The sequence below is a fragment of the Triturus cristatus genome, chromosome 5_2 (assembly GCF_964204655.1).
Source record: "Triturus cristatus chromosome 5_2, aTriCri1.1, whole genome shotgun sequence".
In the NCBI taxonomy this organism is placed as follows: Eukaryota; Metazoa; Chordata; class Amphibia; order Caudata; family Salamandridae; genus Triturus; species Triturus cristatus.
The window spans coordinates 884,163,200-884,235,288 of NC_140588.1; the positions used below are offsets into that span (position 1 = coordinate 884,163,200).

Consider the following 72,089-nt stretch of genomic DNA (forward strand, 5'->3'; position numbering starts at 1 on the left):
AACCCACCCTTGATACTAGTCCCTACTGACTGAGCCCAGCCTGGAGCCCTGTGTGGGATAAAGTCAAGAAGAACCAACTCAAGGACCTGAACAGCCGGAACAGGCCTTGGAAGTAAAGAACAGCAAGTTCCTGACCTGTCTATTGGTATCTTCCTGGAGTCCGACGCCGAGAAGCCTAGAGACCTGGGGCCGGAGGTGAAGAAGCGGCGCTGACTGGAAAGCAGACGTCGTACCCGGAGCCGCCAGAGGTCGAGAGAGGGCGCCGACGGAGGTCGTGGAGACACCAGAGGTCGAGGAGGAAGTCACCTGAGGTCGAGTGTGCGGCGTCGACGGGGGAGTGAAGTCCGCCCTCCGGAGTCGCCGGAGACCGAGGTGAATCGTGCCGGAGGTCGGGAGTGGAGATCGCACTCCGGAGTCGCCGGAACCTGAGGAAAGGAGCACCGGAGGTCGGGAGGGGAGATCGCACTCCGGAGTCGCCGGAACCTGAGGAAAGGAGCACCGGAGGTCGGGAGTGGAGATCGCACTCCGGAGTCGCCGGAACCTGAAGGGAAGAGCACCGGAGGTCGGGAGTGGAGGTCGCACTCCGGAGACACCCGGAAGTAGGGAGATCGTGTCCCTGTGACGCCGGGGAACTGACATCGAGCCGAGGCCGTCCGCCGACATCGATCCGGAACCGCCTCACGGCGTCGACAGGAACTGACATCGAGCCGAGGCCGTCCGCCAACATCGATCCGGAACCGCCTCACGGCGTCGACAAGAACTGACATCGAGCCGAGGCCGGCTAGCGACATCGAACCGGAACCGCCTCACGGCGTCGACACGACTCCGGCGGAGTCGGAAGTTCATAAAGAGGGCAGTAAGTGGAATAGAGGGCGCCTAAGGCCCTGTGGAGCCCTAAGAGACCATCCTAGGTGCTAGAGAGGTGTTAGGACCAGCCTGGGAGTGCCAGGGGTGGACTGAGACTGATACAGTGACCTGTGTGAGGGGTTGTGTAGTTTGGGAGAGCCAGATTCCTAGATTACCCTTGATCTACCTCAGTTTTTAGCCTCAGCCTTATCCAAGCTAGGTGAGACACCCTCAGGCCATCCACATAACCACCAGCTGTGATTGGGCCAAATCAACCCTTAGTACCTCACAAATGTGACCTGATTTGAAAGTGTACTGATGGCTTATATTTATTGAGAGTATTGTATTCTTTGTATTTATCCTATTTATTGTCTCACAGTATTTATTCCCTCGCAGTATTTATTTGCCTATGTATTTTATGCACATCTATTTATTCATTGATTATTTATGATCTGAGCTTATTTATTTGACCTACCCTTTTTTACAGAAGAAGCTTTGTGTACTGTAAGTGTGTTATTATTTATTTAACCTGCAACTAAGAGAAAACAAGATAAACACAGATATATTTTCATACATTTTTACGGTGTAGTGTCGTTTTTGGAACGGATGCACGCATGGTTATTGTGAGGGTGTGACGTACGCTTAACACGGTGCCTGACCCCCGACCGCTCGAGCCAAGCTACCCCTTGTGCTGGGAAAAACCGGGTGACTGCTAACCCGGTTGCCCGGGGTTTTCTAACAAGTGTGATGTGAGATACATCATGTGGAAATAGAAGATGGACCAAAGGATCAAACCGCGATTGCAGGCAGTGGCCACTGCTCCACGAGAGTGCGAGAGCTATTACATGCTGCTGAGATGGGCTCGGATAGCAACAGCCTAGGAGTCGAAAAGAGAGGAGCAGGTAATATCACATGCAGGGAGCTATACTGCCAGGGCTTTAAGTGGGGGGGGGGGCTCGAAAGGGGGCTCTATTTTCGGACCTCAAAGGTCAAAGGTAGGGTGACCAGACGTCCCGGTTTTTGTTTGGTGTTTCGGGTGAGCATGCGCGCGCACTGCTTAAGGCGTGAGGTCATTGTAGCAGGAAGAGAAATCCTTTGAAGAGAGACACTTTCTCTAGGGATTTCCCTTGTCTTTGAACACACTGCGCCACCTACGTCATCGTGCCAGCCATCGGCACAACAACAGCTGGTTAGAACTGGTATGACCCTGCTTGAACAGCCTGCAGCAAGATTTCTCCAGCAACCAGTGTGACCCTGCTCTGCCTTAAAGCAAGCGAGGGACGAGGGTCTCCACCAGAATCCAGCAGCAGTGAAAAGGAAACTTACCTTTGTGACGCCTCCCCAGCCCTACCAGCACTGTCGGGACCCTGCCTCCGCATCAGAGCTGCCTCAGCCAGGTTCCTTCTGAAGCCACACAAGATTTACCCTCCCAGCCTGCAAGCCTGCAACATGAGTAGTTTAATGGCCCTAGACAACTGGCATAAGCGGTTATGAGGAGAGCGGTTGCTATTAAATACCGACTACGAGCGACGCCCGGGCACGGTAGGGAAATGAAAGGACCCTGTAGATGTTGGCAGTGGTGTCGCGTTCAGTGAAAATATCAATTGTGAAAAAGAAGCGCCCTCTACAGGGTTAGGGTGTGAGGTGCGCGGCACTAATGTATATACAGCAGAATGTATGTACGCACTCAAAGGACGCTGCACCATTATAATTTGCTGCTGTAATTTATTGTGGTATATGTAAGTATTTTACGTCCTTCTTGCAGCATTACCCGCACCTGTGTTCTATAATATCAGTGCATTTGTAATTGGCTACAATATTAGTAATGGCATATTAGTACATTTTATAGTGATGGTTATATTGTACGCAGCTTATATTTAACAACGAGCCAAGTATACTTTGATTGAATCTTCCTGTAAAGCTCTAGCGTTACTATTTATTTGAAAATAGCTCTGGGCCCAAGGGCGCAACTACCAAACGTGACGTGACTGCAGGAACACCAGGCCCAGGGGTATTGATTAATGGGCCTCACTTCACCCCAATTATGACGTTTTTCAATACCAAACCAGATATATGGGGATCATATTTCCTTCCCTGCATTAGAGCCCACAACACTTGCTATCTCACTGCCTGGGCCGCCGGAAGGCGGTCTTCCCATCCCCATATTAGGCGAAGGGCCCCCTCTTCACATTCTGCGGGGGGCATTATTTTATATTACGCCACTGCTCAGTACAAACAGCCCAAGGCTGCCACTTCCAGCAGATGCTCGGGTTTAATTAGGATCCGCTGTTGGGTGTGTGCAGGGTGGGGCACAGTACAGGGTATAGAAAGAAGTACAACAAAATTGTTACCTGTATATGAATGTTTCTGTGCTGTAGTAATTGTCCACATGATTGTAAACAGCTGAAGAGCATCCACTGTGTACAGACCACATGTTACAGAGTACAGAAAAAATGCTACCTTATACAGCACTAACTGCCCAAACATGCACACTACCAGTGCAGCCCTGCCCCTGTCGGCCCGTCATCTCTATGCCTCAAAAACCTGTCTCATTTCTCTAGATACATACCTGCCCATCTTTTTTCTCAATCTTATGTCTATTTCTAACCAACCGACCGTCCACCCATCAGTCAGTTTATCCATCCATGGGTCGTTTCATTTACATTATATTCCCTTCTGTGTGTTAGTCCATCCAGGTGTCTGCTTCTGTTCATTGATCACCTAATAAATAACGTTTACAGTAACACATATGTGATAATGTGGAACCACATATGTCAAATCACACATAGGATGAACAATAACACATGAAATACATACCGACGTTGGCATACACTCTAGTGCCGGTGCTTGCACACACAACCTGTGAGCCTGTGAGCCTTCAGAAGGACTTGTGCCAGCGCCGGAAAATACCAATAAACCACCCAGCCACTGAATATAATAACTCTAGATGCATTAGGATATGTGATAACGTGGAACCACATATGTCAAATCACACATAGGATGAACAATAACACATGAAATACATACCAACGCTGGCATACACTCGAGTGCCGGTGCTTGCACACACAACCTGTGAGCCTGTGAGCCTTCAGAAGGACTTGTGCCAGCGCCGGAAAATACCAATAAACCACCCAGCCACTGAATATAATAACTCTAGATGCATAAGCAAGGGAGATGATATATATGGACCCACTAGTCTTAATCTCACTGTGCCCACAGTCACCTAAAAAATGTATATGATCTTGTGTAATGTAACTAGTGCTCATGTAGCTCACATAAAGCGCTCCAATACGTTCGAGTCGAGATAGAGCTATATTAAACTGTAATATATATATATATTACAGTTTAATATAGCTCTGTTCACATAAAGCGCTCCAATACGTTCGAGTCGAGACAGAGCTATATTAAACTGTAATATATATATATATTACAGTTTAATATAGCTCTGTCTCAACTCGAACGTATTGGAGCGCTTTATGTGAGCTACATGAGCACTAGTTACATTACACAAGATCATATACATTTTTGGGGTGACTGGGGGGCACAGTGAGATTAAGACCAGGGGGTCCATTAGGATGTGGGGAGGTGGGACCACCACCGCGCAGGCGGTGCGGAAAAATGCCTTTTTCCGCCCGCTAGCAGCGGGCATCACTTCCGCCATATTAGTATGGTCAAACATAGGCCAATTCCCATCTGCCGCAGTGCGACGCGCACCGCCATCAAAGTGCGCCCGCCACCGCGGCGGTGGGAGCCAATGGAGACCCTCCACCGTGCAGAATGACGTCCGCCCCGGTCCACAAATTAGGATGACTCAAGCAAGCAGACGCACTGCCGCGGAGACACTGCCCAACCAGAGATGGCGGAAACTCAACAGAAACCAGAGTCCCGGTCCACACCACCCAGACACGACCGCAATGGACCCAGCTCTACACGTCTTTCCGGTGCTGTACCTGCTACATCACCAGGAACTCATGGACCGCCGCAGGTACGCAATAACACAACACACAACACACAACCCACAGCCTGACACAGGCTCCAAATCCACATCAGACACCCTAGGGGGGATAGGGACACATCCCCAAGGGCACCCACGCATCACCCACCTGCCACAAATTCACCCCACTGCATCTTGGACACACAGCTACCGCCACCATGCAGCAATGTCCCGGTCACGTCACCGCAGCGGCGAACACAAGCAAATACATGCGCAATGCAGAAGGCAGGGCCAGTGCCAGGCATGGGCAGGGCACAAAGACCACAGGGCCACACCCACAAACTAGCACACCCCATGAAGGCACATGCCATGTGCCCCCCCTGTGCACCCCATGCACAACAATAAGCCAGGGCAATACATACCCTGCACCACACAACAAGCAATCATGGAGACACACAATGCAGGAGTGGCTGCACAGGAACATACACCACACAGCACAGTAGCACAGGGCCAGGGAAACACACACTACACCACACTCAGGGAAAAAGCAATGAAGACAAGCAACAAATGAACACACACAAGGAATCAACTTCCAAATGGACACACAGCCTGCACAGTCACACATACATATCACAGACTGACACACACACCCCACATGCCAACAGCAATGGAGCACAACAAATAGGGAAACCAAAGTGGGCTGCACACAAATGGAAGGCCATGGAGACACACAACAAGCATGTGTACATCACATCAACACAAGGAACAGAGCACAACACCCTCACACCATCAAAGTACACATGGCTGGCACAGTCAGTGAAATCAAACCACAGACAGCTTAGTGCAACCACACAGGGAGGCAGCAAGACAAACCATGTATAGGCACAAGGATGAAAGGAAGGCCCTGAAGTCAAACTGGGAACAGCCACACATACATACAACTACTTCACAGGAGTACACAAGCAGCACTACACACAGGGACCATCTACACACCTCACGACTGACAAACACCAGTAAGAATCTACACACATACCCCCTCACACCAGCAGCACACAACACCAGTGCCAAACACACTGAAGGCTGCCAATACTTGACAGGCAATACACACACAAGCAACCACACACCCTGGGCTCAGCCACAAACATCACACACACACACACACACACAGGGATGCCACCACAAATGTGGAAAAAAATACAACAGACAAACACATAACCCAACTGAAACACACACAGAGCCACAACAACAACAGACATGCCCTGTACAGCTAAACTGGGGAAAGGCAATGGGAGCACAGACACAACAGGAGTGCACAACCTCATCACTCAGGAACAATGCACAGACAACCTTCCACAACACACACAAGAAGTGCACCATCACAGAACAACACAGCCACAGCAAACAAACAACAGATGCACAGGCAGAACAATCACATACCAAACATAGCACAACATCAGGGGAAGCACAACAGGCAATCACAAGGCAACATACACACAGCACAGCAAGCACCACAAGCTGTGTGTGCACACCAAGCATACCAGACACACACAGACATCAGTGACAGACCAGCAACCCACACAACACCATATAGCACAGCATAAAGACAACAGCACACTCAGGAAGTGAAGCAATAACACAAACAACACACATACATCCAACACAACACCCAATAGATGCACAAGTCTGGGACACAAAGGTGGAAACAACTTGATCACAGGACTGGGCAGCACACACAGTTAAACTGCATAGCAGCAACCATGACTGACAAACAGCACCAGAACATCACACATGACCCATTGGGGAAATGCACTGAGTGACACATTGACCCTGGACAAAAAACTGCACCATAAAGCACAGTGGCACAAATTAAGTCATGGGGAGGCACACACACATACAAACCAAGGGGACAGTTCACACCAAAGTGAAGTGTACTGCATGTCAGTAGGGGACATGGCAGGAGTGTACCATACACAAAGAGAGGGAGTTCAGACCCACAACGGGTAGGCAGCTGAAGCACAGATAAGGGATGGCATGACAACACACACAACATGCCACACTGGAGGCAAGAAGGCACCATGGGACAGCAAGGCATGAGAAAACACAACCACAATGGCAGTGTGCAGCAGCAGGTCTGCACAGACCCCACAAACATCCACCAGACACAGGGATGTGCAACAAAACACAAGACTGAATTGCCAGTAACACCCTCTGCATACTCACAAGTAACAAAAACAACAAGTAGGAGTCAGACAGAACTGCAAGGACACACCAACACACTGCACAGTGCACAGCATACAACTCACACATGGGCATACAACCACATCCACAGGGATGAACAATCAAAACAACAGGCACACAACTCCTGGGTGAGACGTGTGTAGTTGACATTGCAGAGGCATGCACACATCAACACTCTCCACAAACTCACCCCCTTCACACTTCACAATACCTGGCCATCCAAGAGCACACATGGAAAGTACGCCATGGGACTAGGATGACTGGCTATCACAAGTTGACGACACACATACTGCACTGGGCACACATATAGGAAGAACACACACATGATGACACTGGACAGCCTGCCTGCAATACTGTGTGCAGAAACCCACCCTGTTCTGGCAGTGCCCCCCAACCTGACATATGCACAATAGAGTCAACATGAACTAATCAAGTAAATGACTACTGCTAAACATTCGAAATTGACACCATTGCCACCACAAGTATATGGGCCAAGAAGAACTGAAGACCCTGTCACCCCTGAAAAAAAGTGAGCCCAAACGTTGAACATGTTGAAGTGCCACACAGACCATGTGGCACAGTAAACCATTTACACACAGCAAAAGAACGTTATTCAGTAATGACACTGACAAAATAGACAACTGGAGCAACTGTTTTTATTCACAAATTGCACAGATAGGTACCATGAGAAAAGAAGAGTAAGGCACAACATGCAGAGCATGTCCATGAGAAGCTGCACAGGCAAGGGCAAAATAGCAGTGAACAACAAGGCCAGTCGGCAGGGCAGAGTGCAGAGCATGTCCATGAGAAGCTGCACAGGCAAAGGTCCAACACAGCAGTGAACAATAAGGCCAGTGGCCAGGGCAGAGTGCAGAGCATGTCCATGAGATGCTGCACTTGCAAGGGTCCAACACAGCAGTGAACAACAAGGCCAGTGGCCAGGGCAGAGTGCAGAATATGTCCATGAGAAGCTGCACAGGCAAGGGCAAAACAGCAGTGAATAACGAGGCCAGTTGCCAGGGCAGAATGCAGAGTATGTCCATGAGAAGCTGCACAGGCAAGGGCAAAACAGCAGTGAACAACAAGGCCAGTGGGCAGGGCAGAGTGCAGAGTATGTCCATGAGAAGCTGCACAGGCAAGGGTAAAACAGCAGTGAACAACAAGGCCAGTGGGCAGGGCAGAGTGCAGAGCATGTCCATGAGAAGCTAAACAGGCAAGGGCAAAACAGCAGTGAACAACAAGGCCAGTGGGCAGAGCAGAGTGCAGATTATGTCCATGAGAAGCTGCACAGGCAAAGGCAAAACAGCAGTGAACAACAAGGCCAGTGGCCAGGGCAGAGTGCAGAGTATGTCCATGAGAAGCTGCACAGGCAAGGGCAAAACAGCAAGGCCAGTGGCCAGGGCAGAGTGCAGAGCATGTCCATGAGAAGCTGCACAGGCAAGGGTCCAACACAGCAGTGAACAACAAGGCCAGTGGGCAGGGCAGAGTGCAGAGTATGTCCATGAGAAGCTGCACAGGCAAGGGCAAAACAGCAGTGAATAATGAGGCCAGTTGCCAGGGCAGAGTGCAGAGTATGTCCATGAGAAGCTGCACAGGGAATGTGTGCGACTGTACCTTTCCATGGCCAGCAACACAGTCAAGGGGCAACGATGTGCAGTACAGGCCCTCCTGTATGAGACACAGGTGTGTGAGGGTGACTACCACTGAGACTTGGCTGTCAGGAAGACTGGGAGCTGGCTGTGCCTCGGGGTCTGTCGGGGCACTTAAAGGGGGAGAGAGCGGAACAGCTGAGGTAGAGCGATCAGTGTCTTGGCAGGCTGGAGGGCTGCTTGGACCAGGTGGTGTAGTGGCACGTGGAGTTGTAGTCATGCAGGCGGGAGTCACGGTGTGGCTGGAAGATTGTGGAGGGGTGCCCTTCCACTTCTTGGGGATCCTAAATGGCTTGACAGACTGTGGATCAATGGGAAGTGATGTGGGCACAACAGGCACACTCACCACCACTGCTGCAGCAGGTGCAGGTGCTGGCAGCCCCTCTGGTGATGTGCTGGATCCAGCGGAACGCTTTGCCTTGCTTCACCTCTGCCCCACTTCCCCTGTTTACTAGGTGTCACCCCTACAGTCACCTCCGGCCCCTGCTTTACTGGGCTTGAAATGGTAGTCGAGGTGGTTGGTGATACTGCCTTTGAGCCCTTCCCAGGTGTACCCTTGGCATGCACCACCTCCTTGGTGGGCACAGACACTGTATGATTATCTTTGCATGATGCCTTAGGGGCAGGAGAGTCCTTGGATGGGGATGCCACTGAGGCATGTGTGCCTGAGGTCTGCTGCTTTGCTAATTGTCCCCTGGTGTCGCCTGACGGGCTGTTCTCCCTGCGCTCTGGGGTGCTTTTGGTCTTCTGTGGGGATAGTTTCTGCGCACGGGACCGCTTGGGTTGTTGCTGCTGTGTGCTCCGTGTGCTGTATCGTGACTTGATGTATGTGGACCGTGGTCACTATCGTCAGACGTGGCCACTGTCTGGGTGGTTGACAAAGGGACAGGAGCTGGACTGTGAGAATGTGCCTGTTGCAGGGCAGACGTCACTGTTGATGACAAAGCCTGGACTGTCTGGTGCAGCCCACCCACGTCGGAATGTATGCCCTCCATGAAAGCAACCACCTGGGCCAATTTCTTGTCGTGGTCTATGAAGGCATTTAGGAGAGCTGTCTGGCCTACACACAGCTGGCGCAAAAGGTCCACAGACTCAGCATTGATGGCAGCATGGGGTACAGGGGCAGGGGCAGCAGTGCCAGGGGTGAAGGACACTCTTCCCCTCTTACTGAGGCAGACACGGGCAGCAGAAGAGGAAGTGGCTGGGAGGGTGGGCAATGGCTGCTGTGTGGTGGAAGTCGATGCAGAATCCCCGTTCCCTATGCCCTCCAACATGGATGCATCCCCGCTGGCATCGGATGATGTGGTGCTTTGCGTCTCAGGCTGGGACTCCTCCAGCAGACTCCTGTCCCCCTCTGATGCGCTGGTGACATCTGTGTCACTGGGCTCTTGGGCAGCTGTGGTGCTAGTTTCACCCCACTGGTGTCCGTCTGCTGTCTCTCCGTAACCACAGGTGATGCTGCATGGGAGAGAGAGATGTAGGGTCAGGTCAGTGGCAAAAACAGAACAAACATATGCAAGCAATGCATGACAAAAGTTGAGCAAATCTACATGTTGAACACCACCCTGTGCAATCACATCGTGCCAACTCACTACATAGACTCAAGCAGTGCATGGAAACTGGAAACTCAGGCAAGAGTGAGCCATGTGATGACCACACAGCACAACACCCTGCTTGTGGCTCTGTTCAAACAGACACACAACTAGTTCTGAGCACACCTAGGGACATGATGGGGGCACACAACATGTTGCCAATTACAGAACTGGATGTAACAGGAGGGGACAACACAGACCCAGACTACAACATGACAGTCCACACTGGACATTAGCCCATGCCACCCACCATGTCGTACCTTGGGGACAATAGAATGCTGCACATTGCTGTAAGATATCTAGCCCTCCCCAATATGGGTGCATGCAATGGACGCATTGATGTACGCACAGTCAGATTGGGCACACTGCTGTTCCCTCCCATGGGATTCCCAAGACTACACCAATGCAGAAGAAACCTGAAGAGCACAACTCAGAATGTAATGTGAAGGCACAGCTTCCAAATCAACTTTGTAAGTACAGGTAGGGCAAATGCATGCCACAGGCACCCAGGCCAGCAGCCACAGCATCACACTACCAACATCACAGAGGCCAGCGCTGGCACAGGCTCTGTACACATGCAGCCACTCCCATCCAAAGTCATACTCCCCAAATGCTCACCCCTGGCTTGCTGCTGATGCTCCTTCAAACGTGCATCCAGCTCAGGCTGTGTCACCGCCAAGATGCACCCCATTAGTGGTGTCATGCTGCACCGTGCCAGATGCCCAGTGCGAGGAAGCAGCCCCAGGGTCATCTCCGCCACATTCTTTGCCAGCCGGCTGATGTCATCTCATCTCTTGTGGCACTGGGTGCGCCGTCGGTTTGAGACCCCCAGGGCTCGCACCTTCGCTGCAATGGCCCTCCACACGGCCTTACGCTGGTGTACCTTGAGCTACAGGCATGGGAGACAAGAGGGAGAAATTAACAGGTATACAGTGCAATGTAACAACATCTATCAGTATAGCAGCAAGATACAACCAAATCACATATCCAACGATAGATTAATCAGAGACTATAGTACAGCTCACATGTGACCCCTGCATGGGAAAAGCTGAAGTTTAAAGCATGCAGGTGTGAGGGGGAACACAGTCCCTGCACATCTCACACACATGCAGGATGCCAGCACTGAAACCTGCCTGCCCACATCTCCAGTCAATTGTTGGGTTGAGCAACACATACATCACATATCAACCTGTGTTTGGGGGTGACCCACTGTGTCCAAGACTGCGCAGCCCTCGATGTCCCTGCCCTGTGAATAGATAACTGTGTCATGGATGTCACATTGAGGGACATGATCTCACAAATACAAAATGCCCTTCACAAGGGCGGTTGTGTGCAATCTACAGTGCTGAGATGGGCCACAGCTGGAGTGCAATGTGAAAAGACTGATGTCATACTCTGTAAGTGAAGTGATGTGTCCTTGTCTTTGTAGACGGGGACTGTGCTGTCTAGCTGGGCTCACACCAAGATGGACTACAGGGGCACACACAGCCATCCAGCCAAGCAATCACTGTCCTGACTACAGCATGAACAACCTTCTGTGTCACTGTATGGCTGACAACACAACACAGGTCACTCATACTTACATGTGCAGGGAGGGAAAGCTGTGGCATTGGGTACACACACCCTCCCACTGGAGACAGCATGTCAGGCAGTGCATTACACTACCCCACACTCCCAGGCACATACTGCATTAGTCCACTACAGGTGTTGCCCCCCCTGCCCTACCACAACACTGTTTAAGACTCAGCACGACATTTGGGGCACCATATAGCCTTGGGTACTGTGTGAGCACCTCGCCCACCAGGACCTCCAGCTCCTCGCTTGTGGAGGGACTGGCACGGATCTTCTCTGTCCTTGCCATCACTGTGGACGTGAGACAACAGCAGGGGATTTTGGTGGCGAGGGTCCCCAGGCAGCAGTCCCTGGAGGCAGCAGCAGGTGAGGGGTGTCAGGCAGCAGTCCCTGGAGGCAGCAGCAGGAGAGGGGTGTCAGGCAGCAGTCCCTGCAGGCAGCAGCAGGTGAGGGGTGTCAGGCAGCAGTCCCTGGAGGCAGCAGCAGGAGAGGGGTGTCAGGCAGCAGTCCCTGGAGGCAGCAGCAGGTGAGGGGTGTCAGGCAGCAGTCCCTGGAGGCAGCAGCAGGAGAGGGGTGTCAGGCAGCAGTCCCTGGAGGCAGCAGCAGGTGAGGAGACTCAGGCAGCAGTCCCTGGAGGCAGCAGCAGGAGAGGGGTGCCAGGCAGCAGTCCCTGGAGGCAGCAGCAGGTGATGGGTCTCAGGCAGCAGGCTCTGTGAGCAGTGGCAATGTGAGGCTCACTCCCACATATATAGTCCCCTGGGGTCGTTTCAAAGGTGCCAATCTGCAGCAATTGGTGGTCCATGTCTGCCTCTTTCAAATGCATCCAATGACCGCCTCCGCGGTGGCGGAGCCCGCCTACCGCGACCGTCAAAATTACATCATGCCTCCGCTATCGAGCTTCGCATTGGCTCTGGGACGAGCTCCATGGCGGAGTAACACTGCTGGGGCCCGGGGTGCGCTACCGCGATGGTGCATCTTTCAAATGCAGCCAATGACCGCCTCCACGGTGGCGGAGCACACCTACTGCGACCTTCAAAATTGCATCATGCCACTGCTATCGAGCTCCCCATTGGCTCTAGGGCGAGCTCCATGGCGGTGTAACACAGCTGGGGCCCAGGGTGCGGTACCGTGATTTTAGTGGCGGAGCATGCCAACCGCCATTTCCACATGTCTCCATGATTATGACTACAGCACTGGTGTGAATGGGGGTGCTGGTGACACACCGCAGTGCCAGGCGGTAGCTACCGTGATATGGGTGCCATGCATTGACACGAGGCACAGCTATTCTGGCGGCGGAGCATGCTAACCGCCATTTCCACATGTCTCCATGCCTATGACTACTGTACTGGTGTGAATGGGGGTGCTGGTGACACACCGCCGGTGCCAGGCGGTAGCTAACGCGATATGGGTGCCATGCATTGACACGAGGCACCGCCATTCTGGCGGCGGAGCATGCCAACCGCCATTTCCACATGTCTCCATGCCTATGACTACTGTACTGGTGTGAATGGGGGTGCTGGTGACACACCGCCAGCGCCAGGCGGTAGCTAACGCGATATGGGTGCCATGCATTGACACGAGGCACCGCCATTCTGGTGGCGGAGCATGCCAACCACCATTTCCACATGTCTCCATGCCTATGACTACTGCACTAGTGTGAATAGGGGTGCTGGTGACACACCGCCGGTGCCAGGCGGTAGCTACCGCGATATGGGTGCCATGCATTGACACGAGGCACTGCCATTCTGGCACCGGAGCATGCCAACCGCTATTTCCACATGTCTCCATGCCTATGACTACTGCACTGGTGTGGATGGGGGTGCTGGTGACACACCGCCGGTGCCAGGCGGTAGCTACCGCGATATGGGTGCCATGCAATGGCGATGTCCTTCTGTCACACATCAACAGTGCATAGTGCCAACATGTTCAATGGCACATCATTGTGCACACAATGCCAATGTTCAATTTACTCCTCTGATGGCTACACATGCCATGTTTGTGTGTGTGTAAGGTACATTTGTCTGTACCCACTCACGTCACTTGAGGATTTGATGTTGGTGTAGGCAGGACAGTGTAGTCCTGGACTGTACAATGTGTACACATGTCAATGTGTTGAGGTCCAGTGACAATCACAGCAATGCTCGTTTCGATGAATGTTGATCTAATTATTTATTTATTTATTTATTTATTTAGCGATTTGTAAAGCGCCTGGTGACCCAAGGGCATCCCCGCGCTATAAAATTTGCTGTCCAGATGGGAAGGGAGGAAAGAAGGAGGATGGCCTTATTAAGGGAATAAAAGTGTTTTTAATTTTTTCCTAAAGATAAGATAATTGGATTCCAGTCTAAGGGTGCGTGGAAGGGCGTTCCATCCAGTGGACGCTTTTACTGAGAAGCGTCGACCTCCAGTGCGTGTCTTTTTAAATCTGGGGATGTGGGCTAGGTGCTCATTCTCAGACCTCAGGGATCTGGAAGTTTTATATGGAGTAACCAGGTCGTTGAGGATCGGAGGGCCACTTCCATTGATCAGTTTAAATGCCGTGCACATGGCTTTGAATTCCACTCTTTGGCGCACAGGGAGCCAGTGCAGGGCCTTGATAGCAGGTTTCGCTGACACTCTGGAGGGAAGGTTCATGAGTAGGCGGGCAGCTGCATTCTGTGTTCGCTGCAATTTCGCCAGGGTGGCCTCAGGGGCTCCCAAGTAGATAATGTTGCTGTAGTCCAAACGTGATAGTATGAGCCCTTGGACCAGTAGTTTCCTGGCTGCGGGGGGGAGTAGGGGGAGAATCCTGCGGGTAGTACGCATAAGCCCAAAACAGGTTCCTGCAGTTTTGGCCGCTTGCGTTTTCATGGAGAGCTCGGGTTCTAACCATACACCTAGAGTCTTAATTTCATGTTTTGGGGTAGGAATTTCTCCGAACGCGTTTGGCCAGACCGCTGGGGGGATGGTCACCCATTGCTTTCCCATGAGCATCACTTCGGTCTTTGACCATCAATTAGCATTGCCTCTCATGTCTGCTCATGAACACATTCATCATTACAGCGCCGACTGTGGTCATTGTGTGGTGGATGTGTGCCAGGTTGTAATGACGCATCAAGGTGTGACCGGTACAGCAGCTAGGTAGGAGACAGTGGTTTTGATTAGTTACACATATGCTGGATGCTAGACTCCCAGGCGTGCACATGTGTACTGTGGCCACAGCCCTATGTGCATTCACATAGGCAAAGGTGGTGTTTGAGGTACTTGTCTTGTGTAAGTTGACACGTGTTAGCTTTGTGTAGCTGAAGGTGTCCCTCCATGTAAGCTGGTCTGTTAGTCACTCTAGATGTCAGTCATTGTTGTCGTTGTGTCATCCAGAACATGATATGCTGTGCACATCTCTTGGTGTATTGTATTGACATGTGTACACTATCAACTCCAATAGGAGGAGGCCAAATTTGATTTGTCACTTGACGGTGCTGGAGGACATGGAGGATGTTGCGATCATACGCAAATGCCGCCTGGACAGAGCCACCCTGAAGACCCTTTGTGATCTGTTGGAGCCCCACCTGCAGCCACGCAGGACATATCCAACAGGTTTCACCCCTACTTATAAGGTGATAGCAGCCCTGCATTTTTTGGCCACAGGATCGTTCCAGGAGATGGTGGCCAGCGCTGGTGGGATGTCACAACCGATGTTCAGCATGGTTCTGCGTGATGTACTGTCCGCCATGATGCTATACAAGGACAGATGCATCCATTTCCCCAGGGGTGCTGAATTGCCAGCTATGAAGGGATACCTCTATCCCCTTGGACACATCCCTACTGTTGTTGGGGCCATTGATTGCACCCATGTCGCTCTTGTGCCACCACAGGCAAGTGAGCACATTTACCGCAATCGCAAGCACTACCACTCCATCAATGTGCAGGTCGTGTGCCTGGCACATATGACCATCTCGCAGGTGTGTGCCAAATTCCCAGGCTCGGCCCACGACTCCTACAATCTGAGGAACAGCATAGTTCCCCAGCTGATGGCTAATCTTCTTCCAGAGTGTGCATGGATTGTGGGTGAGTATGCCTAGTCGTGTGGTGTGCTGTGTGTGTGACCTGCTCCCCTGAGACTCTGCGACATTGCAATGTCTATTTGTGTTTGTCATACCTAGGTGACTGCATATCCCAACCGTCCCTGGTTGCTGAGCCCACTGCAGAATCCCAGGTCCCCGGCTGAAGTCCCATGAGGCCCATGGGAGGATACGTCGTGTGGTGGAGCGCACTTTTTGCCTGCTCAAGTCACGTTTCCGGTGCCTGGACAAGACCAGAGGTGCACTGGCATACTCGCCTGGGAAGGTGTGTCAGATTGTTTTTGCATGCTGCATGCTCCACAACCTAGCCATTTGCAGGGAGATTCCCCTGCTCCTGGATGATGGTGAGGACCCAAGGCCCCAGCCTGCAAACCAAGCCGTGTCCAGTGATGAGGACAGTGGAGAGGAGGAAGGTGTTGACCTGCGTGAACAGCTCATCACCCGCTACTTCACTTGACGGTGGGTGGCAATATGCAACATACCCATTGTCTGATGAGATTGCTGTTGTCGTGAAGGGGCATGTGAGAATTGTAGCATCAGCCAGTTGTAGACTCAGTGGTGGTTGGAAATGTTTCTAGGACATGTCCTTCTGATGGATACATATGCCAGTGGATTCCTCACCTTGTGAATATCCCCTGCGCCAGCAACATTCGGAAACTTTTGTAGCAGTCCACGCCGATGAGGTCAAAGACGACGTCACAGAGACACGGCTCCGCTCGAGACTCCGCTGACGTCACCGGATCCATAAGAAGACCTCGTCGGCGTGCTGACGTCAGTTCCCTTTTTTCCGCGCCGTCGACTCCAACGGATTTCGGGACTCTCTCTGTAGCTATACTGGTTACTTTGTTTTCTGCTTGTTCTCTTTGTCTTCTTCTGCAGAAATGTTGACGAAGAAGTCAGGATTTAAGCCGTGCCGTGAATGTGGGGAACACATGTCCATAACGGATCCGCATGACGACTGCGTGTGGTGCCTGTCATCGGACCATGATGTCGAGGGATGTTCTTGCTGCCGCAAGATGAGTTCCAAGGCTCTCAAGGAGAGGGAAGCAAAGCTTTTCATCGCGAGGATGAAGAAAGAAAAAAGAGGCCTAAGAAAATCGAGGTCAAGGTCGAGATCGAGGTCGAGATCGAGGTCGGCGTCGAAGTCGACTTCGGGGCATGCTTCCAAATCCAGGAAGCACAAGAAGAAGAGGAGGCATTCGTCTCGGCGTCACTCGGATAAGGATGCTGCTCCGAGATCGACATCGCCCTCCCGACGCCGTGAGGACTTTGTGTCTCCCTCGCCCGTTCCGGATTCACCTGTTGGCCTGTCGTCACCTGTGGCTTCCCCGGAACATTCTCCGGGTCCGGCTCCATCTCCGACACCGGCTCCATCTCCAGCTCCGGCTTCGTCCCCGGTTCCGTGTGAGGAGCCTCCAGCCCCGGGTGATCCTTCGGCTCCACTGATTCCACCGTCGGCGCCTGTAGGCCCGAGTCCGGTGATGCCTGAGCAATATCCTGCGTTCCCTGGACCAGGTCAGCACCCCATGCATTATCTTAATGCGATGTATGGAGTATTCTCCAGAGCCATGTACCTCTCTGGTGCACCTTTGGGTCCTATGGGTCCTATGGCCTTCAGTTTGGGAGTTCTTCAAGCCTATCCTCAGGCTCCCTTCATGCCATTTTTTCCGGCGACGCCGTCTTGGCATCTACCGGCACCGACTCTACCCCGTTCGACGCCGGCTGCCCCTGTGGATCCACGTTCGACGCCGGCTCCGGTGCTGTCGGATTTGATCACAGCACCGCCGACGCCGGTTGTGAGAATTAGGTCTAGGAGGGAGGCTCAGAGGGTACTGGATGAGCAAAGATACCTTATGGAGGAGGTAGAAGAAGGGGAACTCATGGAGTTGGACGATGTTTTTGAGGAGTTGAAGGAGGCTAGTGGCCTGGACTTGTCACCCAAATGGGAGATTACTCCTCCTTCCGATGTCCCTTCGAAGGATGTGGCGCCATACCATGCCATTATAAGAAAGGCAGCTGAACTTTTGGATCTGCAGTTACCTTCTGCCGAGTTCAAACCGAACATCTTAACGGAAGTTCTGCACTCTCCTTCTGCTGTTTCTGAGCCTCTGCTCCCTTTTAATGACGCCATCATAGAGCCAGTGATGGAGGTGTGGCGTAAGCCCTTTTCTGCTCCGGCAGTTTCCAAAGTCATCGCCAGGAGGTATAGGGCAGCTCCGGGAGACCCAGAGTTTTTAACGTCTCACCCGCCTCCTGAGAGTCTGGTTGTTCAGGCTGCATGTTCAAGAAAATCATCAGGTTCGTTTCCCCAGGTCCCGAGTGACAGGGAAGCAAAGAAACTGGATCAGTCGGCCAAGAAGCTCTTTTCTTCGGCCAGCATGGCCCTAAAATCAACGAATGCCACCTGTCTCTTGGGACGTTATATACATGCTCTCATGGACTCAGCTAAATAGCTATCCCCAAAACTATCAGAGGAGGATAGGGTTGGATATAATGAGATCCTTTCGGATGCCCAGGCGGCGGCGCGTCAGGTGATCCAGAGTAGATTGGACACAGCTGACTCAGTGGCAAGAGTCATGGGATCTTCTGTTGCCACCAGGAGGAGTGTGTAGTTTAAGTCATCGGAATTTTCCCCTGATGTCCAGTCAACGCTCTTGGACTTGCCTTTTGATGGCTCCGGTCTTTTTGGCAAGAAAGCGGATGCTGCGCTGGAAAGATTTAAGGAGAGTAAGGCCATGGCTAAATCTTTGGGCCTTCAATCTCAGCCAAGAGGCTCATTCAAGAGGTACAGGGGCTTCGGAAGGTCTACCTTTCGTACATACAGACAGCCACAGCAGCAGCAGCAGCAAAGCACTCTGTATAAGGGTTACAGAGGCAGAATCAGGGTTCGCACTCATGGCCGACAGCTCTCCTCCTCCTCCTCCTCCTCTTCCTCCACCTCAGCCCCTCCCACCACTGCAAGCCCTAGATCCAACATTCTGGATCATGCTGGTCCTGTGGGGGGCCGGCTTACCCATTTTCTACAAGATTGACAATCGGTTACAATGGACCTTTGGGTTCTAGATCTTGTAGAAAATGGGTATGCCCTTCCCTTTCGGGAATTCCCTCCAAATTACCCTCCTTGTCAAGGAGCTTGCTCAGAGGACCACCGTCTTTCTCCTACAGGAGGAAGTCCTGATGTTACTAAAAAAAGGTGTGATAGAGGTGGTTCCAGAGCAGGAGAGGGGTCAGGGATGCTACTTCCGATATTTCCTGATTCCGAAAAAGGACGGCAGAATGCGTCCAATATTGGACCTCAGGATCTTGAATCTTTATCTGAAGCAAGAGAAGTTCAAGATGCTCACCCTTGCGCAGGTTCTTCAAGCGCTGCATCAGGAGGACTGGATGGTGTCGATCGACTTGCCGGATGCGTATTTCCACATCCCCATCCTGAAGTCGCACAGGAAGTATCTCCGGTTTCCGATAGGGTCGCAACATTATCAGTTTGCGGTCCTTCCGTTTGGTCTTACTACTGCACCTCGAGTCTTCACAAAGGTGATGGCAGTGGTGGCAGCCCATCTCAGAAGGTCGGGGATTTTGGTTTTCCCCTATCTGGACGACTGGCTGATCAAAGCAGAGTCGCCAGAGAAGGTGCTTCATCATCTGCAGGTTACGACTCAGCTGTTGTACAAATTGGGTTTTTTGATAAACGTGCCCAAATCTCACCTGGTGCCCTCTCAGCGCAACCTGTTCATAGGGGCAGTACTGGACACTACTGTGTGTCGAGCATTCCCACCTCTACAAAGGATTCTCGACATACAGGAAATGATTCCTTTGTTTTACGATGGAGCGGTCGTTCCAGTCCTGAAGGTCCTTCATCTGCTCGGTCTGTTTGCTTCCTGCATTCTGTTGGTCAACCATGCACGTTGGCACATGAGGGTGCTCCAGTGGTGTCTCCGCATGCAGTGGTATCAACACAAAGGAGATTTCAGGGAGTCTGTGAGGATCTCCAGAGAAGCTGCGGTGGATCTATCTTGGTGGAGTGTGGAGGGCAATCTGTTTCAAGGAAAGCCCTTCCATCTACCTCCATCTGTGGCCACAGTGATTACGGATGCATCCACCTTGGGGTGGGGTGCTCATCTTGGGGATCTGGAGATCAAGGGTCTTTGGTCTCCAGAGGAAAGGTTGCTTCACATCAACCTTCTGGAATTGCGGGCAATACGTTTGGCACTCAAGGCCTTTCTCCCTTCCCTTCGCAGTCAGTCAGTTCAAGTCCTGACGAACAACACTACCGCGATGTGGTATGTCAACAAGCAGGGAGGAGTGGGGTCTCATTGTCTCTGCAGAGAGGCTCTGCGTCTCTGGTCCTGGGCTCAGGATCAGCAGATTTGTCTGTTGGCAAATCATCTGGCCGGAGTTCTGAACGTGCGTGCAGACAGTCTCAGTCAGCAGTTCTCCGCCGACCCCGAGTGGAGGCTTCATCCAGAGGTGGTTCGTCACGTTTTCCGGATGTGGGGAACCCCTCGGGTGGACCTGTTTGTCACTCACAAGAACTCTCACTGCCCGTCTTTCTGCAGTCTCCAGTATCCAATGCAGGGAGCATTGGGGGATGCGTTGCAGTTGAGATGGGACTCAAATCTCCTTTACGCGTTTCCTCCCATACCCTTGATTCCTCGGGTTCTGAGGAAGATTCGCCAAGACCGGGCCCAAGTCATATTGATCGCCCCGGATTGGCCAAGAAGGGTGTGGTATACAGATCTTCTCCACCTCTCCTCGTGCCCTCCGCTCCGTCTCCCTCTGAGGGCAGACCTCCTCTCGCAGTCGGAGGGGAAGGTTTTACACCCCCACCTTCAGAGCTTACACCTTCATGCCTGGAGATTGAACGGGGCAACCTGAATTATTTTTCTCTCCCACCAGATGTAGATGTAATTTTGTCTGCCAGACGTCATTCCACTAAATCTATCTATTCCTATAGGTGGTCTAAATTTGTGCTCTGGTGTGGGGAGAAGTCAATTGATCCTTTGAGGGCTCGTTTATCTGACATTCTGCAGTTTGCCCTTTCTCTTGCTCAGCAAGTTTTTGCTGTAGCCACTGTAAAGGGTTACTTATCGGCTTTGTCGGCATTCCTTTGCTAGCCGGATCAGCCATCCTTGTTTAAATCGCCTATTGTTTTACGATTTCTAAAAGGCCTTACAAACAAGTTTCCTCCTACACCTTTTATTGTGCCTCAATGGGACTTAAATCTTGTCTTAACTTATCTGATGGGTTCTCCCTTCGAGCCCTTACACAAGTGTCTCTTGAGACTGTTGTCTTTCAAGACGGTTTTTCTCATTGCGATCACCTCGGCAAGGAGGATAAGTGAGCTTCAAGCTCTGAGTTCAAAACCCCCATTTTTGACCATTCATGCTGAAAGGATAGTACTCAGGCCCAGGGCTGCTTTTCTACCTAAGGTGGTAACTCCTTTCCATCTGGGGCAATCCATTACCCTCCATACCTTCTATCCTCCCCCTCACCCTTCCAAGGAGGAGGAGAGACTTCACCGCTTGGACCCTAAGAGGGCGGTGAGCTTCTACCTTGAGAGGACAAAAGACTTTTGAGTTGATGACCAGCTCTTCGTTGGCTTTGTTGGCTGCAGGAAAGGCAGAGTGGTGCACAAGCGCACCCTTTCCAGATGGATTGTCTTGTGCATCAAGATATGCTACTCTTTTGCCGGTAAGGAACCTCCAGAGGGTTTAAGGGCTCATTCTACTAGAGCTAAGTCTTCCACTTCTGCTTTGTCTAAAGGTGTTCCTGTGGAGGACATTTGTAGGGCGGTAACTTGGGCCTCCCTTCACACTTTCGCAAAGTATTACTGCTTGGATTCTGAGGTGAGGAGGGATGGACATTTTGCTCATTCCGTCTTTCAGGACTTTCTGGTATAGAAGGGTGGACACCCTCCTCCGGGAGTGGGACTGCTGTGGGAATCTTTTCACAAGGTGAGGAATCCACTGGCAGATGTATCCATCAGAAGAACAAGTTACTTACCTTCGGTAACGCTTTTTCTGGTGGATACATTATCTGCCTGTGGATTCCTCACTGACCCACCCGCCTCCCCGTTGTCCATCCTTGTATACCTACAATTCTGATGATAGTGTTTCAAAATGTATTTGTTACTGTCAAAGGTATTGTGTTATTTCTTTTGCCTTCCTATTTATTCTCCACACTGTGTGTGTTGATTTGTATATTATGTACTGTGTATACTGTGTATATATTGCTGTCAGTCCGTCCGTGTGCCTCGAAGGCACGGAAAAAAGGTCTTCTTATGGAGCCGGTGACGTCAGCGGAGTCGTGTCTCTGTGACGTCGTCTTTGACCTCATCGGCGTGGACTGCTACAAAAGTTTCCGAATGTTGCTGGCGCAGGGGATATTCACAAGGTGAGGAATCCACAGGCAGATACTGTATCCACTAGAAAAAGCGTTCCCGAAGGTAAGTAACTTGTTCTTTGGGAACATCAACGGGACGTGTATGTTGACACTTAGGGGCCATTGTGACATGTGCATGTTGGGTTATCCTGGTGTTAGGGCTTGTGTGATGTCTGTGATGCCACACCCAGACCAGTGACAGTTGTTCTGTTGTGTTTCCCTAGGTGCCTTCGTCTTCTCCTTGCCTACATACAGCCCATGGTCCTGGTACATTGTGATCATGTTGAAGACTGTACACCCTGCAATAAAGACAGAGCGGACACAACAACATGTGTGTGAGGATATTTTATTTACTATGGTGAGATGCAAGGGGGGTGTACATTTCCATTGGGGGGGAGTGAGTTGACAGTTGTGGTAGATGAGATGGTCAAGTAGTCACCACATTGGTGTGGTCACCCAGTCCAACAGGCAGATGCCATTCACAAGGCAGTGTGGGGTAGGACAGTCCAAAGAGTCACTGCAGTGGTGGAGAGGGTTGCCATCATGGCTGGCTCCGTGACTTGCGTCTGGCAGGTGCTTTGCCTCCAGATACTCCCAGGGTCTTCTTGGTACGGCCCCTTTGTCGTTTGGCAGGGGGGGCCCTGCTGCAAGGCCAGTGGGGCCTGAGGACTCACCCCTCTCTGTGGGCGCAGGGGAGGATGGTGAACTGTCAGCGTGCAGCCCACCAGAGGGAGGCGGAGATGCTGTCTGGGGCGCATGCCTGTCCCTCAGTACCGCCACTTGCTGGCCCAAGAGGTCCACGATTTGTCCCATGAGTCTGTCGATGGACCTCATCAGCAGGATGAGCTTGTGCAACAGATCGTCTGACCGGCCTGTTCGTCCCTGGACCTGTTCGTATGCTCCCAGGACTCTGGTGATGTGTTCCACGGAGTGGGTCCCAGCCTCCTGGTGTCCCTGGGTGACCCTGCCCCTCCCACCTACCCTGCTGCCACGGACCTGTTGCCTCACCACTGTGGGCACCCGCATCCTCTCCCTGCCCTCCTCCATGGGTGGTGTGTGCGGGGCATCCTCTGGGACAGGGAGGGTGTTGCCGGCAGCACTGGTGGTGGTGGTGGCTGTGGCCGCACAGGCCGGGACAGCAGGGGTCTGCTGTGGAGTTGTTGTTGCCACAGATGTGGTGGGGGGGACGCTGGGGTCCTGGGACCTGTTGCTCCCCTCCCTGGCACACGAGATGGGCCGGCCTCGAGCTCATCGTCCACGGAATCCTGGGAGTCAACATCTGAGAGTCCTTGTACCGGGGTGGAGACTGGCTCTGCAGGTTGCCGGTGTTGTCCTCTGCAGTGAGTTCTTGGTCACCTGTGGGTCAGATGGGAAATGGTCATTGCAGTGCACCCGGCAAGCTTTGGGTTAGCTGTGTGTCATTCACATTTTGTACACTGCACAATTGACATATCATCAAATTGTTGACTGTGTGCAGTACTGTGCTCCCTGACATGAAACAGTGGTACAAGCATTACTTGTCCATGGTGCGAGGTGTCAGAGCATACCATGCGAACCGTGTCCAATTGAGGTTTACGGGACTTGTTGCCATCTAGGGCCTGGCACAACATGTGTTTAATTGTGGACTCATGGTTTAGTTGTCTGACCTAGCAGACGTCACATCTGGCCATGGACTGGCCATTGTCATCTCCTGCATCCCTTTGTCCTGTCATGTGCATATCTTGATTTGTGCCACCACACATGCTTTCATATTTTGAGAATGGTCCTTGTTGCACTTGCCCCACGGTGATGCAGATGTAGCTAGTTGCTGTGCATGAATGTGCCCAGGCTTTCTTCTACTTGTGCATTGCTGTGTCACACTTTGGTGGTTGTGACAGTTTCCTTGGCTTACCTGTGTGCCCACTGTGCTTGGCAATGGGGTAGGTATGGCTCTTTGTGCAATGTGAGGGCTGGTGTTGTCATATGGCACCATTTAATTTGGGGAAAATGGGTGGGTGCACGTACTGGCTACCTACCTGTAAGTTTGTTTGGTTAACTGCAATGGCTTCCAACTGCTCCTGGGTGGGGTGGGGGAGGGATCCATCCTGCTCAGGTGTGGGACAGGGGGCATGGTGGGAGTAGTGGTGCAGGCCCCCCACCCTCATTGTGAAGATGGCTACCTACCTGTAAGTTTGTTTGGTGTACTGCAATGGCTTTCAACTGCTCCTGGGTGGGGGAGGGATCCATCCTGCTCAGGTGTGGGACAGGGGCATGGTGGGAGTAGTAGTGCAGCCCTCCCTGACACAAACACCCTCATTGTGAAGATGGCTACCTACCTGTAAGTTTGTTTGGTGTACTGCAATGGCTTTCAACTGCTCCTGGGTGGGGGAGGGATCCATCCTGCTCAGGTGTGGGACAGGGGCATGGTGGGAGTAGTAGTGCAGCCCTCCCTGACACAAACACCCTCATTGTGAAGATGGCTACCTACCGGTAAGTTTGTTTGTTGTACTGCAATGGCTTCCAACTGCTCCTGGGTGAGGTGGGGGAGGGCTCCATCTTGCTAGGCTGGGGGACAGGGGGCATGGTGGGAGTAGTGGTGCAGGCCCCCCACCCCCAGACACCCTCATTGTGAAGATGGCTACCTACCTGTAAGTTTGTTTGGTGTACTGCAACGGCTTCCAACTGCTCCTGGGGGGGGAAGGATCCATCCTGCTCAGGTGTGGGACAGGGGGCATGGTGGTTGTTGTAGTGCTGTCTGCCTGTACACATGCCCCATGGTTATGTTGTTAGCTATGTTTGTGGTGAATGGGAGTGGGTGAATGTTGGATCTTAGAGCCATGTTTTTGTGAGTGTGTGGTGCAGATGGATGGTGTGTCCTAGGCGGTGTAGCTTTGTATTTGTGCAAGGCAGTACATAGCAGAGTGGCGGTAGTCATTTGTTTGTACTTACCAGCCTCCACTCCCCCGGCTACTCCTGTGAGACTCTCTGGATGCAGTATGGCAAGCACCTTCTCCTCCCATTGTGTGAATGTTTTTTGTGGAATGGGAGGGCCACCGCCAGTCCTCCGAGCCAGCTCAAGGTTGTTGCTCCTCCTCTCCTTGACCACCTGCTTCAGGTCAAACCACCGCTTCATGATCTCCTTTTTTGATCTTGGGGTGGTCCCTACTGCATTGACCCTGTGGTTTCACTCTGACTATCTCTCAGTGAATTTGGGCATTGTCTGTGTGGCCATGGTGTGTGGTGTGCAAAGTGATTGTGGGTACAGGGGTGTGAGTGGTGGTTGTGGTTGTGCTGTGTATGGTGTGTGTTGTGCAGGGGGATTAGTTGTGCTGGTTTGGAGGTGGTGGTGGTGCTGTGTGTGGTGTGGCTGGTGATGTTGTGTCCTTTGCCTCTCCTGTCAGCTGGGGTATGTGTCCCTTCGCTCCTGGAGTTTTGCAAGGGATTGTGGTCAGTGAAGGGGCTGGTTTTATACACAGCTATGTGGGTGTGTCCAATTAGGGTGTTGCTGACAGGTGTGTAGTCCTGGGATTTGTATTTTTCGTTTTGCCATGTGGTTGTGTCATTGGGGTCTGTTTTGTGTATTTGGGAGGCATGTCTAGTTTTCTGTGTGCACTGTTTGGCCTTCTTGTGGGGTCTTGGCTTCGTCCGCCATATTTTTGACGGTTCGTCCGCTGGCTCTCCCATTTATCCCATTGTGCGACCGCGGCGGTCGGAGACGGCGGTACGTACCGCGGGACCGTCGGGGATATACTAATTTCCGGGGCGGTATCTCCGCTATACTTGCGGCGGGTTGTTGTTTTTCCGACACGATTCCGACTGCCGCGGATGGATTTTGGCCATCTCCGCCCGCTATGGGCGGTTATTCTGGGCCTCGTACCGCTATGGTCATTTTTTTTGGTGGTTAATGCTAATTTGGCCGCCGGATTCCCCACGGGGCCGGCGGGCGGTTGTTTTCTGCTTCCATGGTGGTCGGGATGTTTTTCTGCCCTACATCCTAATGGACCTCCAGATCTCACTGTGCCCCCCAGCCCCTCCAAAAATGTATATGATCTTGTGTAATGTAAATTGAGGCTATATTGAAAATGTTCAGGCACAATTCAGAAGTAAGTAGATATCTCAAGTCAATAGTAAAGCCGACCCACAAGGACCCCTCTGAGTTTCATTTTCATCTACTTTCACATTGTTCTGCTCTTCCTACGTTTACTAACACTGATGTTATTAAGTCCTGTGTGACACTCTACACAGATGGGTACCAGGTATAGGGCTGATGTGCAACTTCGCTTCGACTCGTGATTTGACAAATCCATTACACTTGGGTTTCTCAGTGAGGGAAAGTGATGGGTGGAATGCTTGAATTATACCATATTTTATGTTTTGAAAAATGACATCAAACATCTTAAAGGAAACCATTAGTCAGCATCAAGTGCCTTTGTTAACTATGCAGTCTCAGCGAAATTGCTTAGTTACCACTGGGATACCAAAAAACACTTACTTGAAATTAGACAGTTTCCCTTAAGTGTGTAATAAGAGAATAATTAAAGAAAAATGGGAAGGAATGGACCGCAAGTGCTCACTTAAAGCCAGCTCAACAAACTTTGGGCAAATTTGCACCGATTACTGTGGAATTTCTCTCTGGTGATGGTTAAGTTTGCTCCAGTCTTGAATTTACATTTTCTCCTAATAACTGTTGGTAAATATCCTCTCCTAAGTACACTGTTAGTTTTTTTTAACGGTGTTTTATATAGTGCGAACTTGACCCGAATCGGGTATCAGAGCGCTTTACATAATAGCACCAGTTGCGTTACATGAGGATACAATCATTTTTTTGTAGTTGGTAAAAATACACATTTTGGGACTTTGGATGCAGATGTTACCGAAAAAAGAGTCCGGTACTGTCGCAAACTAGGCCACAATGAGGGCAAATGAGAAGTGCTGGCACATTAAAATATAGTAGCCTGCAAAGTACTGTTGGCAGTGCCCCTTCTAAATATAACAACGCTGTTGAGAATGGCTGACAACTGTGTAGAAAACACTTAGAGGGCCTGGGTCCATTGGCTGTGTGTGCTTGGCTTGGGGGTTATTTTGCAAGCAGACCAGTTAGAGGATTGGGCACATTTTTGATATGTTTGTAATTTTTCATCACACTTGTGCTTTAAAATGCTATATTTGGATCCCGCTTTTGCAACAATTTGCAGTAAATGTGTGGTGTAAAAGCCACCATTTTAATCAATTTTTTGTCTGTATTTATCCATATTTATTTTTTGCTAATATTCTATGAAGTGAAACAGAAGGATGGAAGTGCCCTGGGATAGTCATTATTTTATGCAGTTGTGCGAAGCAGAAGGGTGGGAATGTAAAATAATATTTCTTTATTCAATGCAGTGATGCAGTAGGATGGCAGTGCCTCAGGATATTCTTTATTCCATGCAGTAGTCTATTCTTGTTCCACTACACAATGAGAGATCCTTTCAGGAGCAGCACAAAATGAAGAGTAACATCTGCCTGCAAATGGCACTCCAATTAAACATTGTTGATCACTGGAGTAAACTATTCAATTTTTGTTGCAGATAAGAGGCTTAATTTTCTCGTTGCGTGACGCAAGGCCTTATCACCTGGAAACCAAAATCAGCAGAGAAAATCAGCAGAGGAAGATTATCTTTTCTTTTTCAGATATACCAGTCCAGCCTTCAAGAAGGAAGTTCTAAATTTTACCATGGCTACTAGTGGATTATCTGCTTCTGCTCTGAAGCGCAAGTCTATGCAGTCTTCAATGATTGACTTCCTACCGTCACTGAAGCGCCAGCGTGTTACAGGGGAGTCTTGTCCAGTGCAACCAACTAGTGATCAGGCTAGTAAAACTCAGCAAGAGTCTGCCAAGGACAGTCCACCTTTACAAAGACTTCAACGTGTGCCAGACAAAGAAACCGTCAAACTCCCTGACTGCTGGAACACTAAACAGTGGTATTCCTTTCAAGAGAAAATAAATGGTTGTATCTTAAGTCAGACAATATTGGATGCGCTTCCTGCAAACAGGCTAAATCAACAGGTCTTTCAGTGCACAATAACACCCAGGGCATGCGCATAAGTAAAAGAGTGGGCAGATGGCGAGGTTGGTCCTTCCGGTGACGGAAAAGCTTTCAGGCAGAAACAGCCCAGGAAGAAGATTATGAAGCATAAGGTGAGCGCTGGTCACTTGGCAGCTGCAGATATTCTTACAGCTCAGCAGGAAAATACATTGGTGGGGACAGTACACAAATGTAATGCAAAACATATGGAGAGCACATGCAGGGTATTTGACACTGCCTACTACTTGGCAAAAAACGATCGCCCTTTCACTGACCACCCTGATCTAATTCTCCTTCAGGCAAAGAATGGCAGTGCAATGGGCCGTGTTTTGCACAGCAATGTGACTGCAACTGAAATAATAAAACACATTGCACTGGAAATGCAACAAAGATTGGTCTGTTATATCAGGCAACAGAAACCAAAGATCACAGTATTAATTGATGAAAGCACTTCCATTAGCAATGCTTCTCCCTTAATCATCTACCTCCGTGGCATTTTTGGAAATAAAAGTACCCCAGTGACCATCTATTTCGGCATTCTAGAGCAGGCAGAAACAAATGCCCTTGGCGTAAAGACAGCTCTCCTAAGCTACTTCGAAAAAGTTGGACTCACAAAAAGTCTGCTACATGATATCTTGATCGCAGTATGTTCAGATGGAGCAGCAGTAATGTTTGGTAAAAAAGGAGGAATAGTAGCATTGCTGAAATCAGAATTTCCAAATCTTGTACTGACATGGCACTGTTTGGCTCACAGACTAGAACTTGCTGTGGCAGATACAGTTGATGAGGTTGCCGGGGTCAATCACTTCAAGATTTTCATGGACTTATTGTATGCCACATACAGCATGTCATCAAAACACCAGAGAGAGCTAAATCTGGCCGCCAGCGAGCTATGTGTACAGCTTCAGAAGATAGGGAAAATGCTTGATACTAGATGGGTAGCATCCAGTTACAGATCTGTGAAAGCTGTTTGGAACTGCTTCTCTGCCTTGTGCAAACATTTTGAGAATGCTTCTAAAGACCCATTCAGACCCATAAGAGACCGGAGTAAGTATGAAGGTCTCTTGAAGAAGCTTACATCCTATTCTTTTATCTGAGATTTGGGGGTAATGTGTGATGCACTTCAAGAGCTCAAAGACTTATCACTCTGTCGGGAGGTGCGGCCTGTCCCTCGACCAAAGACCCCAGACTCACCCTTGTCACCTCCCTCTTCTGACCCACAGGCCCCAGTGGCCGGGACAGGACCCTCGCCATTTCCGATGGGAGCCGATTTTCAGCGCTGGCCCTTTCAGGACACTGCCTCCTTGTCGGGCGAAGGACACGCCCCCTATGACGACGTCGATGTGGATTGGCGGAGGCAGACGGGAAAAGGAGCAGACCCGGAAGCCGAGGGAGAGCCGTGGACGCGAGGAGGGATCACTGACTAAATATCGAAGGTCAAAATATCGACCTACAAAAATATCGGAACAAAAATATCAATGTCAAGAATATCAACATCCTATCTACATCATGGTAAGTACAAAAATATCGATAATTAAATATCGATGTCAAAAATATCGTTAGTAAAAATATCGTTTTTATTTTATTTTAAATATATATGTAAAATAAACATAATTAAATATATTTTATTATATTTAAAATTAATAATTAATATATATAATTTAATAAAACATTAATTAAACAGATACATATAATATATAATATATATACTTACTTAGTAATTAGTTTTAATAATTATTTTAGTAACGTATAAATTATTAAATGTTTTTTAAAATTACCAATACATCTATACACATAAAACAATTACATTAATAAATATTAAATAATTACATATAGCAAATAAAAATAAAGAAATTGAATTTGAATATTTTTTATTATTTATGATATATTACATTAGCTAAAATAATACAAAACATATTAAATATCAGAGAGAATAAAACTACTAGTCCAACTCCAACAAAAACAACAGTAAGGAAAATGTTGGATAGCGTAGGGCTAAAAATTACTATTTCCACTACAGGGAGTGTAACAGTAGGGAAAGTGTTGGATAGCGTAGGGGTAAAAATAACTATTCCAACTCCAGAGAGTGCAACAGTAGGGAAAGCGTTGGATAGCGTAGGGGTAAAAATTACTATTCCAACTCCAAAGAGTGCAACAGTAGGGAAAGTGTTGGATAGCGTTGGTGTCAAAATTACTATTCCAACTCCAAAGAGTGCAACAGTAGGGAAAGCGTTGGATAGCGTAGGGGTAAAAATTACTATTCCAACTCCAGAGAGTGCAACAGTAGGGAAAGGGTTGGATAGCGTAAGGGAAAAAATAACTATTCCAACTCCAGAGAGTGCAACAGTAGAGAAAGCGCTGGATAGCTTAGGAGTAAAAATTACTATTCCCACTCCAGTGAGTGCAACAGTAGGAAAAGCATTGCATAGCGTAGGGGTAAAAATTACTATTCCCACTCTAGAGAGTGCAACAGTAGGGAAAGCGCTGGATAGCGTAGGGGTACAAATTACTATTCCCACTCCAGTAAGTGAAACAGTAGGGAAAGCGCTGGATAGCGTAGGGGTAAAAATTACTATTCCAACTCCAGAGAGTGCAACAGTAGGGAAAGCGCTGGATAGCGTAGGGGTAAAAATTACTATTCCCACTCCAGATAGTAAAACAGTTGGGAAAGCACTGGATAGCATAGGGGTTCTATGAACATAATAACCAATTAAATAATTTGTTATTAAAAAATAGCATATTAATAATTAATTTACAAAATAATTATTATTAAATACCAATAATTTAAACTAAATATTTAAATAAATAACATTAAATTGCATCCCACACTATTCCCCCTTTAACACACAACACACTACACATACAAAAACACAATAAATGTAACTATAAATGTATCTATTATTTACAATTAATAATACATTCTTTATAATTAATATAGTTATTAATTTACTAGTTAATACATATTAACTACCAAATTACAATTAATCACCAATTAATTATTAATTAACAATACATTAATTAGTAATAACAACAAATAAAATGAAAAAATAAATTATTTATATTTACTATATTTAACTAACTATTAACAATTAACTACCAATTAATAATTAATTAACAATTAATTAATAATAAATACAAATAAAAAAACAATATCATTAATTATTTTAATTTAATTACATCCCACCCTATTCCCCTATAAACCCACAACCCAATACACATAAAAATTCACATAATTAATTTAATTATCAATTAATCACTTAATAAAAATTAATCACCAATTAATTATTAATTAACAATTAGTTAATTAACAATGACAATAAATACATATTAATAATAAAGTAATTATAACTAATATAATTAACCAATTAATAAAATTAATTTACAATTAATAATTATTTAACGATTAATTAATCATAAATACCAATTAAACAATACATATTAATTCATTAATTATAATTAAATTACTTCCCACCCTATTCCCCTATAAACCCACAACCCGCTCTGATACTAAAATGCTAAATTTACTTAAAAATAATTATTAATCTCTAAACATTTATTTTTAAATGTATTAAAATACATTACAATAATCTTTAACATACAAATAAAATACATATTAAAATACATTACACTACAAAAATATCGATATTATTGATATAGATATTTTTGCTTACGATATTACTTACATCAATATTAATTACTTTGATATTATTTACTTCGATATTACTTACCTTGGGGTCGATATTCTGTCCATCGATATTCTTGACTTCAATATTCTGTCCCTACGATATTAAAAACTCGATATTATTGTAGGTCGATATCAAAAACTCGATATTTTGGCTGACCACCCGCGAGGAGAAAGGACGGAGCAAGCGGGAGACGAGCGAAAGGAGGAGGACGAGACCGCGCTGACTGGCGAAAGCAGAGAAGGAGCAACAGACGAGCCACGAGGCCGGAAACACGCAGCGCCCTGCCAGGGACCCGGAGGTTCCTGGCTTCAACAGGTACGAGAACGAATCCTGGGATCAGGGCGGCGGGTGTTCATAAAAGAAGGGGACGCCTTCCGGTAACTAGTAGACGGTTCATCTACGGTTGCTACGCTGATAGCTAATTAACGGTGGTGGCTCTACTCTCACTCGTGCTACGGTGTCCTTCACAACCCGACCCCGCACTCCTTAAAGTGTCCTTGTGACTAAAGAGACTTCTTTTCTTTTTGTTTATATGATGTCGGCCCCCTGAGTCCCAACCGGTGAAGAAACCTGGTGTTCCCTCGGGACCAAAGAAGAACGACCCACGCTGGAACAACTGCATCACAAGTGCCAGCCCTTCCTAATTTCGGGACATTAAAACTACCTTCCCTTCTCTTGTGGTATAATAAATCTGGATCACTAACATTCCTTAGTCTCTGGTCTCTACTTCAAGTGCACTGGACGCCGCCCCGTGACATATGGTGGAGAATGCGGGCATAAAGCGCAGGAACCGGTTTCCTGATGGAAGCGCTTATCCAGCACTTGGTAGAGGGGCAGCGAAAGTTGTAATGGGATGTCGAGAGACAGCTCACCAGTGCCCAGGCCGACAGGGACACATTTAAAGACCAAATAAAGGCCCAACTTGATGCCCTGACCCGCGTAGTCGACGAGATTCCTTCCACTCCTGTCACTCATGGAACTGTCCGTTCCTCCAGTGCTTTCCCCACCATCTCCCTGCAAAAATATATCCCTGGCGAGGACCCCAACGCCTTCTTGATTCATTTTGAACAAGCGGCAAGAGCCGCAGGTTGGCCGGCAGAAAAATGGCCCTACTTCTTAGCCCCACTGTTGTCAGGAGAGGCACAAGCAGCATATCAGCTGGCGAATGCTGGGGGCGGAATCCCATACGATGACATCAAGGCGGTGATTCTGGAGCATCTAGGTATGGATGCCGAAGCCTATAGGCTGCGCTTCCGTCGAGAGAAAGGCGCTACCGGGGATACCCCCAAGACTCTCTTCATCAAACTTAAGATGGCCGCAGAGAAATGGTTACGTCCCAATGAAATGTCAAAAGCCGATATAATGAATGCCGTCATACTGGAGCAAATCCTAGAAGCATTGCCCTTTGCCACGCAACGCTGGCTAAAACAACATGCGGGTTTAACTATTGACAAGGCGGTAGAAATGGCCACCTCGTATGCCCGAGCGCAACCTCGCCCCTTGGTATGGGAACCAGAAAAAGGCCTACGTCCCTCCACCCTACCAAGGAGACATCTTCGTCCCATCAAAGAACCGGAAAAAGTCAAAAATGTACGGACAGAACCCCTTAGCCCTAGACAACCCCAGTGCTTTGACTGTGGGGAATGGGGTCACATTGCCCGGGTTTGCCCCCGAAGAAAAATAGATGAGCCCATGGATGTCAGCTACGGGCCCCGCAACATGCTCTATTCCACCGAGATGGGAGCCGCATATTACGTAAGTCTCAGGGTAAACACAGTCACAGTATCGGCATTACTGGATTCAGGCTGTAGACAGTCTATGATCAAAAGTTGTTTTGTGTCTACAAAGCAGAGGATTCCTGGGGGGCAAGTAGCTATCAGATGTATACACGGAGATGTACGCCTCTATCCCACCACTAGGGTTCCCCTTTCCTGTCCGGGGAAACCAGGTGCTATCTATGTTACGGTAGGTCTTTTGGACACTTTACCAGAAGATCTTATCCTGGGTACAGACAACCCTGATTTCCTGTCACTCTTCTGGGGGACCACCCAACCCCCTCCTAAAGCGGTTCCGGCCCTTCTGGTACAGGAACCTTGGACAATTGACAAAAACTTTCACTAGGCTCAGACCAATGATAGCACGCTCGTTCATGCATGGAAAGAGGCCAGAAATCAACCAAAAAAAGGGAACGCTACGTACCCCTCCTTTACCATCCAAAAGGGTCTGTTATATCGCATACCTAGTGTAAACGCCTCCTCCCGACTCCTCGTCCCTAAGGCTTTTAGGGAACATGTACTATTCTTTGCGCACAGCCATCTGTTAGCCGGACACATGGGGGCCCACAAAACCACCGAGAACATATTGAGGGGCTTCTATTAGCCCGGTCTCCATGCGGATATTAAGTCCTATTGTCAGACATGTCCGATCTGTCAACTCAAGAATCCTTATCAACCCTCGCGAGTGCCGCTCCAACCCCTACCCATCGTGGGTCAACCCTTTGAACGGGTGGGTATGGATATCATTGGACCCTTACCTCGCTCTTCCAAGGGATATCAGTATGTGCTAGTCTTAGTTGACTATTGTACCAGGTTCCCCGAGGCCTTCCCCCCTTCGGAGTATTACGACTGCCTGCATCGCAGATAGACTGTTGGAGTATTTCTCCAGGGTGGGATTCCCTTTACAAATACTCACGGATCAGGGAACTCCCTTCGTATCAAAACTTATGACCCAAGTGTGTAGCCTTATGAACATAAAACGCCTTAAAACTGCTGTATACCATCCCCAGAACGATGGGTTAGTGGAAAGGTATAACGGAAACCTGAAAATAACCTTACGAAAAATGCTGGAAAGCGAAGGAAAGTCTTGGGATCATCTTCTGCCTCTGGCTCTCTTTGTCATTCGAGGGCAGGTACAGAGCAGTCTGGGCTGTTCCTCGTTTGAACTTCTATACGGCAGGCGGCCTCGTACACTGCTAGAAATGACAAAGGAGACCTGGGAAGCCGAGGAGGATAACACCCAGACTCTCCTGGAGTATGCCCTACATTTACGATCCACCCTGGGTAAACTTCGTGATTTGGCCCAACGTAATCTGGAAAAGGCCCAAGTAAAACAAAAGAAACACTATGACAAGGGTACTAAACTACGTACTCTACGCGTAGATGACTGGGTCCTGGTAATGCTTCCACAAAGCGTTAATAAGATAAAAAGGGAGTGGAAGGGTCCATACAGGGTGATAGAGACGATAGGGAACACCACCTATCGGCTACAAATGACCCCCCGAACAACCCAAACCTATCACATAAATCTATTAAAGAAGTGGTTAGGACCTCCCCCAAAAAGCATACACTTATCCCAGCCGAAACAAACAAACCCATGCACCCTTGAGAACTTAACCGTAAACCCCGAGCTGGCTGTCACCCAAACCAAGGAACTGCTGGAGCTCTTCTGTTCCTTTCAGGATTTGTTCTCCGACGTCCCGGGTAAAACTACCCTGGTGGAGCATCACATAAACATTCGCCACCACGATCCGATAAAACAGAAACCTTATCGAATCCCTGAGGCCAGACTAGCGGCCGTGTCAACAGAAGTACATAAAATGCTACAAATGGTTGTGATTAGGCCCTCAACAAGTGACTGGTCGTCCCCTATAGTTCTAGTACCCAAACCTGATGGGTCCATCAGGTTTTGTATTGATTTCAGGAAAATTAACGCTATCTCCTCCCTTGAAGCATATCCCCTCCCGCGGGTTGATGAATTGATAGAAAGGTTAGGAAAAGCTAAGTACATAACCACCTTTGACTTAACCAAGGGGTATTGGCAGGTGCCCCTGCATGTCATCGATCAGAAGAAAACAGCTTTTTCAACCCCGGAGGGTCTCTTCGAATTTACCGTACTTCCCTTTGGCTTACACGGGGCTCCCACAACCTTTCAGCGTTTAATGAATGTTATTCTTAGGTCCCATCTGGAGTACTCCTCGGCCTATCTTGATGACATAGTGATCTTCAGTCCGTCCTGGACTTCTCATCTTGATCATTGCCGGCGGGTATTACAAGAGCTACAAACCGCAGGGCTCCATATCAATGCCAGGAAATCCTTTGCGGATTTCCACCAAGTACGTTATCTTGGATACCTTCTGGGAAAGGGTTGCATTGAACCTCAAAAGGAAAAGATTAGAGCCATCACGGAGGCCCCAGTCCCTACCACCAAAAGGGCGGTCCGAGCCTTTCTGGGCCTCTTGGGATATTATAGACGGTTTATACCCCAATACTCAGAAATTGCAGCCCCTTTGACCGAACTGCTAAAGAAATCCACGTCAGACAGGACAGTACGGCAACCAACCCCCCGAGTTCTTGAGGCTGTTGCTCGATTAAAACAAGCTATCACTAGCAGACCGGTGCTGGCCTCTCGGGATTTTGACTTCCCTTCCTACTGCAGACTGAGGCCTCTGAGTCCGGCATTTGGGCCGTACTCTCTCAAGTATCGGAGGATGGGATTGAGAGGCCCATCTTGTTTATCAGCAGAAAGCTCTTTCCCCGAGAACGCCACTACCCTGTCATAGAGAAAGAATGCTTGGCCGTGAAGTGGGCGGTGGAGAAACTGCGTTATTACCTGGAGGGCCGACGCTTTCGGCTCTATACGGACCACGCCCCCCTCGTGAGGATGTGCCGCAACAAGTCTAACAACCCTCGCGTTATGCGGTGGTTTTTATCCCTCCAGCCTTTTGTGTTTGACATATTGCACCGGAGAGGTTCGGACAACTCCAATGCTGACTTCCTCTCCCGTGTGCACTCGGTCCCCGATCGGGACCATTCATGGGGAGGGGTGTGTCGGGAGGTGCGGCCTGTCCCTCGACCAAAGACCCCAGACTCACCCTTGTCACCTCCCTCTTCTGACCCACAGGCCCCGGTGGCCGGGACAGGACCCTCGCCATTTCCGATGGGAGCCGATTTTCAGCGCTGGCCCTTTCAGGACACTGCCTCCTTGTCGGGCGAAGGACACGCCCCCTATGACGACGTCGATGTGGATTGGCGGAGGCAGCGGGAAAAGGAGCAGACCCGGAAGCCGAGGGAGAGCCGTGGACGCGAGGAGAAAGGAAGGAGCAAGCGGGAGACGAGCGAAAGGAGGAGGACGAGACCGCGCTGACTGGAGAAAGCAGAGAAGGAGCAACAGACGAGCCACGAGGCCGGAAACACGCAGCGCCCTGCCAGGGACCCGGAGGTTCCTGGCTTCAACAGGTACGAGAACGAATCCTGGGATCAGGGCGGCGGGTGTTCATAAAAGAAGGGGACGCCTTCAGGTAACTAGTAGACGGTTCATCTACGGTTGCTACGCTGAAAGCTAATTAACGGTGGTGGCTCTACTCTCACTCGTGCACCAACTTCCGTGCTACGGTGTCCTTCACAACCCGACCCCGCACTCCTTAAAGTGTCCCTGTGACTAAAGAGACTTCTTTTCTTTTTGTTTATATGATGTCGGCCCCCTGAGTCCCAACCGGTGAAGAAACCTGGTGTTCCCTCGGGACCAAAGAAGAACGACCCACGCTGGAACAACTGCATCACAAGTGCCAGCCCTTCCTAATTTCGGGACATTAAAACTACCTTCCCTTCTCTTGTGGTATAATAAATCTGGATCACTAACACTAACACTGGATCACTAACATTCCTACATTCTCTACTTCAAGTGCACTGGACGCCGCCCCGTGACACACTCTCCTTACAGAGGAGGGACATTACAATTGTTAATGCCCAAAGACTTTTGGTTAGTCAAGTACGTATATTTAGAGCAATGAAGAACTCACCAGGGGAGTTTGCTTCTGAGGCTCAGAGAGCAGTTGACGAGGGAAAATTCAAGAATGTTCCTCTTTTCCATGGTAGAAGTAAATCTGTTGCCCTTAATCAAAATCAGTTTGACCAAAGTCTGTCTGTAAATATCAATAAACGATGTGCCCCGGATTCTGAGAAAGAACTTTTAGCCTGCTTTAGTGTGCTAGATGCAGGCAACTTGCCTTCTGGTGATGAATGCATTCTTTATGGTGAAACAGATATCCAGACACTGTGTTCAGGGTTTCAGCTGCCAGCAAGAGATACTATCCAAGCTTTTAGACTTTTCAAAGATTTTGGTGGAAAGAAAACCCCTGAAGCATTAAAAAAGTAAGTAGTTTGCATGGAAACCCTGCCAGCAAGTAATGTGGATTGCGAGAGAGGTTTCAGCGTAATTGCTTGTCCAACAAGGGCCTCTCTTCTTGTAGAGATCATTTCTTCATGCTTATGGGTAAAACTCAATGGGCCTCCATTTGAAACATTTGACGCAAAGCTGTATGTAAAGAGTTGTCTGGCAAAAGGTAGAAGGTCTGCTGAAGAAAATTGTTGTGAGAAACCCCAGCAAAATAGACACAGTGAATATCTTCAAGGGATTTGGGAAATCCTGCAATAGATTTTTTTTTATTTATTTTGCCAGGAAGCAATGATTACATTCTTTTCTGTGAAACATACTGATCCTAAATAGATCAACCAAGAACAAACTATGTACCAGAATAGCACTTATATACAAATTTACGAAAAAGACAAAATCATGACATATATAAACAGAAGTCTTCCTATTTCAGCTACTGATCCATCAGAGGCCCCCAGATCCGACGACCCCTTGCCTTCCCCCTTCTACCTTTACATTTGTACAATGCCATCTTCAAATTAAATATATGAAAAAGTCTGGCATACCATGCCTGATAGGTTGGAGGATCTTCATCCTTCCACTAAGAAGCTATCATTAAACGATAAATAGCTATAACCATAAAGCAAAGATAGGCTTGGGACCGTTCTAACTGTAAACTTTCATCACATCCAAATAGCAGCATAGTAGTAGTCAAAGAAACATCCCGCCCCAGATTTTGACATAAGAACAGTTCAATACCTTCCTTCAATGCATCCAATTTACAGCAATCAGAAAACATGTGAACTATATCAGCCGGGCCCAGACCACACCTTGGGCATTTGTTGTTGTCCCTTTCCCCCATGCCCAAGTTTGACCGGCGTAAAATAGAGTCTGAAAATCGTTTTGAAAGTTTGGGCTTTGAGATTAGCCGATAAGAATATTTTTTTAGAAAGTTCTCATGCTTTACAGATGTCTACATCAAAATGACCCAGTTTACTCGCCCACCCGCTTTCTGCTCTAGCGATATCGTCCGGAATAGCCTCCATCAGTATTGTGTATAAATCCTTAACTCGAGGCTCTTTTTTCGTTAGGTAGTCTAAAAGCGGGATACGGACAAGATTAATAGGTTGTAAAACCACAGTTTTTATTATCTGCCTTAGTTGTAAATATTTTAAAAATGTGTTAGAGTCTAGCCCGTATCGTTCCTGGAGTTCATTGAACGAGACGACCCCGTTCAGATCAGTAATATCTCCTATATTTTTAATTCCTGCCTTTTCCCAACTTCTACTCATAATATCAGAAAATGGGGTCGTGAAGGCTGAGGAGCGTCATAACGACACATATCTCTGGAATCTGGGTATTTTCAAAGTTTTGCTGACCTTCCGCCAAACGTTCCAGGCTGCTCTTAAATTCTTAAAACGTGTTTTTTTGTAGTAACTACCATCCAGCTGCCTCAAAACTAACCCTGGTGCTAACTTGCCAACTGCCAATTCAGAGATAGATGGCGGGGTCTCAGTGTCCAAATCCACTACAGTAGCCTGATCCCGAACTTTTGGCCTAAATAATATAATCATGTGTTGCAGCATTACAGCCCAAAAATAATATAGAAGATTAGGGACTGCCAACACCCCTCGATATTGTGGTAAGGTCATTAATATAAACGATCTCCTGAACTTCTTGTAACCCCATATAAACTGAGAAAACAACTCATCTGCCTTTTTAAATACCGAGTTTGGAGGTTCCAAAGGTATATAGGTAGGTAGATAGAACAACTTAGGAAACATCGTCATTAGCTCTTCCAATAATGGATAGATGTAAATTATCCAGTCTCTTCAATTCCCCCCCATTTTTTTAAAGAGAGGAGCAGAGTTTATTTCAATGTCGTCCCCACTTCCGCTGTAATAGTTATACCTAAATATGTGGCTGACTCCATCCTTCGGGGATCCTGAAATTGCATGGTCCTAGTACAAACAATTTGTGTTTTGTCAGTATTGAAACTATATCCTGACTGTTTTCCGAATTCTGAAGCCAGCATTTCGATCCTAGCTATTGCCCTTGTGAATCAGGGGTAACAACCGCGTAGTCATCAGCATAGGCTAACATCATAGTGTTATAGCTCTGGACTCAATCGGTTTAATTACACGGTCGTTCAACAGAGATCTAACTAAGGGGTCTATATAGAGCGCAAATAGTTTCGGCCTCGTATCCCGAGTGATCTTAATCCTACCCGACTCTTTCCCCATTAACTGTATTTTTGCGTGAGCTTCAACATACATAGCTTGAATGGCGGTTAAAATTCATGTGCCAAAGCCTTTAGATCTTACATTTTGCCACAAGTATACCCATTCTACTTGATCAAATGCTTTTTGCGCATCCAACAATATCAAAGACATCTGTGTACCTGTGACTTCGGCTATATCGAATAATGAAATTACCCTTCGGACATGAACCGTTGTTCCTCTGCCTGGAATGAAGCCATGTTGCCATGGGCTCACTAGGGACCCAATTATCTTAGAAAGTCTTAGGCCCAGAATTTTAGAGTATAATTTCTCATCGGTGTTAATTAATGATATCGGTCTATATGCGGCAGGATCCTCAGGCTTCTTCCCCTTCTTCAAAAAGATCACTATATTGGTCTCCTGCCAAGATTGGGGCGGGATCCCCTTCTGTTGTACAGATAAAAACAAATCTAGCAGTAGAGGGGCCAGTTCTGTCTGTAGAGCTTTATATATCTCAATCGGGATTCCGCCAGGACCCAATGCCTTGCCCAAAGCCATCGTCTGTAATGCCTTGAGAACTTCGTTCAGAGAGATATCTTCTTCAAGCTCCAACAGCTGAAGGGGCATACTTCCTACTACTGCATCTATTGTCATTGGAGCTGGGTCCCTAGAGCGATACAGATCTTGATAAAAATCTGTAAGTATTTCTAATATACCTTGAAGATCCGTATCTACCTTGCCTTCCTTCCCTCTTAATTTTAAGATATTGTTTGCTGCTGCCCTTTGTTTCAATCGTAATGCCAAACGTTTCCCCGTCATCTCCCCATATTCATAATTGTCCCGTGTATCCGTTTGAAATATTTCGGCCACTTTTTTATTAAAAATACCATTAACTCTAGCCTTAGTCCGAATTACTTTTTGCTCTAAGTATGTTTGCAGATCTGTCTGTTTTTGACCTATATGTACCATATGTTGTTTCTCATAAAGACTCAGCTCCTCTGTGAGTGCATGTATTTCATCCCTCTGTTGTTTCCTATAAAATGCAGCAAAGCTTGTTATTTCTCCCCTAAGCCCTGCTTTGAATGTGTCCCAGACGGTTTCTCTTGATGTACTATATCTATTTATATCAAAAAACTGTCGCGTCCACCCCCTAATATGGTCTGTGAACCCTTCCGTAACTAGCAGTTTTTTATCAAAAGTCCACTTTGTATATACCTTTGCATACGCCGGGACCTCGATATTCATCACCAGTGGGTTATGGTCAGACAAGACCTTAGGGAGTCTCTTAATCTGTGCTCCCTCAAGGAGAGAGGCTGAAGCAAAAAAATAATCTAGTCTGACAAATTTTCTATGGGAACACAAAAAATAAGTAAACCCTGGATCCCCTACTTTTTTACATGACCATATATCTACCATCCTGTGGCTGGTCATAAATGCCTTTAAGGCTTTACAAACTTGAGGTTTCCTCTCCATATATCCTCCCCTGTCAGAGTCACCTGTATCTAAGTGAATATTGAAGTCCCCGCAGATAATTAAGGGCGTTGACCAGGAAGCCAGTTCGACCTCCAGCTCTAAGAATAAATCCGCATCGTCAAGATTTGAGACATATATTATACAAATGGTAAAATGATTTGGAATAAAGGCAATGGCCCACCGACCCCATTTATCCGACTTAACTTGCTTAATGGGTAAGATCCGGTTTAAACATGGATAGCCACACCTCTAGTATTGGTGGACGGAGATAAACAAATAATCTGGGAATACCCTGGAATAAAATTCAGCCCTCTTTTCTGCCAAGGGGTATGAGTCTCTTGCTGACAGATAATGTCAGCCCCTAGTGTTCGCAACACCTCCCCAGCCCTGCTTCTTTTGCCCCTATCATTCAGCCCGCCAATGTTGATTGTGCAAATAGTCAGCCTACCCATACTTGCGACTTCCTTGGTGCCTATATTGCCCTTTAAACCATTTCCTTAAACTGCTTCTAGTACTAGTACTGCTCCTGGTGCATCTATTTTCCTGCCCCCATTCATTGCTTTCCTGGATTTTACCCCCCTCCCCCACCTCCCCATCTCCCCTCACCCCCCTCCACCCCTGCTCCCCACCCCCCTCCCTGCTATGTATGGCAACAGAGCCTCCTAGGTCTGTGTGTGATGAGTGGTGGCTCTCTCCCGTGAGGTGACATATTAATACTATTTGTGACTAGATATCTCCTATGTGACATCTCTGGACCCATATAACCAGAGACAGTTAAGTATATTAAAACAAGCATTGGCATAGCCAATAGGTCTCGCCTTTGGGACCTTATAAGTGTTTAGCCATGCAACAGTTGCATAACTATACACTTATAAGGTCGCAAAAGCGAGACCTATTGGCTATGCCCGCGCACATGTACTGTAGCTCTAGGCTGGCCTGGTAGTCCTACTTTCCAGGAATATTAAGAAGAAAAAGGTCATCTCTCCCGAGTGCTAAAGAACTCCTTGACATTTTTTTCTGATGTAAAAAATCGAGTTTGATCTTTCCAAATTACTTTCAGCCGAGCCGGGCTGAGGAGGAAAGACTGCGCTTCCTTCTCCTGGAACTGGGTGATCATTTGCCGCAGACGCCATCTTCGTTCCACCGTAGTGTGGCAAAAGTCTGGCCTAGTAAAGAATGTAAATCCTTCTGCTACCCGCTGTGCTTCGGGTCTTGCCTTCTCAAACATGTTTTGTCTCAGCAAAAAATTGCCAAAATACACCAGGAGTGCCCGAGGTTTGGCATCTGGGCACGCTGGCTGTCGAATATTGAACGCGACTCGGTGTGCCCTTTGTATCTCCTGTGCCCAGTTCCATCCTACCAGCTCTGGGAAGGATTTCTCCAGGAGCTGAACCATAAAGAGGCATGCATCAGGCCCCTCCTTCCCCTCCAGAATACCAAGAAAGCGTAGGTTGTTCCTTCTTTGACGGATTTTGCCTTCTTCCAGTTTCCACTGGATGTCCGTGAGTTGATCCTCATGTGCTATGACTTGCCGTTTTGAGCCTGCTGTGTCCACTTCCAATGCCGCCGTCCTTGTTTCTAGCTCCGTCATCCAGTCACTTATATTATTGCAGGTTTTGACAATTTTTCTTACGGCGCCCTGGAGTTTCTGAGTGGCATTTTGAGAGCGTTTACTTTCCAGCCGGGCTTCTTCCCTATGTGCCATTACACACTGCAATACAGATTCTAAGGTGGGGGAGAGTGTGGGGGACCCCACTGCCGCCTCTCACGAGTCAGGCTGGTTACGAATCCCAACCAATTGATCTCCCGTAGAGTAGTCCCGTCCCAGATTATCCCATCCCAGATTATCCCAGCTCGGGGGAGCATTCTCCTAGTAGAAGTAATTCTTTCCCGGCCTCGATCATCAGTGCCAGATATGCTCCCTTCCTCACTCAATTCTGTATTGGACCCGTATTCTGATCCCAAACCAAACCAGGTGGCGTCTGAGAGGGAATAGAAGTCAATTAGCTTCAGAATCATTGTCCCTCTCCCTACCAGCTTGCAATATCGTGTGAGACTTTAAGGGCCCTATACGTTCTCTCACCTTCCCCTTTGACTTCTGTGCACTAAGGTGCTGCTCGGGTCCTTCCTCCTGTAAGGTCCCCACTCCCCCCCGGCGAGATGACATTCTGACAGATGTTACCTAACCCTGTCTCTCCCCAGCTTTCAACCACATGAACAGCCGGTTCCGCAACTTGGGTCTGCCCCTCTTGAGATGTCTATCTCACAATATCCCCCTTGTCCCCAGGTACATGTGCAGATGCCTTTGTAGCCTCCGTATCGCCCTGTTCTGGATTTTCCCCAAGACCCAGCGGTGGCTTACCGATTATGTTCCGCGCAGCTCCCTTAACCGGGTCCATATTGTCATGTTGTTCCCTTAGCAGTCCGGAGGCTGACCCAGTTCCTGCACCCCGGAACAGATTGATGATTGTAGTAGTGGTCCGAGGCGGCTGGGGCTGCGCCCCCGCGCCCCTCCCCTTCCCGTCTAGGGGATTCTCCGGCTGAACACTGCCGGCATCCTTGAGCTGTAGGGACAGGCACCGTCTCCGAGTCCGCCGATTTCTGCTGCGGGGATTCCAGGGGGGCCGATTGCGCCCGTCTTAGGAGCCATAATACCTGCACTAAAGGCTGCGCTGCAGCTGTTGCTCCACCTCAAAATCCGAGCCAGTTCCCGCTCAAGACCTCGGCAGCCAACGATCAGCTGCTCCGCGATCTCTGCCAGCACCGATGCCCCACGCCTTATTCCTGGTAAGGCCAGCTCCGTCTCCACACGATCCTTTACCACATTATTCTTTGCTTGTCGATACGCCATTCAGGTCCCTTACATCCTTTTTTTAGCCGAGTCACGCCGTCCCCCGGGGAGTCACCTTCAACCGACTTTCACTAGGTCGCCATCTTGCCACCTAGCAATAGATTTCTAAGTAATGGAAATAATTTTTACATGTTTTTTAAAGTGTTTGGTATTTTATGGCTTATACTTAATAAATATACCTTTTTGCCTATTTTATTATCCTTTGCTGGATGCGACTTCATGATTTTCTTAAGCACACAATGCTAGTTATCTTGATTTAGACCACTCCTACTTGGATAGGCCACACCCCTTTAAGAAATTTGCCACGCCCCTTATAGAGCACCCCCAGTTTTTTTTCCCACTTAAAGCCCTGTCTACTGCATCATACACTTTGCCAATAGGTGGGCTATTGTTAAGTTTGGGAGGAAAGGGTATCAAAGGAGAGTGTGCCCCCTTTAGGAGATGGAGGCAGGAGTATAGGGAAAATTAACTAGTGGCATGAAAGCAAAGTATTTATGCCGAGTATGCTCTTGACAAGGTGCATACTGCAATGTAAGTAAAAGGAGATGGATAATGGCTAATGAGGAGGGTTGTGAGGCTGAGCAGGGTAGGTTTGAGTCTGTTCAGCAGGCAAACCAGGCAGGAAAGTTAATTTCTCAAGTAAAAGGTCAGGATTCCGCTGCCAGGAGACTTTATTGTGGTCTAGGATGGCTGTCTCAGACGTAGCGTGGGACTTTTACAAGGTGGAGAAAGAGAGGCTTAGCCAGGCCGGGCTCCAGGCATTTTCATATGGGTGGGCCAAGGGTGCATTTGGATGGGTCACTATTGGCCCAATTTATCGCTTCTGGTGGTAGCCTACACACCCTAGATTACATCATATCTACTTGCAAACAGTCACCATGATATAACAGATCGATTCTGTGTGTATAGAGAGCATGTGGAAAGTTATTTGAAAGTAAGAGCAATGTCTGGACCTAAGTGCAAACTCTCAAATTCCAGCAGGCTGGCTTCAACACAAGATCTTCCAGGCCCAATTATCCACTTTTTTACCAACCCTCTCCTGTGCACCTTATGTCACAGCTGACCTTGGGCCCCAGCCCATATCAGCCACCATCCAGCTCCACTTTCATTATTCCCGTAAAAAACATGAATAAAATCACCTTCAAACTTAAAACATTGAATATAGCAGTAAATATAATTAGCATGCACTTTAAAATATGTTCCACAGTTGCCCTAATGACCTGTTTGCTAATTAAATAAAAACAGAAAGGCCATGACAGGGCAGGCTTTAGCGCTAGTGTGAACGTTTTTTTGGGGTGCCCCACAAATGACGTCTTTCTCCGCAGATACCATTACTACCACCCCCCAACAGTGCGCTTCATCTCTCTGTAACCCCTCTCCCATATGCATTTCATTTGTTGTATAGCACTACTTATATCAGTGTAGGGTGTCACAATACTTTATATCACGCACGCATTATACAGAGACAATGAATCATACAAGTATGTAAATCAGCCTATAGGGAATGTCACATAAGCCAATGAGGATTACAAGGTGTAGGAATCAGTTGTCATCCATACTGGTGGGCAGTATATTTTAAGAGGGTTTGGGCTGGGGAAGCACAAACTCAGGATTTAAAGCATACGCCAGTGGTTGGGGGTTGGCTTTACTAATAAAAATGTATATCGGCCCAAACTCTTTTTAGCAACATTAAAATAATGAAAGACTGGGGAAGTTCTAAATATATAGCAACACACAAAAAGTGAAGTTCTAACTATACCATTCATTTTTGTATGCAGCTCTTTGATGACAGTTAATAGGTCACTGTCCTATGTTAGGATTGTAACTTCTGAACTGCAAGTAACAAAATAATCTCTGTGATAGTAACCCATGTATAATGAAAAAACGATGTAAATGAAGCAAACACAAAGTATGTGCCTTGCTGGGCCTGTGCAGATTTTAAAAATAAGAACTAATAGTGCCACATTCTCTTACCTACTCCGTTAGTCAAACTTTGTGTCACAGCCTGATCTGATAAGCAGCTGCAGGGACCAGGAAAGGTGAATAAGAATAAACAAACTTCTTTTCTCCAGCACTAAATACACAGCAGGATAGAAGTACTTGGTGCAAAATAAATAATTGTTCCCCTTCGCCATGCCCCACTGTACCTGCACAACACTACCCACCTTTCTAAAAGGAGATGCGTGATTGTGGGTGCCTGTGAAAAAGAGCCCAGGTCCAATCACGCAACTCTCAGAAAGGAAGAAAAACAACGTTCAGAGGAACGTTTTAAATTAAAGTGCCCATTTTCTATTGGCCTTCATGTCCTCACTGCGAGGTTCAAGGCTCATGTTTGGGTGGGCCTGACCCACTCGGCCCACCCGCTGGAACCAGGCCTAGGCTTAGTGCGGCCTCCTTTCAGAAGACAACATAATTATATCTGGAACAATTTGGTGATGGTGGTTATGGTCATGGGAACACCTATGAGTACTGGTAATCAGGATGAAGCCTGGAGTGAGTTATTTGAGGAGATGCTGTTAGACTATGAAGATGTGGAGGGCACGTTGGAGGAGGTTGAGATTATGTAGGGTTATGGTTTCAAGAGAGCAAGAAGAAAACAAATGGCAATGGTGGCCTCAAGTCAAGGGGCTCATTATGATGGCGGACGGACCAATAGCGGCATTTGGGACCGCCCGCCATCATAATGGGTGTGTGACTGACTGTATAAGTGAGTGAGTAAACGTGTCTTAGTGAATGCATGGGTGAATGACTAATCTGTGTGAATGTCTACATCAGTCTGTCAGTTGGTGTATAAGTGGCTGCATCGGTTGGTGAGTAGGTAGATGTGTGTCTATATGGGTTATTGATTAGTTGCCTGAGTGTCTGGGTGAGGGGGTTGTGACTCCCTGCATGGATGAGTGAGTAGGTTATTCACTGGGTATATGGGTTCATGAGTGCGTCTGCGATGGGCTGTATGGGTGACTGACTTGCATATGGCTGTATTGGTGAGTGAATGGATGTCTCTGTGGTATATGTGTAAGTAACTACATATGTGAAAGGCAGTATATGTGAGTGTTGGTGTATACAAGTGACTAAATGTGAGAGTGAGTGATAGTGAGAGTGGCTGTATGGATGAGTGTGTGCCTGTGTCAGTGATTGTAGAAGAGAGTAGCTATATGTTACAATCTACATGAATAAGTGAGGTGGTGTGTGTATAACTGTATAGGTGACTAACTGGCAGTGTTATTGATTCTTTGGTTGACTGACTAGGTGTTTGAGTACCTCTGGGTGAGTGGCGGTGTGTGGGTGTCTGTATGGGTGTATGAGTGCATACATCAGTGGCTGTATTGATGAGTGAATGCATGTATGAGTGACTGTATGGGTTAGTGAGTGGATGTGTGTGTAGACCTATGGATCAGTGAGTAGGTATGTACTAACTGGTATTGATGTGTCTATAGTTTCAAGAATGCTATTCTGTATTTTAGAGTGGGTGTATCAAAAGTTATATTAGGGTGTGAGGAGGTACATCAGATATTAGGTGGATGATGTCATCAGTGATGTAATTTGAGATGTCATGAGTGATGTCATCAGTTATGTCACTGACCATGTCATAAGTGATGTAATATGTGACGTCATCAGCAGTGCATTGCGGGGGTGCTAGTTATAGTTAGCTCAACTAACTATAACAGCTGAATTTCTCTGGTTTTGTACGACTGAAATGTCCAATTAACTATAACGTCCCTGAAACCTGTGTTTTTTTCAGTGAATTTCCAAGGTTTTTTAATGCTAATTTCTAACTATAACGTCCCTGAAACCTATGTTTTGCAGTGAATTTGTAAGATTTTTTAAATGCTAATTTCTAACTATTACGTCCCTGAAACCTATGGTTTTTTCAGTGAATTTCTAAGGTTTTTTAAATGCAAATTTCCAACTATAACATCCCTGAAACCTATGGTTTATTCAGTGAATTTCTAAGGTTTTTTAAATGCTAATTTCTAAGTATAACGTCGCTGAAACCTATGGATGTTACAGTGAATTTCTAAGGTTTTTTAAATGCTACTTTCTAACTATAGGGAAGTAGTCATGTTTGCAGAGTTGTGCAGAAAGGGGCCTGGGCCTCTGACCAGCGTTCAAGAATTCCACAGCGTAGGACTTACAGGAGGTACCAGGAGGGCTACTTGGCCACCAAAGTCCCTCAGGAGTAAAGTGGACTTCATCCCCCAACCACTACAGTGCCAGGATGCGCGTGGTGGAGAAAGGTGAACGTGGCCTCCGAAGACCTCTTAGCAATCCCACTGTGTGGGACTTACTGGAGGTAACAGGAGGGGTAGTTGGCACCCAAGGATGTCCTTGGGACCAACTACCCCTACTATTACCTCCAGTAAGTCCCACACAGCAGCATTGGTAAGTTCTCAAAGCAGGACACGCACCCTTTGCCCACCAGTCTGCAAACACGCTCCCAGGCATGCTCTAGGATGGGGATAAAGTCCCCTTTGATGCTAGCCTACCTGACACCTCCAGTAAGCCCCAGATAGTGGAATTGCTGAGACGTAAACACAGGCCATGCCCCTTTCTCCACCACTCTGCAAACACGCCTCCTGGCGTGCTCTTGGTTGGGGGATGAAGTCCCCTTGCCTCCTGAGGGTCCCTGGCGGCCAGGTTATCTCTAGTAAGCCCCACACAGCTGGATTTCTGAGAGTGGTCCGAGGCCATGCCCCCTTTTTACACCTGCAAACCCGCCTCCTGGCGCACTGCTGCTCAGGGGGTGAAGTCCACTTTAGTCATGAGGTCCTCAGGATACAAGAGGACCTCATCGCCCTACCAGCAGTGCACCAAGAGGCACGTTTGCAGAGTGGTGTAAAAAGGGGCGTGGCCTCGGACCACCTCTCAGCAATACCACTGTGTGGGGATTACTGGGGGTACCTGGTGGGCTAGTTGGCCCCTAATGACCCTTAAGGATCTAGGCGACTTGATCTCCCAACTCAGAACACGCCACGAAGCGTGTTTGCAGAGTGGTGCAGGGAGGGGGCGGAGCCTCATGCTAAATGCCGGCTTTTTTTTATATTTAGAGGGGGGCTTTGGTGCCCCCCTTCTCTCAATATGTAGGGACTGCAACATTTCTTGTTTTTAAACAGGAAGGAGGCCGAGCGGCCCCCCTCCTGAGGCCGCTTTCAGCCCCGGGGACCCCATCCACTGGGGCATGTCCACAATTTTTATTTTAAAACAAAAAAATATTTTTAAGAAGAGGGTCGTGCGTCCCCCCTCCTGAAGCCATTATTGGCCCGGGACCCCATTACCCTGGGGCATTGCCTCATTTAAAAAAACTTTTTTACATTTTTACGAGAGGTGGGCCACGTAGTCCCCCTTCCCGGGCTACATTTACCCCTGGGGACCCCAGGGCCTGGGCTCTTTTGAAAAAAACATTTTTTTAATTACTGGAAGGGTGCCCCGTAGCCCACCTTCCCTGGGCCACTATTGGCCCCAGGGACCCCATCCCCCGCGGCCTGGACAGCTTTAATTTCTATTTTTATTATTTTGGAGGGGTCGTGTTGCTCCCCTCCTGGGGCCAATCATGGCCACACGGACCCCATCCCCCAGGGCCTGGCCTTACATTAGGGACTGCGGGGGAGCCCTAATGCCCCGGCAGTCCCAGTCGGCTCCCCGCCTCCTGCGGAGCTGGCATTGCTTTTGGACAAGGGGAGCCGCTGACATGCAGCTCCCCTTGTCTAAAAGCAATACTGCCTCGCTTCATGGAAGCAAGAGCAGGTTTCCTGCTCTTGCTTCCATGAAGCGAAGTAGAGTTTGCAATGACAGGGCGGGAGCTCTGTTCCAGCCCTGTCATTGCAAACTGCAATGTCCCGGGGTGGGCACATATAAGTACGTTGGTGGGTTAGCTACTTCTGTGACAGGGACATAGGCTAGTGCTATAATTGTTTTAAATTCAAAGGCAAATTGATGAATTGTTGCATACTCTCCACTTAGGGACCTATTTTGAGTTTGGGGGTCCCACCGCCCGAGCACTGCGTCAGTGTCATTCACTCCACCGCTGCACCAATGATCTACCAGCCGCCGTATTATGAGTTGTGCTGTTTGAAATGCCGACCGTAGCCATGGCGGCTGGACCGCGTCAGTCTGCAATGTTGGCGGTGCATCCACCGATGCTGCCAGGCCTGCGGTGCACTCGCCGAGCATATTCGGACAACACAGTCATACTTGTGGTCTCACAGCGGAGCTCAACAAATAGCAGTTACCCCACAGCAGTTCACCGCCGCTGTACGCGCCCCCAAAAAAAAAAAAAAACAGTGACCATTGGATGGATTTAAAAAACTTCACACCGGATGTGCTTTGGCAAGTAGACATACCTGCAAATCACACTATGAAATACACCCCATCCCTGACCAGCATCCCTTGCCTCAAACTGCAGCACAGCAAGACAGGCAGCCATTTTCTGCATTTTTAGATAAGGTACCCCTTCCTTCATCTTCCCATTTAGCACTCTCCACCACCTGTAATTTGTATTTTTTACCTCTATCACTTGTTTGTTCTTCATTCATATTCTCACTCACATTTTAGTTTTTTTCACCGTGTCTGGGGAAAAAAACTTAGCTTAACTGAGCAAGAGTTGACAGGCATTATGGATGACATCATTGGGGTAGAGCCTCACACTTTTGGGTCCCAAGTCCAGCATTCTCCTCTCAGTAGGAAAATAGAAATGTGGGACAGGATAGTCAACAGAGTGAAGGCTCGAGGTGAATATGGCGGACAGCTAGCGTCTGCCCGCGAGCCCACCAGGAGCTAGGGAGGATGCGATCTGCGGACGGCACGTGAGACTGGCGAAGTTAGGAATCAGAAGGAGGAGGAGAGGGAGCAAGGAAGCAGAATCGAAAAGAAGGGGATGATTAAAGGAGAAAATCAGGACGTTTCTCTCGTCCGGTAAATCTCCTGGCTGTGATGCTCGGTTGTGCAGGGTCTCAGTGGCGACATGTGGACGTGGCTGTTGGGTACCTCCGTACCGTTGGAGAACCGTGTTGCGAGTGAGCATTGGAGGCGGGCGGCCCAGAATCTGAAGAGAGTGAATGGGCTTACTCCTAGGCTCGCCCGGTGGGGCTGGAACGCCAGCGGTGGGAGTGTGCATGCCCTGGAGCATGCTGGGGGTTTGTCTGGACGGCTGAAAGGCAGAGACTGTGGAGGTGAGGAGCAGCTCAAGGGTGAAAGAGCCTGGGTAACGGCAAGGCATCTGAAAGAATAAAAAAGGACACACTAGGCTGAACTTCCTGCAGGTAGGGATACGGCCGGGGTCTGGTTGATGAGGGGGAAGGGTCAAAAGGCTCAGAAGCTGAATATGTACACATTAAGAAGGGCAGGAAACTTTGAAGGTGGAGACTTCAACCTTGTGACAGAGATAACCTCTCCAGATGAGAAGGTGAAAGTGTCGGTAATACCAAAAATTAAGGAGCTCAAAAAGAAAAGGAAAAGGAAAATCCCATGGCACCCCAGGAGGAAGTAGGGTTAGAGGTGCAAGGCACATCCGTGTCCTCCCGCACTTAGAGCAAGTAAGACGGCCCACCCCCGAATCCCAAGGCTTTAAAAATGACTCCCTTTCTCAGATCTTATTTTAAGCTGCAGAAAAAAGACTCTGAAACAAATGACCTATTGGTGGTTACCGCCACCCCCCCCTGACCAGCCTTTCCAGAGCTATGCCAATAACAACAGTGAATGGGGCAGTGGGCAAGGAAACCAGGGTTGTGGCAACCTTGTTAGATCAAAATGGTGGGGTGGGAAAGGTGCCTCGGATCCTGGTTAGCCCAAATAGATATCAATGCCTAGCTGATGATGATATCAATGAGGACAGATGTGGGAAATTAAGTCTGGTAGTGGAAAAGATCAAGGAATCATTAACGTAATCAGCCGAAGTAGGACTCAAACGCAGTCTTATACCCCAAATGAAAGGAAAAGCGCAATTAGGGCTAACTCCCCATCACCTCATTGCACCTGACCCACAGGTTAACTCTTTGGAGCAATTAATGAAATACCTTGCAGAGGAAGTCAGAAGTGGATTTTCTACATCTCAAGCAAACCAGAAAGAGATTCAGGGTGTTTGTGAGGGATTAGCAGAGAAGCTTAAGTTGTTTTCTCAAAGAACGCATGCATTGGAATCCTCAGTGGTGGTATTGCAAAAAACCACCACAAAGGGAAAGAAAGGAGCAGAACAAACTAAAGCTCAAATTTAAGGAGAACCAAGATAAATTGGAATCATTAGAGAGCAACGCAAGACACAATAAAATCAGAATTCTTAAATGTGCCTGAAACAAGTGGAAGGGAGGAAATAAAAGCATTTGCAGTTAACTTGTTAAAATCTAGTGGGGTTTGGGAGAGGTCGACCGAGGCCTTGATGCAGGATATTCAAAGGATACACTGGGATCCATTGAGGAAGGACACAAATAAAACAAAACCTCGAAGAATTTTTGTGAACTTCCTCACATATTCTATCAAAGACAACATTTTAAATAAAGCTTTGAAAGCTGGGGCTTTGACTGGTGAGGGTTTATCATTCAGTATTAGATCAGAAATATCTCAAGTAACTCTGAATAGGCAATGGGAGCTCAGAAAAAGAATGGAGGATTTTAAGAAGATGTTGAAATTTCCCGCCACCTTGCGAGTGATGATAAATAATAAAATATACAACCTGAGAGATCATGAAAAAGCTGATGTTTTACTGAAGAAGCTTAAACTGAATCAAGTCATAAAAACGCAAGGCTAAGAGGCAGATTATGTTTCTCAAATCAGATTCATGGGCTCTTTGGTCTACACAGAATATTTCCTGTCTCCCGATTAAGTCACATTCCTATGAATCCTCTCTTTCCTTCTCTTCTCTTTCCTTTTTTTCTTTTTTTATATGATAAGTGATAACACATAAAACTCCCTCCCTGCTAGGACAAAATGGTTAGGATAGCCAAGGAAGTTAGGAATAGGGTACTCCAGGGAGGAGGGTGGGTGAAGGGAGCACGGGGAGGGGAGCATAAAGGGAAAAAACTTTTAAAAAGTCCCCTTGCCTTAATTAATATGAAGGATACGAAGCATTATAAGAGGCAAACAACAAGATGCAATAGGTAACAAGAGTATCCAGATCCTATCGTGGAATGTTAATGGGCTAAGAGTTAGAAGAATGAGAGACAAAAGAATCCAATATCTGAGGGATGCCCCAGCCCAAATAAAAATACTTCAGGAATCACATTTACCTAAATTAGAATTTCTAGCCTATTAAAAAAAGGAGAATTGGGTCAGGCAAATGGTATACTCTGAACAAAATTGTCAGTGGATAGTGGCTAAGAGGGATAGGTGGGTTGTCGCAATCTTGAGAATATTTGAGCAACATTACTCCCTAGTAGGATATTATGGCCCAAATAGGGATGACACAGAACTCTTACAAGCCTTGGCCTCAGAGCTGATTCGGTTCCAATACCCGATTATTTGGTCTGGGGATTTTAACGTAGTTATGAATTATCACTTAGATAGATCTAATAACAGTTTAATCCTAGAATGCATATATATATTAAATCCTTGATTAGACGGTTCGAATTGTGTGATATTTGGAGGGAAATGCATAGCATCAAACAGGGATATACTTCTCATAACAAAAAATATTAACATCATTCTAGGATTGATTTTATCTTGCCAGATAATTCTTTAAGAACAGACGTTAAAGGAATTAAACACCTCCCCGCCCACTTGTCAGACCATGCAGCAGTAACTCTAGAGTTAAAAATAGAAGCTGGAAGAAAGGAAAGAAGATGGACATTAAACCGTTCCTTACTAAGTGACCAAACTATTATAGACGTATTAAGGGGAAAAACAATTGTTTTTTTTAGATCAACAATACATCAGCACCTAAATATATTGTTGGGATACGTATAAAGCGTTTATAAGCGGTATTCTAATTTGTCTCGCTATACAGAAGGGGAATGAATATAGAAAAGCGGTTTAAGAGCTGGAATGTAAGATAGCGATTCTAGGCTTGAAGTATAGAGAAACACTAGGACAGGAAGATCTGATTGAGAAGTGGCAGGAAGAAATCCTAGAGTGCAAATGTGCCCTTATTAACAAGCTGGATAGTAGAGTCAGAGCGCACTGGGAAGCCAGTAAATTAGCACACTTTGAATACAGTGGAAATGCTGGAAACCTCTTGACTTGGAAGTCGAAGGTGGAGGCTACAAGGAACAAGATAAATGAGATAATATACAGGAAGTTGGAAAGAGCCTGAGAGAAATACACAAGGTAGAGCTAGCCTTTGTTGAGTTTTTCGGGGAACTATATACAGACTGTCTCTGAGGCTCAGGTCAATGTCTGGCTAGAGGGTCAGACAGTGGAGAAACTTTCTAACCAGAAAAAAGAAACTCTAGAGGGTGGTATCGCTGTTGGTATCGCTCTGCGCACATGAGGAGACATTAGGAAGAGGTGGAACCACCTAAGGCTGAGAGTCTGTATCAAGTATAACAGCCACCACTTGGACACTCAGAGGGCTGGCAGTGGCCCTCCCAGGGCACCTTTGCAATTCTTACTCTATGAGGAGATACTGCATTCTGAGGGCTTATCAAGAATAGAGGGGGGAATGGACTCTGGTAAGTTGCCCTTCAATAACTTCCACAATATCACAATGTTCTGTCTGCTCTCAACTCTGCTTTTCCTATTCTGTTCTCTATCTACTGTCCTAAAATGCAATACCCAAAAGTATCTGAAATGCTGGTTTGTCTAATGCATTTAAGAGCCTGTGTATCCAACTCCAGGACATGTCGCATGTTGCAATGCTGTCTGTAAGTGCATTTTCATCAAAATATCCAGGACCCAATGTTTTAAGTTCAAATGTAAATGAATGGTCCATCCCAAATGCATGTTGCCAACACATATGGCATACTGACCGTTTGTCAAGTGTTGGTAAAGTGATATTTAAGTGACTATAACTACCATGAGACCTTGTGACTGCAACTGTAACTCTAACCGAGATGCTACTCTCCGTTTGCCCCTTCTCACTTGTATGCCATGTTACTACTGGTCTTCCCTAGTCATGCAGGTTACAATTACTCTAGTGTTGCTAAAGTGACATTGAAGTGACTACAACTGCCATGAGGCCTTGTCACTCCAACTCTAAACAAGATGCTAAACTCCTTTTGCGCTTTGCTCACATGCCCCCCATGTTACTATTGATCTTCTCTAGTCATGCAGGTACCATTACTCAAGATTTGGTAAAGTGACATTGAAGTGACTACAACTACCATGAGGCCCTGTGACTGGAACTCTGACCAAGATGCTAGACTCCTTTCGCCCCTTTTCACTTGTCTGCCATGTCACAAATGATGTTCACTCATCATGCAGGTTACCATTTGTCAAGTGTTAGTTAAGTTGACATAGAAAAGCTGCCACTACTACCATGAGGCCCTGTGACTGGAACTCTATACAAGAAGCAACACTCCTTTTGCCTCTTCTCACTTGACTCCCATGTTACAACAGATGTTAACTGTTCATGCAGGTTACCATTTCTCAAGTGTTGCTAATGTGGCATTGAAAAGCTACTGCTACAACCATGAGGCCCTGTGCTTGGAACGCTATCCAAGATGCTACACTCCTTTTGCTCCTTCTTACTTGTCTCTATTGTTACAACTGATGTTAACTGTTCATGCAGGTTACCGTTCCTCAAGTGTTGGTAAAGTGACATTAATACACTACCACTACTACCATGAGACCCTGTGACTGGAACTCTAACCAAGATGCTACTCATTTTGCCCCTTCTCACTTGTCTCCCATGTTACAACTGATCTTCATTCATCATGGAGTGTGCAATGTACCGACAATGCTCCACTCAGATATGCATATGCTTACTTTGCTTGACCAATACTAACTCAACTTAAACTAATAACGGCATCAGTGATACCATAACAATGATGTAACCCCAACATATGTGAGCCATGAAGGAAACTCAGCTGATTAGACAAATGTCTAGTAACCAAATTCAACGCCACTCAAATAGATGACAATACTAATCTCTATCTATTTGGCTCCATTTTAGGTCCCCATTTACCTTGACAAAAACAACGTGGATATAGATACCTCACTTCCAAAATTAACAATGTTCTCTATTTCTCAACAAGTTGATTCACCACTGCAGCTCCACAGAGGTTGGACAAGAGTTCCTCTCCCGCACAGGACGAAGCCCTCAGTGATGACTACGCTTCTGAAGAGGTGGACGTGGATGACGGTTCTGGCCCATCTGGTCAGATGCCAACAGTGGGGCTCACTGTGCCTACTACAACACCTCCCATCACTGCTGAAACCTCACAAACAACCACTGTCCCCCCCTCCTGTGTACCTAGAACAGTCAGTATCATCTTCTGAACCCCAGTCCTGGATTCTTTGATAGCTAAAGTCATAGAGGAACAAGGACCCAGTGGGAGGGTGCAGTCAGCACCAAGGACACAGGGCCTGGGTGGTAGGCATAGTGGGAAGGTAACTGTGGTCCTGCAGAGTGAGCCCACTGAGGCCACAGTGAACCAGGCTGCCATCACCCAAGTCCTGGGAGTCTACCAGGAGTCCCAAAGTGTCATGGGCCATGTTTTGGCCAAAATCCAGAAAGTGAAGTAGATGCACAGAGGCACATACCGGGACGTTGCTGACATCCACAATGAGGAGGCTACCATCCACACTGAGGTGGCCGGCATCCATACCGTGGTGGCCGGCATCTACACCAAGGTGGCCAGCATCTACATGGAGGTGGCCTCCCTGGTTGGGGTGCAGTGGGACATTAACATCACCCTCTGCAGGGCTTTTCTGCCTACATCTACTCTTTTCTGGGGTCCAAGTACATTCCCACCATCAACATCTGCTGCAGCCATAGGAAGGGAGGCCATACCAGAAGACAGCACGCCTGCAAGCGCCCCCGTCTCAGTAGCTCCAGATCTCCCCTCTTGAAAAAGGAGGGGACGTCCACCCAAAAACCAAGGAGCTCAAGATGGCAAGAAACCTACCACCGCCAGTAAGAGACCTCAACTTTAATGTCCTCCTATGTGTGTTACACATTCACTTTGTTGGACTATTCCTGCCCACTTTTCCATATGCTATGGGAGGAGTATTTTGGACTTATGACCATTTGGACTCTACTACAATGGTTTCATTCATCATGACAGAAGATTTCACTTATTGTTTGTACTGTTGAAATTTATGTTGATTCTTTGGGGTTGTTCACTTCATTAAAGGCATTTAGGAGTAGTAATTTAGGAATCCTAACTTTACTACTCCTAAATGCCTTTTGTGAATACCGAAAGTCGTAAAGTTAGGATTTTTCTCAGTTTAGGAGTAGTAAAGTTAAGAATCCTAACCTTGCTACTCCTAAATGCCTTTTGTAAATACCGAAAGTCATAAAGTTAGGATATTTCTCAGTTTAGGAGTAGAAAAGTTAGGAATCCTAACTTTGCTACTCCTAAACGCCTTTTGTGAATACCGAAAGTCGTAAGTTAGGATTTTGTCTCAGATTACTTTTGTGAATCGGGCCCAATGTGTTTCACTGCCTTAGGACAGCCCCTCACTACCACAAGTCTGTTGTAAGTGTCCCATGAGTTGAGCCCGAATTGTGCAGGTATTCTGCCCTATTGACACATGTACTGTGCAGATGGTTGGTGAGTACAGAAGTAAAGTCCATCACTGCACCACCAGGTGTTTCACATTAAGCAACCAGATAGTATGTAAAATGGTATGTTGATGTCATGCATGTGACAGTGCCACAAATGGCCAAATGGGTATCCTTTGCTGGCAGAATATCACCCAAAAAGACGTAGTACTATTTTACATCGAGTTGTCCACATAACCACTAATTTCCAGATTGTGATTACACAGTGTGACACATGGCAGGCCGTCCATGGCGACCCATGTTTTGGGATGTATTATGTTTAGTGGTAGCAGTTATGTTTTGAACAGCATGGATAGAGTCACACGTCTGGGGTGTGAAAGTGTCTGTACAGTCATGCACATCTACTTTAGCTGTCATGTGCTACCAAGGATGTGTTGTCGTACATCTTGACTACATACAGAGTACATGTGTTATGGCCCTGGGCTATGTGATGTAGAGGACATGACCTGAGTGGGTGTAGTCATCAGCTGACTCGTGTATTGTGGTATCATATCAGTGTGTATGTTCATCATGGAAGTCTACACATTTGGGGTTTTGACAATTTATACATGGTCATGCTAGGTGTCTACAACTGCTTGATCAGCAAGACAGATGACCACAGACTTGCATGTCCACTCAGTCTCTTCTACTAATGCATCCACACAGGTCAATCAGAAGCAGGGATTGTGGAAAGCCATCCCTCGGAAAGTGTGGTTCCTGGGGGTCTATCGCAGGTGCAGTGTCTACTGCAAGAAGAGGTGGGAGGACCTGAGATGCTGGACCCGGAAGATTGTGGAGGTGCAGCTGGGGAAGTCCTCCCCACATGGTAGGGGCATGTGCCGGACACTGATTTCCCTGATGGGCAGTTGAGCGATCAACAGCACCTAGGAGGAATGAGTATTGTGCTGCCTATTCTGAATCATGCCTGACCATCTATTCATTGTTACAGGCATCCATATGAACATGAACGTTGACTGATGACAAACACTATTGAAGAGTCATTGCATGTGTAGGTCATGTTGGCATGTGTAACATATCCACGATGTAGTATCATATGTACTAGTGTTTGCTACAATATCTATGGGTCTACATAGTTTGAAGTTTGTGTCCATCACAATTGTATGTGTTGGCCAGTGTGTGAAAGACTTTTGAGATTGGTGAGACATGTAATGTGTAATCATAGACAAGGGTGTATGGACATGGGTGGGTGGGTCGCACATACCCAAATACATTTTTCATTGTAGTAACTTGGTTACAAATGATGAAGCAATAACATACATGGTCAGAGTACTTACAGTACTGACTCACAATTAGATGTTCCATGCGGTTGAGGTGTGAGTATATATTTAGGTGACATACACATGTGGAATAGTGGAGGTTCATTAAGTGGCTGCTGAAATGCAGGAGGTAGTGCAATGCTGACATGTTGGGGTCATATGTGAGTGTGTACAGTCAGTAATACATTGTTATATATATTTGATAGACAAGTAGAGGTGCTGGGATGTCCCTGCCCTATTGTCTACAAGTTAAACCTTCTCTTCATGGAAAGGAGTTTCCCTGAGCCTCATAAACGTTTCCTGTAGTAATGGCTTCACCGTATGCTAAGGGAGATAGGCACTGGTGAGTACAGCAATCAGGAGTGGGCATGCCCCTAGGTGATCTCATGTCATATGGATATATGTGAGGACATTTCACCTAATTTTAAGCCACATTGTCTCAATTTTAATTTTGTTTAAGACGTGATACATAGCAAAGGTATGCAGTTTCACCTTTGTAGAGAGTGTTGTGACAGAGGACAAAAGAAGACATTTCAGTGGATCGTATGAACAGTGTGGAATAGGCACTTCCATGGCACATCGTTCTTGGTACTACACATATTGCAGGAAGATTGCTCTATCAGGTGTCATCAGTTCATCATGAGGTGGGTTTAGGAACATGACCAGTAGCAGGGCATTTTGTGGAATGGGTAGGGATGCATTAATTATGGCCATGCTAGTTGATGTCACCTGGGCACTGTTGAATGGTAAAACGGCCTAAGTATACATGGTGATGTTATATCCTGCCACATTTATGCTGGCGGCGAAAGGGCAAAAGAAGTGTAGCATCTTGGTCAGAGTTTCAATCACAAGGCCTCATGGTAATTGTCATTTCAATGAAACTTTAGCAAAACTTGGGAAATGGTAAGCTGCATGAGTAGTGTAGATTGGTGGTGACATGGCAGACAAGTGAGGAAGGACAAAGGGAGTGAAGCATCTTGGTAAAAGTTCCAATCACAAGGCCTCATGGTAGTTGTAGTCAGTTCAATGTCACTTTAGCAACACTTGACAAATGGTAAGCTGCATGAGTAGTGTAGGTCAGTGGAGATATGGCAGACAAGTGAGAAACGGCAAAGGTTATGTGTGACAGACATTAATATGTGTGATCTTGATGAGGAGGTGGTGTTGTGGAACACAAATTAATGCCCACATCACTATCACTAATAATTTGCAAACATATGTCCATTTGTGTACAGTGTGCCTGTGCAGTACCAATACTTTAGCCGGAGAGGGGATCATACAGATGTGTCTAGGATGATTGTTAAGATACAATCCCAGACAGGGTCCCTGTATATGTGTAAATTACTTGGGGACACCAACTTCCTTGCCTAGTCCATGGTGGGGCATCGTTTTGCAGAGGAGTCAATGGCAACAGGTAGTTGTATGACAACGATCTGGATTTTTAAGGTAGTTGAGGAGGTAAAGCAGCAGCAGGGCATGCACAATGGGCTCCATGTCGCTAGAAGACGAGTAGACGTGAGTAGAGGTTAGTTTAGTCCTTATATCCCTCCCTTTCCGCCATCTCAGATATGGTGATTGGACCGCACAGTCACGCCGGCTGTAAAGCAACTCGTAATTGGGCGGGCAGTTTCACTGGTGATCCAAGCTGCGCACAGCCTCACATACCTGCTCCGCTGGTGCCGCATTCGGAGTTGGCTGGCGTTGTCAGCAGTTTGGCAGCGGTCTTCGCAAAGCCAATCCGCACAACTTGCAATACGGCGGTAGGACTTCTGAGCTCACCATGCTTGGACCACCACCACTGATACGGTGGTCCGCTTTACAGCTAAACTTGTAATAAGGCCCTTAGTTTAGATTGTTGGAGGCGTCTCCAAATACTTTGATTTAAGTGGCTTGTGTCGGTAACGTTTTTGGATAGTTTGAATCATGGCTTGCTCAAAATCTATTATTATTTAATGTGGGGTGTAGTTGCTTGTTTCACTTTTAATGTGATTTAGTAGTTCATATTAAGTTGTAATTTGTTTATCAGGTAGTCAGGCTTTCATGAATGGTATGTTAGTGTTTCAGTATTCATCATCTATGGTGTACATCTGAAAGAAGGGTTTGGGCCACATTTTGAATGTGCCATTAATCATCCATGTTTGACATTGTGTTTGTTTCAGTAAATTATCTGTGGTAGAAAATATTATGATACATTTATCGTTGTTTAGGTTCTCATAGAAGAGGAAGGGTTCCTCATTATGTGTGATGGTTAAGTGTTCAGGAATTTTGATATCTCTGTATTTTCTAGGCACAGGAGGGGTGTCAGTGGTGGCTTTTCTTTAGTTTGTGCTACTTAATGTTTTAAGGTGGGTAAAGGTGATAGCTGGCCTCTGATGTGGTCGGGGACTTTGGGAGGTACATCTTTTAATATTCTAGTAGTGGGGTCTTGGAAAGTAGTGCTTGCCTCTCTTAAATCTTGCAGTACATGCCTTACTTCGATTTCTGTGACATTTGGGGGCATGGTTGTGTTCCTTTACATCAATAAAAATGGCATCTTTTGTAGCGGTGCTCCCATGGCATGCATTAGAGTAATGTTTAGCACATTTCCAGTTGACTTTTTCTGTGCTTGTTCTTTCTTCGCTGTAAGTGTAGTCCATGTAAGAGAGTAATTTGTTCCTTCCTGTGATGTATCTTGCTCTTTCTGTCATTTGATCTAAAACTAGTGTAATAACATAATGTTTTAAATGTTTAAAAATGTATCATTTGTTTAACATTAGCATTCAAAAATATATGTTTAGATTGCTATTTTATACTTACGTGCCTGTTCTTTCTGGAAATTGTGCTCTTTATTTTCTGTTTTTCCATTAGGGTTCTTGTAATGTGAGTCAGGTGCTTACTTTTCCTCTGGAGAAAAAAAGTAGGGTTAGTTTTATTTTAAATGTTTGTTTGTTGGTAGTTAGTGGGGGCTAAGGGAGTTTAGTTAGTTTATACCCGTTTTAGGGTGATATTGTTTTTATTAAATGTTTTAATTAACTTACCTTTTGTTAGCCTTTGTCCGGGTATCTGATTTCTGTTGTCCTTTTGTAGTTTGGTATTTTCTTGAAGGCGCAATAACTGTTTTGTAGTATCTAAATTAAAAGATGTAAAAGTAGTAGAATGTTTAGCTAGTTACTTTTTATTTTACCATTTTAAAATTAATTAGTCTATAGTTAGAAAAAGAGGCTTATTAATAATGTCGGTCGGAGTTGCCTCGAACCAACACCGTGTCAGTCTCGGGACTAACCGAACTCCGGTCGGCGGTTCCGACTGCCTGATTGCAATGTGACCAAACACATTTCTGTATGGGAGTTTGTGTTAGGGCCATAAACCGGCCGTAATACAGGCTACCATAAAGAAATAAGGGTGTGTGTAAAATCCTGCACCCTGTGGTAGACACACCATGATGTCTGCCACACAGTGCATGGACTTACAGGGGGCACCCTAAGTACCCCCTCGGCCACCAACCATAGGCCTTGGAGGTAAGGGGCCCCCCCAAAGTCACTTTCTCACAGCCTTTCCGTATCGGGCAGGCAGACACAGAAAGGCTGTAGGAAACGGCCATCGTAATCTCGACAGCGAAAGCGCCATCCATAGAGGATTACGGTGCGGTTCCAACCGGTCGGATGACTCCGGGTGGCGGTTGGAACCGCGTCAGAATGACCAACTGGTTTACGCTCTGACTGTCAACATCGTAATTCAGCGGTCGGAACACAAACCGACCGTGTGGGTCAGAAAGCCTCTGACCACGGTCGGAAGGCTTCCGACTAGAGGTCGGAGATTTTCTGACCAACATCGCAATCGCCCCCTTAGTGTTTTACTTACTTTGTAAAGTAGTAGTATATATTTTTACAATTCGGGGTGTAGGTTCTGTTTTGAAAATCTGGCAGACTCTTGTCTTCTTGCACCTTTCGTAATTTTTGGAGTAGTAATTAGTTACATTAGGTGTGCTTTTATATTGTTAGTTAAATTGATTACTTAATGTATTGGATTATTTTGTTTGCATTGTGATGTTATTGGTTATTGTTCTTTTAATTTAAATTTATTTTCATTTTTTGCTTTTTATGGTGAACAGTATTTAGTGCATATTTTATAGGGTAAATGTAGTAATCTGTTTAGTCAATGTTTAATTGAGTTTTATTAAATCCTTCTATTATTGTTAGTCTGTAATTGTAATGTATTGGCTTCCTTTAGAATGTTCTCCTGCTGCTTAGTTACTTTAGAATGTACATGAATTATTCTTGAGTTGGTGTCTGTTGGAGCTGGCTGCTTCCAAGCTAGCTCCGCTTCCATGTAACCTTGTAATATATCTACTCAAGACAACTCCTGCTTCGGACAGCTCCAACCCAAGTGTGCTGTACTTCTTCATGTTGAGAGGCCAACAGAAAAAGTTTTATCTCCTTCACTGCAACCATTTTCCAAAGTTGAGGATGAAATTTCTTTGGAAGATGGCATTTTGCTCCGCAATGACAAACTGATCCCTCCACATTCTTTCAGAAAAGGGATTACTGTTAGAGCTCATGAGGGATATTTAGGTTCCTCCTTTACCAAGCGTCGCATTCGTGACACCTTTTGGTGGCCGAGAATGGATTCAGAAATTGATGAGTTTGTAATGGATTGTTGTATTTGCAGGTCATCAGACAAATACCTTAAAGTTTCTGTTCCTCCTTGTTGGAAATACTCCACTCCCACACCGGTAAGGGTTGGTGGTAACGGAGTCTTTCCAGAACATACAGTGGTAGCTTGGCTCGAGTGGTCAGGAATCAGGCACCGTGCTAAGCATACGCCATACCCATACAATAACCATGCGTGCATCCGTTCCAAAAACGACTCTACACCGTAAAAATTATGAAAATATCTTTCTTTATCTTCTTTTTCTCTTAGTTGCTGATTAGATAAATAATACACAATCACAATATACAAAGCTTTTTAAATAGTGCAGGTCAAATAAATACTGTCTTAATGATTCAATAAATAGGGGTGATCATAAATAATAAAGGCATAAATATAAGTGCAATACATACAGGCAATTAAATATTCTGAGGCAATAAATACTGCAAACCAATAAATATTGTGCATCAATAAATACTGTGGACCAATAAATACAGTGAAGCAATAAATAGGTTAAATACAATAAATACAGTGCCCCCAATAAATAATTAAAAGCTGACAGTGACACTCATAGAATCAGATCACATTTGAGATTACTATGGGCTAATTTGGCCCAGGCACAGCTTGTGGGGATGTGGAAGGCTTGAGGGTGTCTACTCCCTGGCTTGGACAAGGCTGAGGCCTAAACTGAGGTAGATCAAGGGGGGAATACCAGAGACCTGGCTCTCTCCCTCTACACAACCCCTCTAAATTAGTCTCAGCTCACCCCTGGCACAGTCCAGCTGGTTCCAGCACCTCTCTAACCCCTAGAGTAGTCTCTTAGGATTCCACAGGGCCTTTGGCGCCCTCTATTCCACTTACTGCCCTTTTTCTGAAGCTCCGACGCCGCTGTAGTCGTGTCGACGCCGTGAGGCGGTTCCGGTTCGATGTCGGCGGCCTCGGCACAATGTCAGTTCTTGACGACGCCGGTAGGCGGTTCCGGTTCGATGTCGGCGGCCTCGGCTCGATCTCGACCTCCGATTCGATGGCGTCGGGCAGTCTTGACTCGATGTCGACTTCGGGCGGCTCCGGTCCGATGGCGACCTCAGCTTCGATGATGTCGGCCGGCCTTGACTCGATGTCGACTTCCGGCAGCTCCGGAGTGCGATCTCCACTCTCGACCTCCGGTGCTCCTCTCCTCAGGTTTCCGGCGACTCCGGAGTGCGACCTCCACTCCCGACCTCCGGCACGATTCTCTCAGGTTCCGGCGACTCCGGAGTGCGATCTCCACTCCCGACCTCCGGCACACTTCACCTCGGTCTCCGGCGACTCCGGAGGGCGGACTTCACTCCCCCGTCGACGCCGCTCACTCGACCTTGGGTGACTTCCTCCTCGACCTCTGGTACTCCTCACGTCCTCCGACGGCGCCCTCTCTCGATCTCTGGCGGCTCTGGGTACGACATCTGCTTTCCAGTCAGCGCCGCTTCTTCACCTCCGGCTCCAGGTCTCCAGGCTACTCGACGTCCGGCTCCAGGGAAACCAGTATCCAGGTCAGGATCTTGCTTTTCTTTACTTCTAAGGCCTGTTCCTGCTGTCCAGGTCCTTAAGATGGTTTTTCTTGCTTTTTCCCACACAGGGCTCCAGGCTGGGCTCAGTCAGTAGGGACTAGTATCAAGGGTGGGTTTATGAACCCCACTCCAGGCACAAGTTTCCACCCCTGCTGCCTCACTCCTTCCTCCTTCAGGTTTCTGCTGCTCACTCTTCACCAGTCAGGTGCCAACTGCCAGCTCCAACTGCCAACTCTCTGTCTTAGCTTCCCAACATTCTAAACCGCCTCCAACTGTCACAGGGTTCTGGAATGTTCTGGAAGGTGCTAGTAGGTTCCAGTGGGTGCTGGTGATGTCACAGGTGGCCACCATTTTGTGCTCCAGGCCCTCAGACAGGTGTTTCAGGGGTAGATAAAATGGCTCCCTGAATCTGCAGCAACACTAAAAAGTCTGGTGGTTCCCAAAAAGGAAAAATTCAAACAGGGTTTGAGGCAAAAGTGGGACAAAATAAATAATGATGAGGAGGGACCACCCAAAGGGCTGACAGGTCTAACACGCGTCCCCCCCAGCTGAAAGTGGGGAGAGCTACCCAACCCCTTGGGAGTTCTCATCACTAAGGCGGAAATACCTTGAGAGACCGTCTGCATTGGCGTGGTCCACTCCAGGCCGATGTTCCACCTGAAAGTCCATTCCCTGTAGGGAAATAGACCACCTCAACAACTTGGGATTCTCCCCCTTCATCTGCATCAGCCAACGAAGGGGTCTGTGGTCGGTCTGAACCAGGAAGTGCGAGCCAAACAGGTATGGCCGCAACTTCTTCAGAGCCCATACCACTGCAAAGGCTTCACGCTCTATTGCACTCCACTTCTGTTCCCTGGGAAGTAGTCTCCGGGATAGGAAGACCACGGGTTGATCCAGACCCTCTTCATTGAGTTGCGATAACACTGCCCCAATGCCATGTTCTGATGCATCTGTCTGGACAATGAACTCCTTGGAAAAGTCTGGGGCCCTTAAGACCGGGGCCTCGCACATGGCTTTCTTCAATCTCACAAAGGCCTGCTGACAAGCCTCCGTCCAGACTACCCGTCGAGGTTGTTTCTTGGACGTGAGCTCCGTGAGGGGGGCTACGATGGTACCGTACCCCTTCACGAAGCGGCGGTAATATCCCGTGAGGCCCAGAAAAGCTCGGACCTCAGTCTGTGTCTTGGGGGGTTCCCAGGCCATGATGGCCTCGATCTTCGCCTGGAGGGGTTGCACCGCTCCCCTACCCACCAAGTGTCCAAGGTACACTACCGACCCCTGCCCGATCTGGCACTTGCTGGCCTTGATCGTCAATCCAGCTTGTCTCAGGGCCTCGAGAACAGCTTGCAGGTGACGCAAGTGATCCTCCCAGCTGTTACTGAAGACGGCTATGTCATCCAGATAAGCAGCAGAGAAACTCTCCATTCCGGTGAGGATCTGGTTTACCAGGCGCTGAAACGTGGCAGGTGCGTTCTTGAGCCCAAAGGGCATCACACAGAACTGGTAGTGGCCATTGGGCGTGGAGAAGGCTGACCTTTCACTTGCTCCATCAGTCAAAGAGATCTGCCAGTACCCAGAAGTAAGGTCAAAGGTACTTAGATATTGGGCAGCTCCCAGCCGGTCAATCAATTCATCCGCCCTAGGGATCGGATGAGCATCAGTTTTGGTCACTGAATTCAGTCCCCGATAGTCCACACAGAACCTCAGTTCTGGTTGGGCACCCGGTGGTGCAGCTTTTGGTACTAGTACCACCGGACTGGACCAGGGGCTGCTAGAAGGTTCGATCACTCCTAGCTCTAGCATCTTAGTGACTTCACTATGAATGCTGGCCTTCACCTTGTCTGACATCCGGTAGATCTTGGACTTCACAGGTGGGCTGTCTCCTGTGTCCACGTCATGGACGCACAGGTGAGTCCTACCCGGGACAAGGGAGAACAACGAAGAGTACTGTCCCAGGACCTGGCGACAGTCCTCCTGCTGTTCAGGAGTTAGAGATGGGGAGAGAATCACTCCCTCCACCGACCCATCCTTTTCTTGAGACGCAAACAAATCGGGGAGAGGCTCGCTTTCCACGTCCTCTCCTCCGTCAGTCACCATCATCAAGATGACTTCGGGCCTCTCGTGGTGGGGTTTGAGGCGGTTGGCATGCAGCACCCGCAGGGGCTGACGAGGGGTCTTCAGGTCCACCAAGTAGGTAGCCTTACCCTTCTTCTCCAACACCTCAAAGGGTCCTGACCAGCGATCCTGGAGGGCACTAAGCTCTCCTGGTTCGATCACCCACACCTTCTGGCCAGGCTCCAACTCCACCGGGTGAGCGTTGTGGTCATACCACGCCTTCATCACTGCTTGGCTGGCTTCCAAGTTGTCAGAAGCTTGCTTCCACAACTTAGCCATTTGGCTCCGGAAGGCCAGCATGTAGCTCACCACATCCTGGGGAAGCTTTCTGGGAGTTCTTTCCCATCCGTCTCTCACCAGGTTGAGAGGTCCACGTACAGGGTGCCCATACAGAAGCTCGAAGGGGCTGAAGCCCACTCCCTTCTGTGGCACTTCCCTGTAAGAAAAGAGTAAACAGGGTAGGAGGACGTCCCATTTCCTCCGCAGGCTTTCAGGCAGACTTCCGATCATGCCTTTCAAGGTTTTGTTAAACCTCTCCACCAGACCATTGGTCTGGGGGTGGTAAGGAGTTGTGAACCGGTAGGTCACTCCACACTCCTTCCACATCGCCCGCATGTACGCTGACATGAAGTTGGTCCCCCTGTCGGACACAACCTCCTTGGGAAAACCCACTCGGGTAAAGATTCCCATCAGGGCCCTAGCCACAACAGGTGCTGTTATGGTCCTCAGAGGTATTGCCTCTGGGTACCGTGTGGCATGATCCACCAGAACCAGGATAAACCTGTGACCAGCTGATGTTGGCGGATCTAACGGACCCACAATGTCGATGCCCACCCTTTCAAAGGGGGTGCTAACGACAGGAAGTGGTTCCAGGGGAGCTTTCAGCTTCACCCCTGTTTTCCCACTGGCTTGGCAAGACACACATGTCCGGCAGTAGGTATCGGACGACACTTTCATTTGAGGCCAATAAAAGTGTGGGACAAGACGGGCGAAGGTCTTGTCTTGCCCCAGGTGTCCTGCCAATGGGATCTCGTGAGCCAACTCCAGAAGGAAGGCTCGATAACGTTGAGGGACTACCAAGGCTCGTGACGATCCGTGTAGGGGTGCCTTGGGTTCACTGTAGAGGAGGCCATCCTCCCAGTAAACACTGTAGTTCCCTTCAACGTTCCCTGCTGCCTGGGCTTCGGCCTGTCGCCTCAGCCCCTCAAGGGTAGGGCACTCCCTCTGACCCTGGCAGAATTCCTCCCTGGACGGGCCTCCCTCCACGTGCCACTCGGCCGGGATGGGTAGGTCCTCCAGTTTGGTAACATCCCCCACCGCAGACTCCTGGTCCACCACCTCCGGTGGCCTATCCGTCCTACGGGGTGCGGACGCCGAGGCAGGCTCCTCCTGTCCTCGGTTCTTCCCTTGACTGGCAGCTGGCTGGGCCTTTGTTCCAGGCTCCAGCCTAAACGAACTCCCTCTCCGGGTAGTCGCGGACCCTGTGCTCACACAGGCCCAGTCAGGTGTACCCAGCATCTCAGTATGAGTCCGGTATTCCACCTCCTTCCAAGCGTTGTGCTCCATGTCATTCCCCAGTAGACAATCGACTGGCACGGCAGGGCTTACGGCAACTCGAAGTGAACCTGCAACCCCCCCCCCATTCAAAGGGAACCTCGGCCACTGGATAGTGGCCTGTTCTGCCGTCAGCCATCGCGGCTGGGTGGAGTACATCGGGAATTACCTGCTCTGGAGACACCAGTTGACTACGTACCATAGTCATACTGGCTCCTGTGTCTCTCAGAGCCTCCCCTCTTTGGCCGTTGATGGTGACCCACTGCCCATACTTTACGGTATTTGCGGGCACCTGGATCTTAGGAACCATCTCCCGTTCTCCCAGGGACACTAAAGTGACACCCGCCCACTCCCTTCCCTTAGTTAAGGGCATCTCCTCCCCGAGCATTGCACTAGCTACTCCGGGGGTCTTTCCTCCAATGGGAGGGGGTGGTCGTTTCAGGCACTTCGGATCTCCCTTATAGTGTCCAACGCCACCGCACTCGTAGCAATGGACAACCCTTGGCTGCTGACTCTGGCCAGGATTAGGGTTTCTGGGTGGGTTAGCCCTAGGGGTGAATCCTGTTCCCTTTCCTTGGAAATTATTTTGGGGGCCTTTGGAGAACTCCTTTTTCTTTTCCCCTCCCTCTTTCTTCTGGGGGGTGCCCTGTCCGGCCTTTTGAGTATCCCCTCCAGTCCCCCTTGTGGACACCCGGGTACTAGCCCAAATGTCCGCCTCCTCAGCAAGCTTCCGGGGACTGGTCAGCTTGCTATCCACCAGGTGTTGACGCAGTTCAGGGAAACATTTCTCGAGCAGGTGTTCCTTCAGTACTAGATCAAACAACCCCTCGTAGTTCCTCACTTCACTGCCCTGAATCCAACCCTCTAGTGCCTTCTTTGCATAGTCCAGGAAGTCCACCCAATTCTGTGTGCCCAGTTTGTGACTACCCCTGAACTTCTGTCTGTACTTTTCGGGTGTTAGTCCAAACTTTCTTATGAGCGCCAGTTTCATGGTGGGGTAGTGGGTCTGCTCATCCTCCTCGAGGGCCAATAATGCATCCCTACCAGCTGGAGGCATGTACTTGTACAATCCCCCTCCCCAGTACTTCTCTGGAACCCCATGGGCCCTTAACGAGACCTCATAGGCCGCTAGCCACTTGGCGATATCGTCACCCACCCCATAGCTAGCTACTGTGTCCTTTGGCAGGTAGGGTTTGGGTTCCCTGGTGTACTCTCGTTCTTCGCTGCCACCGTTAGGTACAGGGTGTGCCCCGATTCTCAGGATCTGAAGATCTATCTCTTTCAGCCTTATCTCATGAGCCATCCTCTGTTCCTCCTTCTCCTTCTCCAGCCTTGCTAAGTCCCATGTGAGCTGTCTTTTCTCCCTCCGGTCTGTTAACTCCACTTCAGACAAGCCACCGCTAGAGGCACTGCTGCCCTTCCTGGAAATTGTCCTGGGCCCCGCTAACAGGTTCCCCACCTCAGGTTGGTACAAACCAGCTCCCTCACTGTCGGGCTCTCTATCCCTGTCCTCCTCCTCAGCCTTGCTTTCTCGGCGTGCCTCCCCCCAAGCCCTTAAGCTGGTTTGGAGTGCACCCTTCTTTGCTCCTGGGGGACAATACACCCCCTCCCGCTGGCAAAACTCCCTGAGTTGGGCCACAGTGTACGTTTCTAAATTCTCCAGTACAAACTCCATCTTGCCCACTCAGGTCAGAGGACAGTTATTTGCAGTAACTATGCAGGGGGGTACCTTATATAATACCTCCTCCCACCACCAGAGTAAATTTGGAAAAACAAAAACTCACAATTAGGAAGGCCGCTTTGAGAAAACTCCCGGTGTAGGCCTATGGACTACCCACAGTTGTTGTTGAGTATACGTAGGCACAGCTCTATCCCACCGCTGAACACCAATTATGTTAGAAATACTCCACTCCCACACCGGTAAGGGTTGGTGGTAACGGAGTCTTTCCAGAACATACAGTGGTAGCTTGGCTCGAGTGGTCAGGAATCAGGCACCGTGCTAAGCATACGCCATACCCATACAATAACCATGCGTGCATCCGTTCCAAAAACGACTCTACACCGTAAAAATTATGAAAATATCTTTCTTTATCTTCTTTTTCTCTTAGTTGCTGATTAGATAAATAATACACAATCACAATATACAAAGCTTTTTAAATAGTGCAGGTCAAATAAATACTGTCTTAATGATTCAATAAATAGGGGTGATCATAAATAATAAAGGCATAAATATAAGTGCAATACATACAGGCAATTAAATATTCTGAGGCAATAAATACTGCAAACCAATAAATATTGTGCATCAATAAATACTGTGGACCAATAAATACAGTGAAGCAATAAATAGGTTAAATACAATAAATACAGTGCCCCCAATAAATAATTAAAAGCTGACAGTGACACTCATAGAATCAGATCACATTTGAGATTACTATGGGCTAATTTGGCCCAGGCACAGCTTGTGGGGATGTGGAAGGCTTGAGGGTGTCTACTCCCTGGCTTGGACAAGGCTGAGGCCTAAACTGAGGTAGATCAAGGGGGGAATACCAGAGACCTGGCTCTCTCCCTCTACACAACCCCTCTAAATTAGTCTCAGCTCACCCCTGGCACAGTCCAGCTGGTTCCAGCACCTCTCTAACCC

At 47.9% G+C, this 72,089-nt stretch overlaps 1 protein-coding gene across 1 annotated transcript; it reads left to right on the forward strand.

The window, feature by feature from the left end:
* The first annotated feature begins 28,418 nt into the window (after positions 1 to 28,418).
* On the forward strand, positions 28,419 to 29,414 carry LOC146829359 (E3 SUMO-protein ligase KIAA1586-like). The gene has a single exon (XM_085606480.1). The coding sequence runs from the start codon at positions 28,419 to 28,421 to the stop codon at positions 29,412 to 29,414; it is 996 nt and encodes a 331-aa protein (XP_085462606.1).
* The last annotated feature ends 42,675 nt before the right edge of the window (positions 29,415 to 72,089 follow it).

Bases quoted from the DNA above. Each gene is read 5' to 3' on its own strand.
- LOC146829359 (XM_085606480.1), top strand. From the start codon at position 28,419: ATGAAGCATAAGGTGAGCGCTGGTCACTTGGCAGCTGCAGATATTCTT.